This window comes from Pituophis catenifer, unplaced genomic scaffold (assembly GCF_029215685.1).
Source record: "Pituophis catenifer annectens isolate HBS135680 unplaced genomic scaffold, rPitCat1.0.hap2 SCAF_1, whole genome shotgun sequence".
Taxonomy (NCBI): domain Eukaryota; kingdom Metazoa; phylum Chordata; class Lepidosauria; order Squamata; family Colubridae; genus Pituophis; species Pituophis catenifer.
In genome coordinates this window covers 114581507-114653595 of record NW_027256881.1, presented here as the reverse complement: position 1 = coordinate 114653595, position 72089 = coordinate 114581507, and positions in this window count along the sequence as shown.

Below are 72089 nucleotides of genomic sequence, written 5' to 3'. Positions count from 1 at the left end.
GAGGAAGAATCTACCTCTTGATTCCACTGGCAGAAGATAATTGGTACTGATAGGGAAAATAATTGGACTTGCTGATTGGACTTACCATGTGTGTAACATCCTTCATCTATATTGCGTTGTTGTTAGTTGGGAAGTCATGTCTGACCCATTGCAACCCCATGGACAACGTTCCTCCAGGCCTTCCTGTCCTCTACCATCCTCTGGAGTCCATTTAAGCTCATGCCTACTGTTTTAGTGACTCCATACAGCCACCTCATTTTCTGTCATCCCTTTCTTCTTTTGCCCTCAATCTTTCCCAGCATTAGACTCTTCTTCCTTCTCATTAGGTGACTGAAGTATTTGAGTTTCATCTTCAGGATATAGGTTTCTCAAGAGACAAATAAGATGGTCTGGTACTCCCATCTCTTTAAGAACTTGCCACAATTTCTTGTGATCCACACAATCAAAGGCTTTAGCATAGTCAATGAAGCAGAAGTAGATGTTTTTCTGGAACTCCCTAGTTTTCTCCATGATCCAGCATATGTTGGCAATTTGATCTCTACTTCCTCTGCCTCTTCAAAATCCTGCCTGCACTTCTGATAGTTTTTGATCCACATATTGCTGGAGCCTAGCTTGTAGGATTTTAAGCATAACTTTATTATCATGTGAAATGAATGCAATAGTGCAATAGTTTGAACATTCTTTAGCATTGCCTTTCCTTGGAATTGGAATGTAAACTGACCTTTTTCAATCCTGTGGCCACTGTTGAGTTTTTCAGATTTGCTGGCAAATTAAGTGTAGCACTCTTACTGCATTGTCTTTTAAGATTTTGAATAGCTCAGCTGGAATACTGTCACCTCCACTAGCTTTGTTGTTGCTCAGATTTCCTAAGACCCATTTGACTTCACATTCTAGGATGTCTAGCTAGAGGTCAGTGACCACCCCATTGTGGTTATCAGGGACGTTAAGCTCATTCTTGTATAATTCTTCTGTATAATTTTGCCACCTCTTCTTAATCTCTTCTGCCTCTGTTAGGTCTCTGCCATTTTGGTCCTTTATCATGCCCATCTTTGCATGAAATGTTCCCTTCATATTTCCTATTTTCTTGAAGAGATCTTTGGTCCTCCCTATTCTATTGTTTTCTTCTATTTCTTTGCACTGTTCATTTAATAAGGTATTCTTATCTCTTCTAGCTATTCTCTGGAATTCTGCATTCAATTGGGTGTATCTTTCTCTTTCTCCCTTGCCTTTCGCTTCCCTTCTTTCCTCAGCTATTTGCAAAGCTTCCTCAGACAGCCATTTTGCTTTCTTGCATTTCTTTTTCTTTGGGATGGTTTTAGTTGCTACCTCTTGTACAATGTTGCGAACCTCCATCCATAGTTCTTCAGGCACTCTATCTATACCTTCATCTATACAAATTCTAATATCCTAAATAATATTAGAAATCAATCAGCATACTTAGTGTGATTCAGCCTTGAACTCCACCACCAAGTTTAGTAAAACTGCAGGTTCCAGGTTTGTCTTCCAATCATTGCAAATGTGAGAAATGAAATTTGCCTGGCTTGATTTTGCATTCTCTCTGCTTTTAATAATCATAATGGCTTTGAGCCCTGAATTTTATTTTACTTATCACAGCAATTTATTAGCTACCTTACTGGGCCAAGCCCCCTCCTAAAACAGTGCATACTAAATTACAGTAATAACTAAATTGGAGTCAGAATACACAAACCTAAGATGAACAAATTGGGGAAGAGTGGGGTGGCTGTTGTTTTCCTTGGCAGGATATTTTCCATCAGGTGAGTCATCTTATCAAGGCATGAAGACAATGTGGTTTGTCTCACTGAGTCATTTGGGTTGTTCTGAGGCCTTGCCTGGCAATTTTAGAAGTTGGATGAGGTTACTGGACCTTCCCAGCAAGAGGCATCAGTGTGTTGCAAAATGAAGCAGTTTTGTTGCTCCAAAACCCATCTCCATAAAGCAGCAGCTGTTTTTTCTCAGCTATTTTTTTAAGGAAGCAAAGTACTGTGCATTCCAGTTTTAACTTCTTGAAAGTCAGAGGCATACAATTAATATTAACTGGGATCAGCACTGAAACTATCACCCAGAAGGCCTTGTCTAGCTACAAAAAGACAATGTCAGTATACTGTGGAGTTCTAAAGGCATCATAGGAGGGGTGAGGAGAACTACAGAATTGGAAAGTTAGAGGTAGGCAGAACGTTCCAGTGAGAAAGTTCCACTGTCAAACTCCATGGAGTTCAAAGCAGAAGCGAGGCAAGAACGAAGTCTGATAACACTGAATGTGCAATCATTGAGAAGGCAGCAATGGTCATTCAAGTCTAGCTCTTGTGCTAGAATTTCAGATAAGACAAGTAGCTTTGATGTCGCAGAAGTAGGAAACAACAGACAAACAGAAAAAAAGGCAAAGTGAAACCAATAGCCCATGATTTTCTAAAAACGTGAATCTGAATGTAATAGTGAAAATATATCTCCTACTAATAATTAGAAAGCAGCTTAATGAAGTAGTACAAGATTACTAAAGGTCTTAATGCCTTTTCCAACGTGGAATTCTATTTGATTTCCCATTGAGAACATTGTTTCTGTTTTAGGAAAATTCTAGTTAATATTTCAACTATAATGGCTCAGCAATTAAAAACACTGAGCTGGTCAGTTGGAAAGATAACAGCCAAGTTTGAGACCAAAGCACTCTGTGATGAGGTGAACTCCTGTTACTTGCACTAGCTCGTGCCCATCTAGCAGCCTGAAAGCATGCAAATGCAATTAAATTAATCAGGGATGGGCTTCAAAAATTTTAGCAAGGGGTTCTCTACCCAGTTGCTGGGTGGGCATGGTCATGCCGGGCATGGCGTAGTCAGCCTTCTGCACCACAGCAGGAGGGGGGATTGTTTGCCCTCCCCAGGCTCTGGAGTCTTTCCTCAAGCCTCCGGGAGGCCGAAAACAGGTTCCCCAGGCTCTGGGGACCATCTGGAGGCCAGAAACGGGCCCATTTCTGGCCTTCCTGAACTTCCAGTAGGCCCGGTTTTCACCCTCCCCAAGCCTTTGTGCGCGCCCTGCACTTACCTGCATCCAAAACAGTCCATGTGGGGACTCCTGAGAGGGGTAGGGTGGGTGGGGCCAGCCAGGAGTGGGATTTTGGGGTTCTCTGAACTGCACAGAATCTTAGATAGAGGTTCTCCTGAACCCCTGCGAACCCCCAGCAGCCCACCCCTGAAATTAATGGGTACCACTTCAGTGGGAAGGTAATAACATTCCATGCATCTCGGCATATAGTCATGCTGACCACATGACCACAGAAACTGTCTACAGACAATGCTGGCTCCCTCAGGTAAGAAATAGAGATGAGCACCAACCCCTAGAATTAGACATGAGTGGACAAGAGAAACATTTACCTTTACTTTTTCATTACTAAAAAGCTTTATATCAGAAGTTTACCTCCAAGATGGAAGACTCCAAATGCTTTTCCCCCTTTCCCTCTTCCCTTCCAAGTGCTGCTTTGGAAATATTGAAATAAACTTACATTACCATAAAAGTAGAGTTGAAAACCAGCCAAGCAAAAATCTGAAATTACAGACTACACTTGTCTGTGTTGAAAATCTTTAAACTTCTTTATATCCTGAGATTGCTGGTTCAATCCCCATCTCTTTGAACTAGTGCTGCACTTTCCAAACATGTCTGATGAGTTTAACGAGTACAAAGATTTTTTTAATGTAGGCTGACAAAATAATACTGAGAGCGTATGCACCAAGACAAATTCCTTGTGTGCCCAATCACACTTGGTCAATAAAGAATTCAATTCAATTCAACTCTACTCTACTCTACTCTACTCTACTCTACTCTACTCTACTCTATTCAGACTGACATTTTTCCTCAGGTAATAAAAAAAAAACTATAAATAATTATTTAATTCCTATTAACGAAATCTGTTTTAATGGGCAAGGATGGAGTATTTTTTATAGTGAAATACATGCAGACCAGAACACAGTATATATATATATATATATATATATATATATATATACCTATGGACACACTTGATTGGGTGTCCTGAGAGCAATTATAGTATATAAAAGATCAATCTGTTCTCTGTCTTGATTAAATATACATTTATTCTTCCTCTTCCCTCCCCTTTCTTTTTTTCACTCTCCTCTTCCTCCTTCTTCTCTTGGCAACTAATCGGAATTAGAATCCTATCCACAACATATGTTCCCAAGCTTATTATTATTCATAAGATGTAGCAACAATGAAAACTAAAACCATAGCATGTATTGCCATTTAAATATAGCCCTATTTTGTAATCTAAAATGCAGCCTATGTGCAACACCAAAAAATGTAGCTAGTTTTACAATCCCGGAGCATTTTCTCAGCTTGTAGCTATGTGCAACAGAAGAATGGGAGAATTAAGCAAATTGTGCCTTGTGTTTACGATCCTCTTTGAATGTTAACCACGGATGCGATGAATCCAGCTTTTCTAAGACAAGTTATAACAATCTTAGGCAAATTCCAAATACCTCTGGTCATAAAACTAGACTTGGAATGTATATCAGGTCTAGCTTGCCTTATGGCTCAGCATAAGGGAAATAAATCCAAGAGCAAAAAAATATGAGAAAACAGAAGAGGGAATTTTATGTTGAAAATTAGGAGCTCTCATAGCCCTTAATTGTCAATGAGTAATTATTCAATGATTGGCTTAAATTAACAAAACACCACAAGTAACCTAAACCTTTATAGTAGTTTTACTACTGTGGGTAGGTAAGTAGTAAAAAAAAAAAATTACAATTAAATTATATATTTCTTACAAATATTTTAACACGTATTAAAATAATCACTTCAAAACTTTACTTAAAATTCAAAACATCAAATATATTATAATAATATGTAAAATATTAAATTACATTTTACTTTGTTGTCGTGTGTATTTTTTATTTGACTGCGCAGCTTTGATCAATTCTTTGTGTTTAAGGAATAATTCTTTAATTTCAGTACAATGTTGAGAAGTATTAAAAAATATACAATCATAAAGCTTTTGAATAAAAAAAAATGTCCACTATTTTGTGAAAAAAAATAGTGAACATAATGTGAAAAAAGCGGACTGTCCGCTCAAATAATGGACACCTGGCAACCTTAACTGTGGGGGGGACGGACAATGTAATAATCAACTTGACCTATTAAACAGAAGAGCAAAGAGCATAGAAATAGGGTTATGCTCTAATTTAAGACTACTTAGTCTATTAATCCAGTTTTAGTTACTGAATGAATTGGTTCAATAGGTTGAACTGTACATGTACTAGAAGAAAAGAAGAAGAAAAAGAAGGAAGAGGTGACCAACATGGTGATCATTTTGTGTTGCATTTTAAGAGTGTTAGTTATTTTTCTTTCATACTTCCTACTTTCAGCAATGCTATCAGCCTAGAGCAGACGGTCATCCTCATTTATGGTTCTGGAAGCAAAACATCTGCTTTTGGCAGGTTTAACACTTTCATTCTATATAATGGTGAGGATGCCCATTGAACTGTTTGTAAGATACTTCTAAAATGTTCCTGAGGAGGGGGAAAAAAAAACCCAGATAGGGGTAGCAACGAAGAGGAATTTCTCCCTTTGCAATTCTTTGGATTTTTAGAAATGCCAAATCAGACCAGGATTTGCCCAGGGCAGTACAAACAATGTTTATTCCCTTGGTATGATTCATGAAAATTTATAGGAAGATTTTTAAAAGAAACACCGTCTCAACAATGTGTTTTTCTGTACTTGATGAACTGTATTACTTAAAAGAGTCAGAGTCCACCGTGTCTCCCCGCCCACCCCGGGCCAAGATGCCATCAGAAGACACAAAGACCTGTAATTTTAGTTCAAAGCTTGTCACTTCCCAGTAAATCATACTGTACTGTGGTTTCATTTTAAATTACTTTTCTTCTGCAGTGCTCGTTCTTTTTTAACCTACATGAGTCCCTTCAGCTGCATCTGTGAAAATGAAACTGAAGATATTTTCCACAGGGTTGAACTCCACCTACCAGATGCTTGAGATAACCAGCAGCCCTGCGTGGGACTCTCCCAATGCAAAGAGAATCCATATGTGTGGAGAAAGAATGAGACTTATTTTGGATTAAGAGAAGCAGACACTCAAAGACAAAACAAACTAGCTTGGTAAAAGAGAACAGAGAACATAAAATATTTCCTCTGATCCTTTAGTGATACATTTTTTAAAAAAAGTTAGAGAGGTGGTGGTGGAGCAGTTTAATAGCTATATTGATTTAAATGCCCAGATAAACCTGAACTCCCCCCCCCTTTCTGCTCATAAATCAGGATAGCTTGTGTTAAGTGAAACATTTGTTAAAATACTGAGCTTTTCCTAGATCTAGTTTTTCAACAACCTGCCTTTGTCTTCTTTCTATGATTACACGGGCTATTTTTGGTCCTGTTATTTCAGTGGAAAGGCTGTGTTGGAAGCTTAGCAGAAGTTCATTTATTTTGGGGCTCTCCACTGGAAATAACAATTTCCTCTTTTTTGATATTGTTTCTCTATATCTCCATCCAAGCCACTGAAATGCATCACGAAGGGCAACAGGTATTCATCCATAGAGACATATTTTTAGTGGTGTTGTCCAGAAGAATAGTCCTCCTAACAAATACCATTTGATTTGGGGAAGGAAAAAAAAAAGAACTTGCTTTTTCAAAGTTCTTCCCCAAAAGAGAAATTTGGTGAAATGTATTATTTTTCTACTTACATATGCTTGTATGTGTATATTATCCATTATTTCATGTATAATCACCTCCCCGGGCATCTATACTCTCCTTGGCTTCTCACACTTCAATTTAATTGCAAGAAAGCCCCCCCCTCTTTTTCTCAGAATGGGTAAAGGGGCAGCCAGGGAAGCTTCAAAGTACGAAAAAGTTTGTAATAGAAAAGAAGAACACAAAAATAACATTTGCTATTATTTTCATTCAGAAATTCAAAATATCACCAAAATTTGTTCAATTTTAAAAAATTGACCTTGAGAAAAAAATAGAAAAATAAAAGTTGTATTCATGAGTATGTGGGTGGGTGTGTATGTACATTTTGAAACATTGCAAGACAAATTCAGCCTGGTATTACTAAACTAGGGGCCGCAGAAATGGTTTTTGTGCCTCCTCTTTGTGCTTTATTGTGCTCCCAAGCCTGTGAAATAGATGGTTGGGATTCGGCAGTGAAAAGGAAAGTGGAATATATGATTTATGGTGATAGTGAGACTCACAGAACTGCTGCACTTCACAATACTCATAGGTCATAAACCTCCATAACAATGGTGGGTTGCCCCCGGTTCGGACTGGTTCTATAGAACTGGTAGTAAAACCGGCGGGAGGCTCCGCCCACTGACCCTGACATCATCAGAATGCTTCTGCGCATTCGCAGAAGCGCGCATGTACGCAAAGCAAGCATGTGCGCGCAGCCCCGCTGTGAACCGGTAGTAAAGGTAAGTAGAACCCACCCCTGCTCCATAGGACTACATTATATAGCAGCTGAAGCCTGCAGTGCTTTGTTATTGCTCCAGATTGATTTTATGGCTTCATCTGAAGCACATGGGGCTTTCTCCCATTCTTTCATTGGGAACAAGAAACAGTTGACAGATCAGCAATTTCACTGCAAAATGATAATATCCAACTCTTTCATGAATGGATTGGATTTCATATTTACTGCATCATTCAAATAAGGAAGGGAAAGATAAGATTTGCTTGAACTGTTTTGGAATTTTATCCACATGCAAAGAAAATGGTATGAGGTAGTCCTTGAATCATGACTATAATGGAGCCTGCCCATTACCAGTCATAAGTCATAATGTTTGTAAAATAAGTTGGTCACATGACTGAGCCAATTTTATGAGCTTTTTTCCCTGTTGTTTGTTAAGCGAATATGGTGGTCATGAAATGAATGCTGTAGTTGTTAAGCAAGTGGTGTGGTCAGGAAGAGAATCTATTGTTTGCTATGGCACAGTTTTGCCCCAAACTGGAAACATGTTCCAGTTAAAATTGTCTTAAAATGAAGTCACGTGACTATGGAACATCACAAAGGGCAGTAAATGTAGCTGTATTGTCGAACACCTGGAAAGTGTTGATGTGACGGGGGGACAGGGACAGGGGGGACACAAATGTTGGAACTTTGGCTCTAGGTCATAAAGTCCCCTTTTTTGGGGTCTGTTGGAACTTCACATGGTCATTAAGTGGCTGGTCGTAAGTCAAGGACTACCTGTACATAGAATGCTACCAATGTGCTTGCACATCAATTTTATAAAGTTACACATTTTTCTTCCTTTACATAGTCTAGAAGTTATTCTTCTAGATGTCGATTGTAGTTGTTGTTTTTTTACGATGGAGAGTGGATGAATTTACAGGAGTGTTTATGAATAAACCACTGGGTGATATACAGAGTTTTTTACAGAAAAAAAGCAGAAAATCCAACTCTCCTTGTACTTGTTCTTCTTGTTGTTGTTAGTTGTGAAGTCATGTCCGACCCAACACAATCCCATGGACAATTTTCCTCCAGGCCTTCCTGTTCTCTACCATCCTCTGGAGTCCATTTAAGTTCACACCAACAGCTTCAATGACTTCATCCAGCCACTTCATTCTCTGTCGTCCCCTTTCTTCTTTTGTCCTCAATCGTTCCGAGCATTAGCTCTTCTCCAGTGAGTCCTTGTACTTATCAACTGCTATTAAAATCGACTACGTTTTTCTTAGCTAGGCCCTTCCCTACTTTTCTGAACAGGAGAAATGGTCTCGTACTTCCATAACCTTTAAGGCATTGCTCTTTTCTTCTGCTGAGCCACTTAGCAGACAAAACAAAGATTTTCTTTTCTTGCTACCTCATTCCCTCAGTTATGTAGGTTACATAACTGCGTTATGTAGGATGGATATTTGTCTTAATGGCATATTTAAAGGCAAAGAGGACCAGTTTGGAAAATGGAAGGAGTGTTTGCTAAAGAAAGGGAGAAGAATATGTGCAGGTATCTGGACTTGAACCTAGGACTACCAGAAATCAGGCTGCAAAGTTCTAAAGGAATATTGGATGGTGGAAAATTCTACTGATTTTCTCTTGGCTGCTATAAAGTGATTTGCAAGAGATTTGCAAGCGTTGATGGAAAGAATCACCTTTGAAACGAATAATGCAGGCCATTATAATGTTCCTCCTACGTTTATATGCAAGAAGACATGTTGGTTAACATTTTACTTTGGTTTTTCCTTATATTTCTTTAATTTATGAAAACTTAAAATGCAAACCAATGGTTCTTGACACTGGAGTGATGAATAGATTTTGTTGAGATGGACAATCCTACAAATTGATTGGTGGAATAAATAAATAAACATACTACACAAAAAATGCCTCTTTTTAAAAAAACTTACCTATCAGATTGGCAGTCAAGCGACAATCTTCATTGATTCTTACACTATATTTGTAACTGGAGGCCAGGAATTGCCCCAATGCAAACACATTATCTTTCTAACCTGGGTGACTCAGTGACAGATTCAGCACAACAGTACTTGCCTCTAAACTTACGTTAGAAAACTTTCATTTCTTCTTCAACCCCACCTCTTCTTCCTCTACTTCATCTTGGCCAGTTGCAGCATAGATGAAACTGGCCACGTGGTGTGTATAAAAAAGATGAAACAAACTCTTCACAAGACAGCAATCGCAGTAATACTTAGACTTATATACTGCTTTTACAGTGCTTTACAGCCCTCTCTAAGTGGTTTACAGAGTCAGCATATTGCCTCCCCCAACAATCTGGGTCCTCATTTTACCCATCTCGAAAGGATGGAAGGCTGAGTCAATCTTGAGCCTGGTGAGATTTGAACTGCCAAATTGCAGGCAGCCGGCAGTCAGTGGAAGTAGCCTGCAATACTGCACTCTAACCACTGCGCCACCACGGCTCACTGTGCCACCATGGTAATGCACCCAGGAGATGCAGGAATCTTAGCACTCTTGAAAGAGCACCACTTGAAATGGCCTTATTTGATCTCAATCTGGAACCAAATGAGCATACTTAATTCTGAGGTTGAGACAAATTTCTCAGGACATGAGTTTTTTCTGTTTGTTTCAAATACTTGAGTAGGCTTTTTGTTGTTTTCATGTTTGCACAGTCCCAATGACGTATAAAGACCGGCCTAGTGATTTAAATCTTTCAGAATTTTATTTGATGGAAGAAAAAAACACTTTTTAGGAAGATTCATTCCTTGCTTTTCAAATGTTCGTGTCGTGATCCTATCCCCATCTTTGACAATTAGCCACTCTCGACAATATGAACAAACCCAAGGCAAAAGCAAAATATGGGTCAAAAATAACGCAAATAAATTATGGATGTGATTTTGAATTGCACAGACCTTTCGCCTGGGATTTGGGGTCTTGCATCTTTGTCTGCCTTTTTTTTTTAAAAAAAGAAACATTCAACATTCAAAGTGAGAGCAGATGTTGATTAGCACATTGGCTACTACCACACTGTGGAAACCTACTAGCAAGCTGCAAATGAGGACTCGCTGACTAATTTGGAATGCATTTTGAGACTGAATCTGAGTTTCAGTGGCATTTATTTATTATTGCTCTTTAATGGATTCAATTATGTCATGGTGAGGTTTTCTCCCCTTCCAAAATAAATGGTTCCTAAACTGTGGGGCTCCTTCTGAAAAAAAGGGGTGAAAGAATCCTGAAATAGATTAAACTGCCTTCATACTTCCCACCAGCTGAGACTTGGAGGGTTTAAATAATGTAAGTATAGAATCTTCACAGGTCCCCAGTGATCACCAGGTTGAAAAAAAAGAATAACTGTTATAGAATTATAGTGTAGGAGCCATTTAAATTACAAAATCCAACTCTCTACTTGGAACAGAAATCTAAATTAAAGGAAACCAGACAGTTGTGTGTCTGCTTTTCATGAATCCTGTGAAAAGGAGCCCACAAATAATTTTCAATAATTAGTTTTGCTTTTTAAACTGCCTTTACTATTAGGAAATTGTTCTAACATTTAGTTAGAATCTGCCTTTGTTCTATTATTTCATATCCTGCACACTGGATTTGATGAAAAGTAAATTTTGACCTGGGCCTCCTTGTGATACTTCTCTAAGTCTCTTTCAATATCTTTGAATCGTTTTAAAAGTGTGCTGCCCAGGACTTACATTGGGGTCTGACCAAAGCAGAATAAAGTTACTAAGAGTTCATCCAATACTGTGAAACCTGAAAATTTGAAGAAAAAAACCCAACCAACTTCCATCTCTTCATCCAAGTTAAATAAAGATGTTGACCAGTGCAGGGTTTAGGATGGAATCTTGTGGCATGTCTCTCATTCCAGTTTGATAAGAAACCATGGGTCTCTAAATCTTCTGAATAAAAATGCTGAGCTAGCTGTTTCTCCACTTAACTGTAATACCATATTTACCTTCCTTGCTGATTTGCCCTTCTTCCATTCTTGTCAATGGGCTATGCATGGAAAAACAAAATTGTGTCCAAATTATATTAATTTCATCTAAGGATGGGCAGGGTAAACTTTACATAGATTATATACAGTAGCTTGAATTGATTACCCACCTTCCTTCCTTGGTAAAGCCTATGTAGCTCTCTAGGAGAACATGGCATTTCATTAAATTGGGTTCTGAAGTAGATTTAATTCACACTACAAGAATAATATATTAAATGAAATTTGACATCTGTTCCATAGATTTCTTCATGTATATTGGCCCACAAAAATGTGCTGGCTTACCAGGCTCCTTGTACATTAGGCAATAAAACAGGGTTTGGATCAGTTTCTATATATAAATTACACTTTATGTGAAAACTGAGAAGGAGCTTTTAAAAAAGCACTTCTGATTATTTTTGTCAGGCTTTCTATTTCTGTCTTTTACTTCTCAATGCCTCCCAATGTTTATGTAACATTGTTCTTATTATTAACATATTAGATCGCACACACCGTCTGGCACAACTTCACCCAAGCTGTACTTGTTCATCAGCATAGATCTGAGGAATGGTGTAAACCTGATCTGTTTTAGTGTTTCATTTGGAGGGCAGGTTTTTTGAGCTGATGTTTTCCTATCTTGCCTTTTTAAAAATTTTTATTTAAAAACATCTATTAAAACAAAGAAGCCAGTCTGTTTATGTTCCCAATTTCATTAGCTCATCAACCCCATCAGGAAGTGTCACATTGTTCATTGACCCTGAAATATTTATTATATGAAAATAATTTAATAAATGCTACTTTAATGAATAGCACTACAAATAAGAATAAATAATAATAACATTAATTGACCAGTTTGGAGAGCCCTGGTTTAGAAGGGCACGTGGGATATCATCATTCTTGAAATGCATGGGGCAGTTAGAGATTTGAAGTTTTTTTTAACCATCAGATAGCTATCATAGACTGATTGCAATTGGGATTGACACCTCCATCGTGCTTCTGAAGTGGCAACATGGTTGTAAATTGAAAAATATATATGATGGTGCTTGACTTATTACAGCAGATCTGTCTGCAATTGTTAGTGTATCATGGTGGATAAGGTAAAGGTAAAGGTTCCCCTCGCACATATGTGCTAGTCGTTCCTGACTCTAGGGGGCGATGCTCATCTTCGTTTCAAAGCCGAGGAGCCACACTGTCCGAAGATGTCTCCATGGTCATGTGGCCGGCATGACTAAATGCCAAAGGCTCACAGAACGCTGTTTCCTTCCCACCAAAGGTGGTCCCTATTTTTTCTACTTGCATTTTTTATGTGCTTTCGAAGTGCTAGGTTGGCAGAAGCTGGGACAAGTAACGGGAGCTCACCTTCTTATGCAGCACTAGGGATTTGAACCGCTGAACTGCCAATCTTTTGATCGACAAGCTCAGCGTCTTAGCCACTGAGCCATTGCGTCCCATCATGGTGGATAGTTAAACATAATATCTCATGACCGTGACTTGCAACTTTTTGCCTTCCCCATTGACTTTGCTTGTTGGAAGCCAGCCATGAAGGTTGCAAATGACAGTCACATAACCATAGGATGTTGCGACTTGTAAATGTGTGTTGGTTACCAAATGCCCAAATCATGATCACATGACCATAGGGATGCTATGATAGCCGTAACTTGGAATAGTTAAAATTCTCTTTTTTTTCAGTGTCATCATAATTTCAAATAGTCACCAGTGGTCAGTGAGCGAAGACTATGGTACCTGTAGGCTGTAAACTCAATGCACTGTGTTACAAATTTCAGTGTTTACTTGACTTTCGTACTACTTCCTGGACTGACCAAACGACCCTGGCAATTTCATACATTTTCAAAAGTAAGAAGGCATGTTCTTTTACGTCTTTTACTTAAAGAAAATTTCCTAGCAAGATTTAGTTTCTTTCTTTTTTGGTGTGTGATGTGTTAATCATTTTTTTTTTAAAAAAATAATCATTTGTATCAAAACTTTTAAACAAGCAAATAAACACTACCACAAATTAATAGGATTTTCTGAGGGAGTTCTTCCTGTCATGAGTTTGACAGAACTGACAGATTCATTCAGCAGGGTACTTTCATAAAGAAAAAAGAAGGTATTGTGTGCTACTTCTTATGGTGATCTTTGCCTTTAAAGATCAATATTGCTAAAATCAATAGGAAGGACTATTCTCGCAGGTCCTGGCTGTGGGTTTCTTGCAGACATTTGACTGGCTACTCTAGGAAACAGGGTCATGGAATTCTTGTTTATTCTGCAGAAGATGTTTAATAGACTAGATGCTATCTACAGGAATTTACTGTTTATTCCCATTCTATCTTTTTATTACATTACTTTATAGAAATTGATAATGTGTTTTGTGATATTATTTTCCCTATTCATTACCCCCATTGGAGTTTTTGTTGTTGTTGCTGCTGCTTTTGTATACAGGTTGATTTTTCCTGATGTAATAATAGTATTTACTTTTTGAAAGTTTTCTCACAGAGTTGTTGACAAAAGTTGGGTACACTGAATCAAACTACTTGGCCTAAGATGGGGGTGTCAAACTCACGTTGTCACGTGACTTATCAGGACTTTTTCTCCCTTCACTAAACTGGGCATGGGCATGGCCAGTGCATGACGCATTGAACCCGCAGACCGGGAGTTTGACAGCCCTGACCTAAGAACTGGTTGAATCGGAAGTCAATGTGCTTTTCTTTGTCATACTTTGTCAGGTTGTCATATTTAAATTTTCTGAAATGTGCAATTGAATTAGCATCTGCACTGATGTTAATTATGCTGAAAAGAACAGTCTCAATTGCCCAGCACTGTGAAAGTGTCCTGATTTAAATCACAAAATTAAGGTCCAATTAAAATTGGAATTCCAGTGTTGTTTCAAGTTCAGTTTCCAGTTTCCTTGCACAGAGGAATTAAATTTCCTCCAGATGTTTTGTCACAATATTTCTTAACATTTTTGTCCAAAGATTAGGAATTTACCTGTCCCAAGGGAATTACGCTCTATTTCCTCTGACTGTAGAATTGATATCATGTGAGCATGGGAGCACATCTGCATTGATATTTCAGATTCCTTAGGATCCTTTCAAATGCTATGCTCATATACGAATGGGAATTCACAAATTCAGGGCAAACACTAAACCCTCTATATAAAAGTAAAACAATAGTTGTAAGCTCAGAACAGACTTTTCTCTGCAGAAGAAATCCAACTTACTTAACTGTTCATTGTTCTCTAGTCTTAGATAATTCCTACTTTTATATGTTTGAACTTTGGAATCTCTGCCATTGTAAAAAAAAAATGCATTCCTTCTGGAAGAACATGGCTATCAAAATTGCTAATACATAACAATCTTTAAATCAGACCCATATGTACACTGTTAAGGAGACTTTATTGTTCATCTGGCACCTGGCACTTTAGGTTATTTCCCTAAATATTTGTGGTTTTGTTCATTGCAGATTCAGTATGAAGAGGACAATATTTCTATCAGGTCTCCTTTGAAATGTGATTGCCAATAATAACTCTTTTCAAAAATACTATTCTGTTCCAGGACACATTTTCACAATCAAGTGATAATTAAAAAATGTCCTTTTTAAAATATGACCTAGAGTCAATAAGCTGCACTGCACCAGTACTTCTAACTTAAATATTTTGGGGGTTTAGTCCCTAATTTCTGCTTGGCTGACAGTAAGTCTTTCTAGTTTGGTTGAGAGTAAGACTGGTCTCCTTGGAGAAAAAGCAGCAGGATTAGGAGCAGGAATGGGTTTCAAAACCCGTTGCTACTGGTTTGCTTGTGGATGCGCACGCACAATGTTTCTGCGCATGTGCAAAGAAGCATCTGGGCAGGTGGGCAGAGCCTCCCGCCGCCACCGCTACCAGTTCGCCCGATCTGGGGTGAACCGGTAGCAACCCACCACCGATTGGGAGCAACTTACAAGAACGACTTGCAACCTTCCCTGCTGGCTTCCCCATTGATTATGATTGTGGGAAGAAAGCAGGGAAGGTTGCAAATAGTGATCACATGACCAAGGGATTCTGGATATAAGTTTGAACCAGTTGCCAAATGCCTTGATTGTGATTACATGACTGTCCTTGAGCAGAATACTTCCAAGTAGTAACAAAACGAAAGCTCTGCCTCTGCTTTTTGGCAAGGGTAAATATAGTAACCTTTAAAAATGACACGTCCTCAAAAGTAGTTAAAGGGAATCATCTTTTCATGGAGCACACATTGCCAATCTGATAGCGATTCTATGAACAGATTTTATTTCTAGAGGGGGTACAATTTTACTTTACCTTCTATCCAACTTTGACGATTCAAATATTATTTTACTGTATAGGTATATATCTTTATAAAGACGTAATTGCCCCTTTTAGGTGTTCTGCAAAAGAAACTTTACTAAGCTAAGCAAGATGGATTCAGCCAATATATTTATAAGATACCTCAACAGGGTTCCCAGTTATCTGAACAGGCAAAGAAAGAGACAGGCATTGGAAATGGGGACAAATAGGGAAGGAAGACACAATAATATTTTTGTTTAATTTTCTTGGCATCTGCAACAAAAATTACAGTGAAAAACTTCAAAAAAAAAAAAAAAGAGAGAGAGAGAAAGTATTTAGGTCTACCTTTTTCCAGCACCAGAAAGAGTCATTTTTTTAAATTGTAAGAATGGGCTAGAGATAGCTAGGAGGCAAAAGTGATGAGTGAGATTTTGCCTAAAGTCTTGTCAGTTTCAGGCAGCAGCACAAGCTAACACAGGAGAGGGTTGAATCAACTAATTAAGGTCACAGAGGAGCTTGTTAACTCGCCACTAGCACTTATTAGGAAAGTGCTGCACTGCAGAGAAAAAGAACTCAGCAAAAGATTGCTTGTAGATTCTCAAAAAGGCAGATCAGATTTAATTCTAAGGCTATGTTTGTGGAATGGAGAACAATCATGACAAAAAGGAGAATAAAAGTCCTACTTTTGCCAAGTTTTGGTAACTCTATCTTGGGCACACACACCCTTTGTGTATTTCCTTGAGTTCTGTCATGGGTGATGATGGGGAGAGGAGAAGGTAAGATACCTTCATGTTAAAGGTATGCCCCTGCCCTGCCTCAATGTTATGTTTTCCATTTCATATGAGACAGCCTTCTAATTTTCACCCTTGTGGTCAGAGTAATTTTATATTATTTTGTTTTTAATGGTAGCATTTTTTGAACTTAATTTATTGTTGGTAGGATTTGATGTTGTTTTCAGATTTTTTCCCCTCATTCCTGGTGTTCTTGGCTCCTAAATATGCCAATTTTGGGGGGGAAAAACAATGGGTAAATTGAAATATAATGCCTTCTCTTGGAATTTAATTGAGGTCGGGGAGCTTCAAAAAACTGGAAAGGATTATATAATTTATAATAACCAGCCATTATAAAAATCTGTTGATCACTTGTAATTAAGGAAATATAAGAATCCTGTACCATGATTTTCACATGATTTTTATTTTTGGGAAAAAAAATATATGATATACTTCCTTTTCTGCCAAAGCGAATGACAATGGATTTTAAAATTAATTCAGAAAGAAATTATATGCATAGATAGGATTTAAAAAACAAACAAACTACAGGCCTTTCTCTTTTTTCCTAAGTCTCATCCTTTTAATTTCTAAATGTAGCAATTTGCTCTGTTCATGTACATTGTTGTGTTTTTCTGATGCAGCATGCATTAATTACAAGTCAGGGTTAATTAAAATATGTCATTGCCTAATTAAACATTACTCTATTGTGCAGCGAATCTTGGAGCAATATGTGCAGGCATAAGGAGGTATGCCTGTTTCCATTATTTACTGTCAGTTTCAATTAATATGTCTTTTGGGGCCGCAAACAATGGCCCGATCTGCATGCCGTTATGCTTCTGTCAGCAACATGCATGCCATTATGCTCAAGTTCCTCCTTGTGTTAGGCAATAAACAATCCAAGCATGCAAAACACAAAACAGATGTTCCCTGGGGATTGATCAGCTGACTATAGCAGAACTGGGAGTATCTCTCTAATGGCATCATGTATCAAGGAGAAATATCCTACGGCTTTCTCTGGATCACTGGTTGAGATTCATGAAGCATCAGGCAGATCCTGCAGGAAGCACTCACCATTTTACTCTCTTGTTTGTTTGTTCATTCAATTTATATATCTGGCCATCTCATATTCTTGATTTTGGGTGGCTTACAATGAAAACATAAACAATGCCAAACACATAAAAACACCCATACAAACATTAACAGCAATTAAACAATTAGAAGCCGTACAATAGAATCCCCAGGAAAATGTAGCCATTCAAAAACAATACAACCATTTTCTGATTCTATACTCTTTGATTCCCCAGGCCAGATGACAAAGGCAATCTTCAGACCCTTCCAGAATGCCAGGCAGATCTCAAGGAAATGATGTTCTCTAGGGTGGGGGCAGCAACAGAAAAGGTCCCACCAAATAACACTCTCTAATGGATAGAACCCACAATGCTGCTTCTGCCGGATCTGATGGGACAGGTAGATGTTACTGGGGAGAGGTGGTCCCTCAAATAATCTGGGCCCATGCCATGTAGGGCTTTCTCAGGGGTGGGTTCCAATTACCTTTACTACCAGTTCACAGCGGGAGCGCACGCGCGCTTCTGTGCATGTGCAGATCACCCATGATGATGTTGTGGTGGGTGGGCTACCGGTTCTATAGAATCGGACCGAACAGGGAGAAACCCACCACTGGGCTTTATAGATTATCAACAGCATCTTTAAGCAGGAGTTGTGAATCCAGAAGACCCCCGGATAGTGCACTGGGTCTGTCTGTGGAAATGCAACCCATCCAGAACCAAATATGGTAAATTCCTAGTTCCAGGGGGCCCATAAACCCAAAGCTACTAAATTTTGCCAGATTGAGTCAAAGCCTGTTGTTCACCATCCAGACTACTAAAGCCTCCAGACATTATTTATCAAATTTTAAAATTGCCCATTTCCATTACAGAGGAGGTCTGGGCAGTGTACAAATAAAATATTAAAAATATAACATTATATAAAATTTTAAAAGATGCAAGGGTGATTATACTGTATGTCAATGTGAAAATTAATTAAAAGGTGAGAGGAGGGCTTTCTGAGTGCTAACTAGCCCCAGAGCCAAGCGCTCCATGGCTTGGGACCTGGTTACTTACGGGACCGCCTACTACCATCAATAGCCTCCCACCGACCAATACGCTCCCACAGAGAGGGGCTCCTCCAGGTGCCGTCGGCCAAACAATGTCGGCTGTCGGCCCCTAGGGGGAGAGCCTTCTCTGTGGGGGCACCGACGATCTGGAATGAGCTCCCCCCAGAGATACGGAGGATTCCGGATCTGCGCACCTTCCGCTGCGAGTTGAAGACGCTTTTATTTCATCAAGCTGGCCTCGCCTAAATCTTCTCCCTTTTAAGTGTAAATTCTAAATTTTAATGGATTTTAAAATATGGGTATTTTAAATTATGGGTATTAATTCAGCCAAATTTATTTAATTCATTTTATTCGATTTTAAATTTTGTATATCTATGTGTTTTATTTCATGGCTGTGCACCGCCCTGAGTCCTTCGGGAGTAGGGCGGTATAGAAATTCAATAATAAATAAATAAATAAAAATAAATATTAGTAGCATTGTTTACTTCACTGGGGTGGAGGTATATACTGTAGATGATATATGCTGATGATGCCTTACCCCATGGTGAAAAATGATCTCACACATTGGTTTTGGGATATAGCAGGACCTCTCACCCCCCAATCATCAGTGACTGAAACTGGCCACTGAGGAAGTAAGAGAACCAGCATAATACAGTGCTACCTACTTTCAGCCCTGCAGCTGGTCCAGAAGGATACCATGGTCAGTGGTATTGAAGGCTGCTGAGAGGTCATGAAGAGCAAGGATGGAAATCTTCAACCTGCTCTTGGCAAAGGTAATAAAAAAGCACAACTAACATTATTTCAGTCCCAAACTCAGGTCTGAAACCTGAATGAAAGGGATCTTAGTTTCTGTAGTCCATGAGCATGTAAGAAGAAAACGACCAAAGGTCTCTACAGTCCAGCATATTGTTTACCCCAGTGGTGCTTAGAAACTTAGAAGAAATCCACAAGTGAGAGATAAATACTATAACATCTTTCCAGTTGTGTTCTTCACTAACTGCTGTTAAGAGGAATGATACGTCTATTCCTGAAGGTTGTACATGGCCAGTGAGACTGATGATCATTGATAGTTTTATTCTCTGTTGATCTGTTTAATACTCTTTTAAATCCATCCAAATTGTTAGTCATAATTAGTTTTTTGGGGAAACCTGATTTGATGCCTTAAGTCAGTGGTTTTCAACCTTCCTAATGCCGCGACCCTTTAATACAGTTCCTCATGTTGTGGTGACCCCCAACCAGGGGTGGGTTCTAAATTTTTTTACTACCGGTTCTGTGGGCATAGCTTATTTTGTGGGTGTGGCTTGGAGGTCATGTGACTGGGTGGGCGTGGCTAGCTGGTCATGTGACCGGGTGGCCATGGCTATGTGTATAGGGACTACTCAGAGGGCTGAAAAAAGTCATTTCTGACAGGTCCTCTCACTTTTGACTGGTCCTCACACTTATGACCATCCTCACATTTATGCCCATGCAGCAATCTTAACAACCATGTCACTCATTTCACAACTGCTTCTTTTCACCATGGTGATAAGATAGGGCAAAAAACGTAAAATGTGAGGACAGTCGTAAGTTCGAGGACTGGTCAAAAGTGTGAGGATCGGTCAGAAATAACTTTTTCAGCCCTCTGAGTAGTCCATATGCATAAAAGGATACAGCAATAGAGAGAGATGAAGGAAGGGAAGGGAAATTAGAGTAGGAGGGAGGGTAAGAGAGGGAGGAAGAGAGGAGGAGAAGGAGAAAGGAAGAGGAAGTAGGGAGGAGAAGAAGAGGGGGAGGAAGAGAAAGTAAGAAGGAAAGGAAAGAGAGAGGTGGTAGGTTTGAGGAGAAAGATTGCTGTACAATAAAAAAGATGAAAGGGAAGAAAGCCAACCCCAAACAAATATAAAGATATTAAGATAAAGAATGAATTGTTAAACTTTAAAGAATAAAAGAGAATAAATATGAATAAATAACAATAATTAGAAACACACATACAAACATACAATGTATTTTCTTTGAACAGAGTATTTAAACAGTGTTTAGTCATTTCAATTAAATTTACAATTTCTATATTTCCTTTTTGCCATATTTATTCCTCATCTATTTTTGTAAAAAACCAATATTACCCTTCATCCTCATCTCTAATCTTAATCAAATTCAATTTTTCCCTTCTATTCTATATTATACCCCTTCCCATTGTCATCTATTTTTATATCCATCCTCACATTGGTTAATTATGTAATATTACAGTTGTTTAATATAAATTCAACATTTTAATATAAATCAATTAGTTATATAACTACCTTTTTTGTATATTAATCAATATGAACATGAATATTCCAATTATTTCCATGCAATTCAATTTCTTACAAATCAGTTAATTATATTTACCAATAATAATAAACCAAATAATTTCCCCCATATATTCCTCCAAACCACAACTTAACCATTTCTGCTTTCAACACAATATACAATTAATCGTATCTCAATTATTACAATTCCCTAGTTAAATAGAGCTTTTTTTCTTTTGTGTTTTAAAATCTTGAACTCTCCACTTTTTCCCTAAATTTCCCATTGTTTGCACCTACCTTTTTTGGTGAGGAAAAAGAAAAGAAATCTGCCTGCCTAATTTTCCAACGTTGCAGCAACAGCAAAGCCAACAGCCTGCTTTACTTTCAGTTTCATTTTTCAGCATAGCTAGGGGAAAAAAAATTGCTCCAGCATTCTTTGCAAACAAGCAGCAGAGCCCGGAGCAAAATAGCTGAGAGCAAATCAGCTGAGAGTTGGGAGCCGATCTAATCAAGGGCTAATTAGCCTATGCTGAAGCTCCACGGGCCAATAAAATTACAAAAAAACACCGAACCATTTGTTAAATTGCTGGCTCGCCCGCCTCTCGCCCACCATTATTTATTGGCAATAAATAGTGGTGCGTAGGGGCGGGGCAAGGGGCGGGGCGGAACCAGCAGAATCCCACCACTGGCTATAGGGTGGCCCTTTGAAGCCCCGCAGCAAGAATTTAAACAGTTTTTTTTCCTCTAGCCATCAGCTGGGACTCAGGAGGCAGCAATAGATTGGGAGTGGGCGGGATAAGCGAACGGCCGGCGATCCAACAGAGCAGAGAGTGAGGGTGAGTGAAGGGGCGGGGGGGGCGAGAGAGGGCTTTGGCGACCCCTGTGAAATGGCCGTTCAACCCCCAAAGGGGTCGTGATCCCCAGGTTGAGAACCACTGCCTTAAGTAGACACCATGAACAACATTTCTTTTTATCTATCCTACATTCAACTTACTGGAAAACCCTAAGTTTTAATATTTTTGGAGAGCCCAGATTTACACTATCAATATCATTTCATATATCTCTTCCTTATTGTTTTAATAATAGCAATAGCATTTAGCAATAGCACTTAGATTAATATACCGCTTCACAGTGCTTTATAGCCCTCTCTAAGTGGTTTACAGAGTCAGCATATTGGCCCCAACATTATGGGTCCTCATTTTATTGGCCTCGGAAGGATGGAAGGCTGAGTCAACCTTGAGCCTCAGATTCGAACTGCCCAATTGCAGGCAGTTGGCAGTCAGCAGAAGTAGCCTGCAGTACTGCATATTAACCACTGCTCTTACTAAAAAAACCTAAAAAACTAAAAAAAACAACAATCCAGCAATATAAAAATATTTTCCAAGGAGAGAATTACTTTAGCCCCCGATCATTTTTGCTGTGTTTTACCTTCATCTTTTTTTAATTTGTTAGTATTCTCTTTCAGTTGAAAAAACAATAACCAATAGTATTTCAAACGTGATGACATAATACAGGGAGAGCATCATTTGGAACGTCCTTAAAATGTCATATATTATCCCCATTCTCCCAATGACAGATGTAAAAAGTTAGTGCAGTTGAAAATTATATTTTTTTATTGAAAATGCTATAGACGTAGTATTATTTCAGATTTGATGTCACATAGGTGACTGTGTTTCCTTGTTTAATTTCGTAACTGTATGTTAAATGAAAACCTTTCAACATATCTAGCAAATAATCATATTGTATTGAGAAACATGGATTTCCTCTTTCTTAAATGCAATCAGATTTATGAAAGATTTAACTTTTAAGAAAGATACTTTCTTCAAAATGCTTCACACTTTCATCTCTAGATGAATAAGAAACCTCCTGGCAATCCAAGAAGTCCTCCATAAAATGTGAAATAATTTTGCACCATCACCTGCAAATATTAATCTAATGCAAATCTCTGGAGTTTTTACAAGAATTTCCAAATGGTGTTTCAAGTGATAGCAATGAATGGAATTATCTGTGGTTAGGACAAGCAGCACAGGAAAAATAAGTAGATGAAACATAATTGCGTATATCTTTCCAAGTAATCTATATATTAAAAACACACATGCAGTGTCTTTATTTAAATTTAGTAAATTTGGAATATTAGTCATCTAGTTTTCATTTCTTAATCATTTTTACTTTTATGAATTTCTCCATCCACCTAGAATCATCACATGTTTCTATTGTTTGGTCTTATTTCTTTAATTTATTTGTTACGTTTGCATAACACAGTAGTCAGGGCCCTCTAGTATTAAATTTGTGGTTGGCCTGTTTTTGTCCATAGTTGCAGGTCTTTACCTTCATAGCCCTAAATAAAAATAGGAAAAAGGATTTAATTTTCACAGCATGACTATTACTGTGTTTCACCGAAAATAAGACCTTGTCTTATATATTTTTTGCCACCAAAAAAGGCACCAGGTCTTAGTTTTGGGGGGGATGTTGTCCACTGACTCACCTCACTTGCGTGCATCATCCACAGCCTCCTTTTCACTGTCAGAGGCCTTCAGGAACTTCTTCTATGGCCAGCAAGGCTTTCCTGAAGGCCTCTACAGCCAATAACAGAGCTCCAGATTGATCTGGAGGCCTTCAGGAAAGCCTTGCCAGCCCATTTCTTCTGCAGCCAGCAAGGTGTCGAGGTGTGTGAGGCCTGGCTGCAACTGTCTGAAGGTAAGTAGTAGGGCAGGTTCACTCCCCATCTCTACCCTAGCTTAATTTTTATCTGTGCACCCTGGAGTGGGCGGGGTCTTTATTAGGGCTTATTTTGGGGGCTAGGGCTTTTATTGGGCGCACGTGTAAAATCAAACTAGGACTTACTTTCAGGGTACGCCATATTTTCAGGGAAACATGATAAATAAGACTTTAGACTTAGTGCTAGATATAAGTTATATCCTGGATCTTTTTCATATGATCAGGAGGGTGTGTTTCTTTCATGCTACAGGAAATAATAATTCTCTTTGTGATATCCACATAATAGAGACAAACTGCTTCATGAAATAACAGATTTAATTCTTCCAGAAATTGTTCAATATCATTATTAAATCCTTAACTATAAAATCCCCCCAAATTGTAAGTATTTAGGTATATTTTACTTTTCCTAATACTTAGACTCGCTAATTCTCCAATAACAGAATTCTGGAATTCTTCATTCCAGAATTTAGGTGGGCATTTTGATTTCTCTCAGTCCTTGTTTTCTCTTACATCACTTTGAGAATGAAGAAGATTAGGGAAGGCATTGAAGTACATGCTTTGGGGAGGCAATAGACAGAGACTGGTTTGAAATGAAGTTCAGAATTTCAAAGCGATCAAGAATTGAGACATCATCTTGTGGTGATTAAGAGGAAGTAGAGATGAGTAGGTGTTGAGGAAGATGAAAAGAAAAATGAGTGAATATAAAGAGATGCTGTCAGTCCTATTCACCACCAGAAGTCAATACTTGACTGCTTTCTTCCTTATTGGGATTCTTTGGGCACATGTAGCCAGGGATGGGCTTCAAAAATTTCAACAACAGGTTCTCTTCCCGGTTGATGGGTGGGCGTGGCCATGGTGGGCGTGGCTAGTTGGCCTCCTGCACCATGGGGGGGTGTTTTTGCCTTCCCCAGGCTCCGGAGGCTTTCCTCGAGCCTTTGGGAGGGCAAAAACTGTCTCCGCCAGGCTCCGGGGGTCCTCCAGAGGCCGGAAATAAGCCCATTTCTGGCCTTTCAGCATTTCTGGAAAGTCTATTTTTGCCCCTCTCCTAGCCTCCGCGTGGGCCCTGCATTTACCTTGCATCCAAAATGGACTGTGAGGAGACTCCTGGGAGGGGTGGGGTGGGAGGGGTGGGGCGGGTGGTCAGGGCAGGGCCAGCCAGGGTGGGCTGACCCCTGCACGTAGCCAGAGCTATTCCAACCATCTATCAAGAATTGAATTCAGAGCTCACTACTATACATTCTAGTATTCAATAATGTTGCAGGAAGGGATATATAAAACCTATCAGAATTACAAATACAGTCCACCTTCCTTTAAGCTCTAAAGAAGGGATGTAGATGCTGCATGATGTTATTTTATTTTATTTTATTTTACTTATTATGAAATTTATATGCTGCCCACTCGCAAATTATATTCCCATGTAAGGAAATATTGCATATACAATACTGACAGAATGAACGGAAGAAGAGAGTATAGTAATGAGGATGAGGGAGAAGATAAAAAGTTTATTTTTTGGCTTTTTAAGAAAATAGAAATTCTCATGAAACAGATGGACAAAAATTTCTGCCCCTCCTCATAGAAGTCTTTCATCTGGCTACAAATTCATGCAAATATCAAAACTTCTTTCTAGAAATGTCCCTGCATTTGTGCACCCCACAAACGTTAGATCCAGCTGAGGTTGAATCTAGCCTGTTAGCCCCTCACAAACCAGGGAATCCTGCAGAAGCGACGTGGTCCTATTGGAGTGTTTGGAACAAAAGATAGGAATTTACTTCAAATTCAAGTCCACCCATTAATATGAGCATTGTCTAGTACATTAACTTCTTCCTCCTTTGAAAGCTGTTACTGATTTTTAAATGATTTCTTGATTGATGGCTTCTCTAAACACACCCTGGTAATTTTTGGCATTAAGGACAACATTGATCTAACCTTGGCAGAGGCTAAGTCATTCAATGTTTTCCTGCTGCCTATCAGTTTCTCTCACCATAGAGAATACAACAAGCCAAGGAACTTCTTGTCTCTAAACCAAAAGGTTTTTTTTCATGATTGTTTCTGGCCCATTTTCTCAACATGTGCATTTGTACATGCCAATGCACACACGTATTCTCGTTTCTAAAGAACAAACACCACCCTCACATTTGGTTTCCTACAGATAAAATTTGTAGTGACCTTGGATTAATCTATTCTATTCTGTTTAGGTAAAGTAAAGCTTTGCACGTATATTTCTTGAGCGTTCCAAAAACTCAGGAGAGAAATCTTTTAATATCTCAGTTTTATTTATCACTCAGTACATGTATCAGTGGTGAAATCCAGATGGATCTACCTGGCTTGCGCAAACCAGTAGCGCTGGTGGTGGGAGGCTCCACCCGCTGGGACATCATTACGTCCCGTTTTTGACCCTCTGTGCATGTGCAGAAGAGGTGCACGCTCATGCGTGTGCTCTCATTCCCGAACCGGTAACGAAGGTAAGTGGATTTCACCACTGACACGTATGTTTCTGTTCTACAGTAAACCTTTCTGTTTCTAAGATGATCCTCTTCATTAAAAAAAAAACAAAGGCAAAACAAGAAAACAACAACAATGCAGTCTGACGATAGATGATATAATGTCTTCTTTATATACCTTGAAAATGTCAAAGGTTTCAAATTGTTTTGAAGTTTAAAAACTTTCAAAACTGGATAAAACAGAGAAAATATAAAAGACAGTTTGTCACATTTTAAATAAAGTAAAATAGCTGCAAAGAACAACTTTTTAAATGTATCATTCAGAATCTTTCTGACAGCAGTTTTTTAGCTGATATGTGGGGTTTCCCTGGCCTTTATTAAAACAACAAGGGTTTCAAACATTGAGATGAATTAAAAGTTCTCAAAGAAGTGACCCAAGACTTGTAATTAGGCTAAATTTAAATAATTCAATTTAATTTAATTAATTCAATTTATATGCCGCCCCTCTCCGAAGACCCAGAGTGGCTCACAATATAGGTATGGAAGATGTTAATGGTGGAAAAAAGTAAAAGACACAATTTAGCACAAAGAAATACCAATTAACCAGCCAAGTATGAAGTTTGTAATATATGAAAGTAAAACTGATTCAGTACATTAGATCTTATTCCTCAAACATAGTGAGAAGAGAGGGGATCAGGATTAGGATTAACCGTAGGTCCAGATCTCATGAGTTCCTGATCAAGTGGATAATGGGCTATATACTTTTTGGGGATAAATACAGCCTTAATTACACGAACAAATAATTCAAGTTGCATAGGATGGGCAGTGAAACACCCTTAAAAATTTGAAAAATGAATACACATCTGGATCTCTGCATGGTCCAGATTTGATCATATAAATCTTTCTGTTAGTGTTCCTTTTAGAAGGATTCTTGAGAGGCTTACCCAGAGGCACCCTTATGTTCTCTACTATCTCGATCCATGGGATAGGAATTGTACTTTTCCTTTGCTTCACTCTGCAGTAATAACCATTGTTTCTTCCTAGCAAGATACTACTTGACTTGGTTTTCCACTCCTTGATGAAAATTTCTAATAACAGATAAATAGGCTGTCCAAACCAAATGTCTACATCTATATCTACATTTCTGTCTTGAAATATGGAAGTGACAAGTAAAATCTGCATGCTTCAGAATAGAGTTTTCAGCATCAGCTGGGTTTCAAGTCATTTTGATATTGGTGGGGGGTGTTGAAGACTGAGTTTTAGTCCTGCCTTAGGGATAAAAGCTGTCTGAGTGACTTTGGGATAGTCACTCTTTCTGAACCCAACCCACCTCACAGGAGAAAGGCGTATTAGGTATGTTTGCCACTTTATATTACTTATAAAAATAACAAATAAGCAATAAATAAATAAGAAAGAAAAGAAAACAAAAAAAAAGGGAAGGGAAGGGAAAGGAAGGAAAGAAGGAAGGAAGGAAGGAAGGAAGGAAGGAAAGAAGGAAGGAAGGAAGGAAGGAAGGAAGGAAGGTCAGTCAAGTTTTTGGACCTTTTAATCAGTGGTAAGTTTCTACTGGTTCGCTCCAGTTCGCGCAAGCCGGTAGCAGCGATGGTGAGCTGAGAGCGAACCGGTTCGCTCCAACTGTCAGCTGGTCCCTCCCGCCACCCCTGCTTATACCTACCTATATTCGTTTGTTTTGGCCCAGCTGATAGACGTGGCAGAGCGGATTGCCACGGCTCAGCTGTTCTGAAATGTATTGAGCTTGCACGGAGCGCAAGTTTGGCTTGTGTGTGAGCGAAGCACGTGCGTGAAGCAAACTGATTGTTATACTGGTTGAAACCCAATATAACTTGTTATTTCTAAGAAGTGATGTCTTCCAGTTTTCTGTAGTCAGCAGACCAATGAAGTTTCTGTCTAGGTTTTTTTTTAAAGGAAACTCAACTCTGGCAAGAGACTTACCATTGATACCCTACTTTGCTATATACGTTTAAGTGAAGAGGGAAGATTACTAGAGGGAGTTAGTTTGGTCACAAAAGTGAGTTGGATGAGAAAATTAAATCATGTTTGCGGTCTCAAAGATATCATGAAGATCTCGTATTGTTTTTATAGTTCCTGTTTTCTGCTTTATTGGTTCCGAAATTGAATTGTGCTTTTATCTTGTTTTGTTTTACAGTGCCAGAAACCGTCATTTCTGAATGTTACTTTGATTACTCAATAGATAAATCCTAAATAAGTAAGAACATGACCAGGTTTCCAGAAGCAGATGTGGACATGGAATTACAGAGCACGGAGTTACAAGTTTTTGTATTTTATATCTTGTAGGAAGAAATAGAATGATAAAATTATTTCCTACAAAATATAAAACGTGAAGTTTATAAAATGTGGACTCTATAAAATGTGGAGTATATCAAACCATCATTTTGAGGCTTGAAGTATGCACCGGTACATACCATGCCATATAACATTAAGCATTAATGACCTGTTTACAATTTTTGCCTTTTAATTATGATGAATTACAAAACTATTTTTCATAACTTTTCAAACTTCTTGCATCAATGTGCAGGAATATCAATAATATGTTTTTTTTAAGAACTTCCTATATTTTTATTTAGCCTGCCTCAATTTTCTTTTAAAGGCACCCTTTTCAAAAGAAGACCAAAAGTATTTACAAATGGTGTTTTGCCATTATTTGTTCCTTAGGACTCTGAAAGTATTCCAGGATTGTCAAACATACATCCAATATATAACAAGAAAATAAAATTAGTGTTTAATTTTTAATTATTGGTAAAATTTGGGTATTGGCTGTTTTGAAAGACTTAAGAAGAACCTTTGGTTGTAGTTATAGCTTACAGATTTTGTCAATTATTGAATAATACTGTTTTAATGAGAAGTAATCAACATGCCTTAGTACACTGTTATAGAAATGCATTAGGGAAGCAAAGGAAGTTCTGTTTACTATAAAACTAATATCTAATGTGTTTCGTTCTCTTATGATCAAGACAAAATTGAGAACTTAAATATGCTTTGGAATCCTTATGTTCTGTTTTTGTAAATACATAAAATGCATAAAATTCATCAACAATATCCTTAGTTCCTTAGCATTTTAAACTATTTAACAATCTTAATTTACTTTACTGCTAGTACTTCTACAAAAAATGAAACAGTATAGTGTAGTGTTTAGGGTGCTGGATAGGAACTTGGAACACCCAAGTTGAAATCCACATTCCATCTTGGAAAACTTCAGATTAGTCATTATTTCATAGGCTAATATATTATAGGGTTCCGCCAGGATAAAATTAGAGAACTACACACTGACCTGAACTTCTGCGAGAAAGGCTTTATATCAGTTTAACAAAATCATAGCTGGATAAGTTTTGTAGACAGCTAAAAAGGGAGGGGGGGGAACAAGCGAGAGAGAGATATTTATCTCTCATAGTACAGGATTACTATGGGATGAATTAAAGCTGAACTAAAGGACTAGGCTGAAAAGAGTTACAATGGCTAAGCTGGTTATAAGTTGTCTAAAAATATCTCAGAAATTACCCAGATTTCAATGGTTAAACTTGTAGAAGATGATATCTAACACAGACATCATAAAATCATAAAATTTGAAAGCATAGAAGACAACAAAACTGAGATGACCAAAATGGGAATACAAAAGACAAATAAAGAAAATAATGGAACAGCTGCTACAAGAAATTCTGATGAAGCCTCTGTACAAAGTAAGCTGGTGAAAGTTTTGAAGACTCCTTCTAAAAGCTGAAGATTAATGAAGGATCAAATCCTGCAATGCCATCGGAGCAATTTAAAAGTCAAGATTGTGAAGAGAAAAAAGAAGGAATATAAATTTAGACTATTTGATCAGGGATAAACTATTTGATTGATATTTGTGATAACACCTAAAGGACTTTTTACTGAACCAGGACTTAAAAGATGATGATTTGTAGATTGTACATAGATAAAAGCTAGATTATGGCAAGAAGAGGATTTTAAAAGAAGGTGAAAAGTTACTATATTAGTTTATGTTCATTGTGATGAAGGTTGAAAGCCACTTCTATATTATTCTCTTTGTTTCTTGTTTCTTTTCTACTGTTTTCTTTTTTCCTGCAGCTTCTGAACTTTTATTTTACTTCCCCTCCCAGATTGGTTTTAGAGGTGGGCTGCTGCCAGTTCAGATTGGTTCAGGCGAACTGGTAATTCTGACCATTGGCTGGGCCTGCCCACCCCCCTGGCACTATCCCGTCCTATATATCTCACTCTTTGGCTTGCTTGCCCCACCCACGCAGGCCAGATGATTTCCACGCCTTGCCTGCTCTACTCACCGTGGCTGCCCAAGAAGGTGTGCTGGAAGCTGTGTGCATGAAATTGCTGTCCGTTTGAAGCAGCGCGCGCTCTCACATTTTCGGTTCTGCACTAGGCGAACCAGTTGTTAAATTATTAGAAGACCCCCCTCTGATTGGTTTGTATTACTTTTTAACATGCTTACTAAAAAGTTCAATAAAATTATTATTTTTATTATTATTAAAAAAAACCCCGAAATACTAGTGGACATGCCTAAAACAAAAGCTTTCAAATTTATAATGCTATTCATCCCATACCCAGAGTTAATTGGTCAAGTTGGGTGGCTATGGAAATTGAATAAACAAACAAATGAATACTGAATATTTCTGAATTTGTCCCAATCTGAAATGTTGATATGTCATTCAGAATTTATCCAAATTTAATTTATTTTTATTTTTCTCTTGTTTAATACCTCCACCGAAAAGTTGAAATGCTCTTTTCTTATCCTATTTAAATGCAATAGGGAAAGAATTTAACTGTTTTGGGAGGACGAATGGACACAAGTGCAAATGTGATCACTTGGGCGATTAACTGTATTTCTGTGTAATAGGCATCCATTGAAGGAAAAGTGACAAACTAGGCAGTTTCACATAAAAGTGCTAATTCTGGCCTTTATGTGGTTACATGTAATATTGCAATTCAAATATGAAAGATTGGGACTGAATGATGACATCACAGTGCATGTTTCATCCTTTTTTGAAATAAAATTTTGTCACCCCCCCCCCAAAAAAAACAAACCCTTATAAACAGCAAGGAATATAATTCTGTGAAATCTTTTTAATATTTTGACTGTCAATTTTAACCTTCCATTTTAATTAAGTTTGAATTTGGGAGTAAATTTCTGTTTTGTAGCACTAATTTTGTAGGCTCTGACCTGCTTTAGCAGTTCATGATTTTTAATGCAAATATTATGATCAGATTTACACAGCTGGTGAGCTGAGAAGTAAATGTATTATTTACTTCTTGCGTTCGGATGAATTGAAGTGGAACCTGGATTTAACAAATGAAATCCATTAAGCTGTAAGTCACCATATACTGTCCATATGACAGATCAGACCACTTTGCCAGAAAGATTGAAAACACAGTCTTTATTATTGGAATTACTAATATTTGGATGAATTGAACTGGGAGTTGGATTTGACAAATGAAACCCATTAAACTGTAAATCATTATATACTGCTCAAACCACAGATCAAAATAGTTTGCCAGAAAGATTGAGAACACGATCTTTTGAAACTGAAGATGTTGTACAGGACCTAAAATAAGTGCTTAATTCTTATTCTCTTATTGAATATATATGACTTTAAGGTAACATTGATTTTATCTTGATTGACTAAGTAGTACAATTCAAAGGATTCATTTTTAAGATGAAATTGTGTCAATTGTTTAATTAGGTTATTATTACTTGATAACTGTTGTAATGTTGTGGTTTTGATGCCCTAATGATTGTTCTATACCAGAAGCAGGAGTGGGCAGCTGGGGGTGCGCAGGGGTTCAGGAGAATCTCTAGCTAAGATTCTGTGCTTTTCAGAGAAACCCCAAATCCCATTCCTGGCCCTGCCCACCCCTCCCAGGAGTTCCCACGCGGCCTGTTTTGGATGCAGGTAAGTGCAGGGTACACACGGAGACTCAGGGGAGGGTGAAAAATGGGGCTACCCCAGGAAGGGTCTCCGGAGCCCGGGGAGGGCAAAAATGCCCCCTCTCCGCCATGGTGCAGGAGGCCGACTAGGCCATGCCCACCATGGCCACACCCACCCAGCAACCAGGCATAGAACCCCTTGCTAAAATTTTTGAAGCCCACCCCTGACCAGAAGTATTCCATTTTTGTTCATTGCAACATAGGCAATTCTGATGGCCTTCAAAAGTGAAGGGTCTGTAATTCCCTGCCAATCTGATCCACAGAAATTCATTTGGAAATTCATTTCTGTGGAATTTCCAAATTTTGAAGGTTTGAGATTGCAAAAGGAGATAGCATATTACACCCATGTACAAACAAGTGATTGACCAATTGACAAAAAGAGCAACTGATACAGAAACCGAAGCAGAATTTATAAACCTAAGATATGTGTTACTATGCATGACAGATGGTGACAATAAGACTTAAAACAACAACAAACCTTGTCATAAATTATGTTCCTAATTATGGCCCTGTGGTTGTACAGTCTGAATCTCTGGGAAACAAGGAGCCTATTCTAATATGGTTGCTGTTAAAGGTTGGGGTACACCCAAAATATTAAAGAATAAAATAGAATAAAAATAAAATAAAATACTATTTGATATGGGAGATATTTTATCAATGGTTTGATAAAAAAGTATAGAGATGAGATAGCATATATGAAATGTTTAAATATTTATCTTTAGTTTAAGTAAAGAATAATTGCTATATGAGGAGATTTGGAGAATTGTAAGCACGGAATGATTTTAACCGATTGAGATGCTGTCTATAATTGTTTGTAAGGATGATATTTTTATGTTATTGTTGTTGTGTTTTTTTTTTTTTTAATCTAAAATAAAACTTTTTCAAAAAAAATTGTAATGCATTTCAAAAGCTTTGGATGATTTTAGAAGCCATTTTTATTTTATTTTACGTTTCCCCAATGTTCTTAACTCTCATAGAGTTCCTTCCTTATGGTCATGCTGCTAAAAACTAAAACCAGATGCATTTGGAAAAGAGAAAGAATTAAGCCTTTGTCAACCTAGTTCAGGGAGGCAGCTTCTCTCTCAATGATGGAATTAAGTTGACTTTTAGATGAACTTTTAATCCTAAATGACACATACACAATCACTAATTAAATTGCACAAGGCAGTATCTTCTGGAAAATATGCTGTCTGCTATAGCATATAATAAAATCTGCGTTTTGATAATTTCCAAAATAAATTTTAGCAGTGTTTATATGTAGCATTTTTGTTTTAATGCTTTGTTTTTAATAGCAAGATACGATACAAAGAAAAAGATTAAATGTTGATTCTGTAGGGAAAAACAAAACTTGCTATATTATGATTAAAATAAACTAATCAAGACACAAAACAGAAGAAAACGCTAAGTAAGCCGAGAGAAAGACAGATCATAAAATATCAGAGACATCAGTATAAACATCAAATCAATCCTTAAGCATATCGTTACTGATTCGTCTTTTCATGTTTCGAATATAGAAACTTTCAAAAATAGATAACAGATTCATTCTCTCCTGCTTTAAGAGTGTTTTCAAATATCTAAGAAAAGGTGCAGTTTGCACAAAACAACTATGGAAGTCAGTTGTTCTCACCAATGGAGACAATGATTCTTAGCAGAAGCTTTAGTCAAAGTTCTATTTGGATGGCCATACTTGGAGAATAAATTATAGGGAGAAAAATCTCATCTTTTCAGATCTGAAACACATAAAAAGTGAACACTTTTAGCATCCAGAATTTTCTTTTCAGAGAGGGAGAGGACATCTTCCATCAAATCTGGGTTAGATGTTTCAGATGAAGACAGTTTACAGTAGGGAAAGGTGATTAAAAAGTAATATGAGTTCACCCCAGGTGAAAAAAACATAGAAAAAAATATCTTGGAACTCTGTCATTTTTCACGGTTATGTTATTACTTGCTGGAATCTGTATGATTCTGTACAAAACTATGCACACCTTCTTTCTTCAAGGAAAGCTATCCATAGTAGCCATACATTACATCTGGATGAAGGAATCATTTTTATGCTTTCCAACTGACAGAATATTGGAAAGAAAACATGTAAAGGGACTTGTGTCTCAGTCCTCTGTCTATCAACAGGATAACTTTAAAAACTGAATAGAACACAACCCAGGTTGGTGTGGTAGGAGAAACAAGCAAAAAGAGAGAGAGAGAGAGAAAGGAAGGAAGGAAGTGAAAGAAAAAAAGGAAAGAAAGAAAGAGAAAGAAAGAAAAAGAAAGAAAGGAAAGAAAGAAAGAAAGAAAGAAAGAAAGAAAGAAAGAAAGAAAGAAAGAAAGAAAGAAAGAAAGAAAGAAAGAAAGAAAGAAAGAAAAGGAAAAGATTTGGCCAGAGATTTTGGAGGAAAACATTGAAACACTTTCCCAATGCATCCATTCTTAGCCCTCTCGTCTCCTGACTGGCCATGTGACCCAGATCCTGTCCTGTGCTTCTCAGTGTACACATAGATATAAACACATACAGATGTGACATGAAGGAAGAGTAGAAGCAGATGTAACATTTTATTTCATTACACCGAAGAAAATATCCACACCTCCAGATGCCATTTCGGTATGTATTTTCCCTACCTGTTTAAAGTAGCTGCCTCATAAACATACCATTATTCAGGCTTTAAATAACCACTGAAACAAAAGAAAACACAATTTCTTTATGAACATACTCAGAATGCTATTAAACAGTTTTCTATATTCTAAATATAATAACTCATTCATGCATCTCAGAGAATGAAGAATATACTTGAACTTTGTGAGTAGTGCTCACACGGGTGTAAAGAAGGTGGCTGCTGAAAGCATTTATCCTATAGAAATGTACAGAAGGCTTGAAAGTGAATTCATTAGGTCAGCCTCCCCCTATGTAATGTCCTCCAGATGTGTTGACCTTTACAGGGGAGTGCAAAGCATTTACATCTTAAGTTAAATAACACTTTATTTTTGCACTGAGTAATCAACAATAACAAATCTTTACTTAGGACACTTTTGTTGCCTTTTCTCCACTTGAATTCTCCCTCAAAGAGCATCGCAGATGACAGCTTTACTAAATCAGTCTAATAGGGACTCACAATTAAACGGCGGTGCGGATGGTAATATGTCTCCTGCCGCTTCTGTTCCTCTACGGCTCATCTCACCACGGGCCATGTCATTTTCCCCCTTTCTCATGAGGCACTGAATGAATACAATGTTAAAAGGGAAAAGAATAAAAAAGAAAGAAAGAAAAGAAAATGCGATTAGTCTTTAAATCAAAATAATGTCAGTTTTATTTTTGTGGGAAAAGTCATATCAGATAAGGGTGATGGAAACTGTCTCAAAGCGTATAGGTTCTGGAAGCACCCGGTCCAAGCAGCCTGAGCTGTGGAGGCCAGTGGCCAAGTAGAAAAAGAACTAAACTTTGCTAAAAAAATTCTTGAATGCGGTATATTTTCCTTGGAACAAAAAATGTGAATGTAAAGTTATTATCCATATATTACTAAGTCAGGCACTTCCTTAAGTAGCTTGGAAAAATGGTAATATGTTGAAAACAGACAAGATTTAACGATGGATGTGGTACATAGTACATTTTCAGAAGCACGTAGAGTAGAAAGCTGAATAAATCTGCATAGGAAAATCAATCTACATACAGAGGAAGACTTTCTATGAAATCTTTTTTTTCCATGCAGGGGAAGATTTTTATATATATATATATAAAAATCTATCTACACACAGCGGGAGACTTTCATGCCTGCATCTGAAAGTGCTTTTTCACATATTCAGCAAACCTTCTAGTTAGGAAAATTGTTAAAGGACCATCCTAGCACAGTGGAATGAAGCTGTTGGATCGTGAGGTAAAATGAGGGCAACTCGACTGTAGCATGTTAATGAGGACAACTTTATTCGTTTCTGACATGTTGCTGTGTTTCACTTTGAAAACACACAGACATTCCCTCTCATGCATACAATCTGAATACAATAGCGTGCACCAGACATGCTTACAGTGTGTTTGGCTTCCTCAGATGTAAACCCTCCAATTTATTCAAAGACAGGAAAAGGCCTTTTTTCCACCTTCCCTGTCAACAAAGGCAGCCTTAGCATCTACTTCTTCCTTAGAAAGCGCAATAAGAACAGGCTGGATTCAGCAGTGGATTTTTACACTATGAAAGGCGTTGAGCGAGTTCAATGGATGATCTCCCATGCAATCATTAAATAATGCACCATTCTTTTTGTAGAGGAGAGTGGCTTGGAGTCTCGAGTGTATCTGGAATGTAGAGTATGACTAAGAGGCTCCTTGGACCAAGATTTTTGCCAATAATGAAGATCAGCTCCTTCCAGCCCTGTGCTAACTTTGGAATGCCTAACAACTTTGAGGTCCAAATGTTGCAATGCTCTCAGTATGGGGCTGCCTATACGGAACACAGCAGCTGTTTCCCCACCCCCCCAAACTCATTTGCTTGCCCACTCCTCTATCTAAGGATGCAACAGCACTATGCATTTCTCTGGAAGTGGATTTGTAAGCTCCTCCAAACAGGCTCCAGTGCAAGGCAGATGAGAACATTCAACATAGCCCATGACGTAGATGGTCTTCCAATCCAAAATAAAGGGAACAAAGCAGTATGTGTCCAAAAAAGAACATCTGTTTCTGGAAGCCCATACAAAACTATGAGTTTATTAGTAATCTTAGCAAGGTGGCCAGGATTTATCTTCTCCATTCCATATTTTCTTCAGTAAGGGACTCCCTATGACAAACCAGCCTGAAATGAAGGCTGTGTAAGTGGCTTTCTTTAGGTCCACTCTTCAGAAGAGGCTACTGGATGTCAGGAAGCAGGTCTGAAAAGGTGTTTTTGTTCTAATGGGGTTTTGGGGTTTTTTTTGAAGTGAAACGCTGCTTTGAGGTTTTGCACAGCTCCAGTATGGAGCCTGATGGCTTCAAAGGAAACAAGAGAGAATAAGATTATTCAGGGAAATTTATATTCAACAGCACATCAGGGGAAGCTTCATTTAAAAAGATGCTTTAGGGAAATTATATTAAAAACAATGCATGCTAAGAAACGTGCATACAAAAGATATAGATGTCAGGGAAATGTGTGAATGAAAACTAAGGGCTATTTTTTAATTGATCTTTAAACCCATCTGTAAAGAAACAAGACTGTTTATTTGAGTGACACTAAATAGATTGGCCTGAAATTGCTACTTATAGCAAGCAGGATTACAGTTTTGCTCTATCCGGGTGTGTAGAAGCAAAGCAGTCAAGATTCTTTAATCTCCTATTCTGCCTTTAGCATATGCAACATTCCTGGGTCAAGAGATCCAAATGGAACCTTTGAAAGAAATCAGTAATAAAAATCTTCCCATTACAGGTGGTCCTCAATTTACAATCACAATTGACCCCAAAATTCCCTTGCTAAACAGGACAGAATTTTGCCCCATTTTACCTTTCTTGCCACAGTTGCTAAGTGAATCACCATTCGTAACCATTCCATGATTCTGGCTTCCCCATTGACTTTGCTCATCAGAAATTCACAAAAGGTGATTGCATGTCTCTGAGACATTGCCACCGTCATAAATACATGCCAGTTGCTAAGCATCTGAATTTTGATCACGTGACCATACAGGGATGCTGTAATGTTCATAAGTGTGAAAAATGGTCATAAGTCGCTTTTTAAAGTGCCAATGCAACTTCAAGGGGTCACTAAATGAATGGTTGTAAGTCAAGAACTGCCTATAATGTTTGATTTTCTTTATTGCCAGTATGCCTTCTGAAAAGAAAAAATAATAATAGTGCTCACCAAAATGAGAAGGGCCCCTGAATCCTGCAGTTTTGACTTACTTAGTTTGGAAGTATGTCAACAATAATACTTTCCTTCGTAAGAGTCACCCTGTGGTGCTATTAAGTCAGAGCTTAGAAATGCTGAAGTGCCGTTAAAGTTAATTCTTTTTCATTTACCTTTTTCATTCATCACATTTGTTCCTTCTGCCGAACTCAGATGTAAACTGGTGGCTATTTGGCAGTAAATTCGAGTGGTGAATGATTGGTGCTGTGACATGTGTACAGCAGCTTACTGTCCCATCTTTTTAAAGGCACACAGAGGCAGTCTTTGCGAAACAATGTTAAATTTTCTAGGTTGCCGGTGAAATAATTTCCCATTAGTATGTAAATAGGAATTGGGTAAAGAAATTAGGGACCCAATTATCTCTTTCTGTTTGCATAATTAGTCAAAAATGGTGAGATTTATGCTTGCTGAGTTCATGAAGGCACCTTAACCTCTCTTCTTTAAGTACCTTTCTGTCCAACTGCAGAGCTCTGATTACAAAGGTACAGATTACAGAGATAAAAATTGAATCTGTCATTTGCACCTCTATAGCTGTCAGGTTTGTCCCGGACACAGATTTCAATGGATACTTAGGACTGTAGGAAAAACAGTTACAACCAGCCTATCTTCCATTGAAAATCTGTATACTGAACGAGATAGAGAAACCCTGTGAAAACATTCTGGACATAAACTGTTTCAACTTCTTCCCTCAAAATGACATAGGGTGTTGCACATCAAAACAACCAGACACAGACAGTGTCCCCCACTCCCAAATATTATCAGTCTGTTAAACAACTAATTTCCACAACATTGTTTTATGCCCTAGGATGTCAAACCACACAGTAGGGCTATATTACTATTCTTCTTCTCATCTTTCCTATTACCTATTCCTTTAGCATCTTATGACTATAATTTTGTTGTTTGAATCTTATGATTTATGTTGATTGCTTTATTTAGTATCCCAAGACTATTACTGAGGGTTGTATTTTATGATTTATGATTTATAATTTGTTGCTTGCATGTACACTGAGAGTTTATGCACTGGAGACAAATTCCTTGTGTGCCATCATCATACTTGGCCAGTAAAGAATTCTATTCTATTCTATTCTATTCTATTCTATTCTATTCTATTCTATTCTATTCTATTCTATTCTATTCTATTCTACTCTACTCCTTTGTGAATGGCAGCAGGGAAAAGAAGATACGGGGAAAAAACACTCTGTGTTATACAACTGTGCATAATGACAAGAGAAGAGGAGAATAACAGAGAATCAGAAGGGCCAGAATTTACCTTTATGAATGAGTAATAAACAAATTGATTATTTCATTAAATACTAATGAAATATGAAAACACGACCTCCTCAGTCTGTACATTTCATTGCCTCTTTCTTTCACCTTAACATTTAAGTCTTTCATCCCATGAAAGAAGGGATTTTTGGTAAATTGTATTAGCATCAAGAAACAAACCTGTTAGCTTCCTGCACCTCCACATTCAAAATTCTACCCTAGAGCAAGCTTCAGAAATAATCCTTTGTCTAGGAATGACCCGCAGGGCATGTCAGGCACAAGAAATCCAGAACCAGGTTTGAATCCAAAATGTGTGGGGGGCGGGGGGAGCACGGGTGGGGGGTGTTTGCATGCACATGCATGGGGGGCGGGGGAGCACAGGGGGTTGTGTGCACATTCATGGGGGGCGGGGCCTGAGGGGGGGAGTCATTGCATTATGGGTGTCAGCACACACGTGCGCGCTTTCAGCACCCGAGGTAAAAAAGGTTCACCATCACTGACCTATGGCTTTCTAGTCTTGTGGAAATTTTAATTTCTTAACTGGCTCTGAAGAAATAATATTGACTGTCTATAGGTACAAATTTATCATATAGTCATGCTCCCACCATTACCTACAGAAACTTTGATGCTCTCACAATTGAGCTGTTGATTCCAAATTTATGCTGGTTTTGTGACCCGAGATTGTTTATATTTTTATAATTTTCATAGACATAAATAAATAGTGTTCATTTTAAAGTATCATTATACATATGATTTGAGGTGGTTATATGAAGACGTCTCCAAATTGTCTCAAGTAATGCATATAAAATCCCTTCTCAGAGATGAAAAAAACAATGAAACATTAATCAGAATGACAAGAATATTTATTTGAATTTCAGATTCTTCTCTTTCACATTATGTTTGCTGGATTAAAAAAAGGCATCTGTGTTCATGGAACGTTGGAACTCAGTCCCAAAGGAATCAATAAATCTTCAAAAATGCATAAATCCACTGATCATTAATGTCCCATCCAATCCTATGATTCTGTGAAATATTCCACTAAATCTCTTATACCAATCTGCTCTTAATTTGGCTGAATAATTGCACTAAAATCAAAAGGCTGCCAATATGTTTATTATTTATAGAGGACAATAATATGGGATAACAATACGTTTTCCTAAATGCGTGAAAAAGAATGTAGTCTGGATGGAGGTAATAACACAGTGTTAATATAACATTTAATTTTATAGCATTTTATAATTTAATATAGCATTAAATCAAGCTACATTTTTTCTGCATATTTAATAGTTACTTTTTAAGATTTACAATGTAAAATCAGTACAATTTTATTATTGGTCAAATTATTGAGACTTGATTTTTAAAAGCTACTTCCAATTAAAAAAAAAATAGAAAAAGGTACTCAGTTGGACTTCCCAAACAAAGGGAGTTTACAGACCACAAACAAATCCAATGAGAAAAGATGTTAGTGAACAGCAGAAGCAGCTGACGAGACCACACATAATTTCTGAAGATTTGAAAACAAAATAGACAAAGTATGTGGAGCATGATTTCTGGATTCTGGCTATCCCACAGCAATGGTCATAGGAAGCGTTTGTAGTTTTCTCTTATCAATGAAATAATGTGTTATATCTGTGCTCATACGTTCTTTTTCTCTAGGGACTGTATGTTGTCTGCATGCATGGCTCTTTATATATTTGTAAGAGAAGGACTAGTCAGGGTGGGTGTACTGTATGTGGGACCATATAGGATAGGTGCATATATAGTGTTTGTGTGTGTTTATGCATTTCTGCTTTCTCCATTATTGCATTCTTGATGTATTTCCATGTATGTATTGTGGGGTGGCTTAGAATGGAGCAGTCAGTGGTGTTCTGAGACATTGCCTATCCTATAGAGTAGTGTTTCTCAATCTCAGTGATTTTAAGGTGTATGGACATCAACTCCCAGAATTCCTCAGCCAACATGCTGAAAATGAGAAACACCACTATAAGAAATACTTTGGGGGAAAGTTTTCTGGAAAAGAGAAATATATTTTTCTGCATCTCCTAGACTTGGTGAATGTTCAGATTCATGTTTCTGAGTCTTTAGAAAGAGTTTGATTTTACAAAGTCAGAGACTATTCGACTTTGAATGTTCAAAGTCTTTTATACTGTTGGCTTCTAACTTCTTCTATCCTTGCTTTGTGCCAAACTAATTTATGTTTCTTCCTGGGTACATTCAGGATGATGTTACGCATGTACTTGCATTTAATGTGAATCTTGTGTAGAGTTTTTCTCACCCACATCACAGCCTAATGACCAGCATCTGAGCTAATGTATTTTGTCGTAAAAAGAAATCAGAGGTATTGTAGCAAATAAGAAGTTCATTACAAGTGTTGATTAACTGTATGTCAGCAACAACTATAACCCCGACATTACCAATCCTTACCAATCTGGTTTCAGGCGTGGCCACAGCACGGAAACGGCATTGGTCGCTCTAGTAAATGATCTCTGGCAGGCCAGGGATGGGGGTTGCTCCTCCATCCTGGTCCTTCTTGACCTCTCAGCGGCGTTCAATACCATCGACCATGGTATCCTGCTGCAGCGGCTCAGGGGGATAGGGTTAGGAGGCACCGTTTTACAGTGGTTCTCCTCCTATCTCTCGGGCCGTCTGCAGTCTGTTTGGGCAGCGGGTCAGGGATCCTCCCGGAGGTCTCTCACTTGTGGGGTGCCTCAGGGCTTGGTTCTCTCTCCTCTGCTCTTTAATATCTATATGAAACCGCTGGGTGAGATCATCCGTGGTTTTGGGGTGAGGTATCATCAATATGCTGATGATACCCAGCTTTACATCTCCACCCCTGACCACCCTAGGGATGCCCTTTCTGTGATGTCCCACTGCCTGGAAGTGGTGCGGGTTTGGATGGGGAGGAACGGGCTTAGACTCAAGCCTTCCAAGACTGAGTGGCTGTGGATGCCGGCATCCCGGGATCTGGAGGTTCCATCCTTAATGATCGGAGGTGAAACCCTTGCTCCCTCCGATAGGGTCCGCAACTTGGGTGTCCTCCTGGATTCTCGGCTGTCTTTAGATGACCATCTGACGGCCGTAACCAGGGGGGCCTTTGCACAGGTCTGTCTTGTGCGCCAGTTGTGCCCGTTCCTAGACCGGGATGCCCTCGCCACGGTCACCCACGCCCTTGTTACCTCTAGGTTGGACTACTGTAACACCCTCTACATGGGGCTGCCCTTGGGATGTGTCCGGAGGCTTCAGCTAGTCCAAAATGCAGCCGCGCAGGTAGTTACGGGGGCGTCTAGATACTCCCGTGTAACACCTCTCCTGCGTGAGCTGCACTGGCTACCGGTGGCACTCCGGATACGTTTCAAGGTGCTGGTGCTCACCTATAAAGCCCTTCATGACTTAGGCCCAGGATACTTGCAGGACCATCCCCAGCCGTTCTCCCATCGTCCTGTGCGCTCTCACAGAGTCGGCCTCCTCAGGGTGCCATCGGCCAAACAATGTCGGCTGACGAACCCCAGGGGGAGGGCGTTCTCTGTGGGAGCCCCGACCCTCTGGAATGGATTGCCCACTGAGCTCAGGATAGCCCCTGACCTTCTTTCCTTCCATCGTGAGCTGAAGATGTGGCTCTTCCGCCAATTAAACTGATCCGTTTGGGGGTACACTGGTATAATTTTAAATCGTTTTTTAATTGGGTTACTGATTTTAATTTGGTATTGTATTGTGATTGTATTGAAGTTGTCATTTTGTAAGCCGCCTTGAGTCCCTAGGGAGAAAGGCGGCATATAAATCGCAATAAATAAATAAATAAATAAATAAATAAATAAATAAATAAATAAATAAATTTAATAACCATAAAAATGCAAAGAAACATATACATATATTTTGTGTCTGTGTGAGTGTGTATTGTAAATCCAGACACATAAGAGAATATATATCTGAATCTGGTCCAAATTACCCATGCCACACTTGGTAAATATCGATTACGAACCATTTACTGTACAACTTTGAATAAGTAAATGGATGGTAGCCCATGTGCCATAAACATTTGCCCATTACCCTCTGTATCATGGAGCCTAAAGCATCAGCTTCTGCTTTTCATTAAAAGAAATGAGTATTAAAATGCATGACTGAAATACAAGAACATAAAAGAATTAATATGGTGAGAAGGAAGCACAAATTAATTAATTGCAGCTAACTGCTACCAAAAGTTTCTTATGTTCTGATTAATGCCAAATGTTTCTTCAAACAATAAGATGTGCAACTTTTAACAACCGATGTTAGTTTCTGGCCATAATTAAGTGTTCATGCCAAATACACTTTCACTGCAACTATGAATTTATTTATTTTTATTTTTTTTTGGTCTGGAGGAATTTTCAAAGGAAGCAGAAGTCAGTCAATCTACTTGTTCATCTGGATTTCAGGCTGAGAGCCCCTGCTATCTTTGCAGAAATGAGAACAATCAATCTTTCTGTGTTAACCTTGCTACCTCTTTCAGATGAGATGAGATGAGTGGGTTTTGGCAGGATGCAGGGAGAGAGAATTTGTATAGTTGGCAGACAGCATCAAGAATCAGCTGTTGATGTCATATATTTGTTACAAACACAAGACTATGAGCTGCTCAGATATAAGAATCCATGGAAAAGTGTTCACTTTAAAAACAAGTTAAGTTTTCAAATTGCTTTAAGAATGGAAAAGAAAGAATTGGTAGACAGCAGTAAAATTCAGCATTTAGTGGTAGAAATAATCATAGATAATGACAGGATAAATGCAAGTACAGGCAGTCCTTGACTTACAACAATTTGTTTAGTGATCGTTCAAAGTTACAACGGCACTGCAAAAAGTGACTTATGACCATTTTTCACACTTACGACCGTTGCAGCATCCCCATGGCAACATGATTTTCATTCAGATGCTTGACAACTGGTTCATATTTATGACTGTTGCAGTGTCCAGGGGGTCATGTGACCATCTTTTGCGACCTTCTGGGAAGCAAAGTTGATGGGGAAGCCAGACTCACTTAATAATCTACTAGCATTGTTATACTTAACAACTGTGGCAAGAAAAGTTGTAAAAGGGGGCAAAACTCACTTAGCAAATTTTTCAGCAACAGAAATGTTGGGCTCAGTTGTGGTCATAAATCAAGGATTACCAGTTTTCTAGATTAAGAGGCTGTGATGAAACTGTCTCCAAACAGTCTACCAACCATATGAGGTTACTTGGACATAAAACACAGTCATTGTCACTCAATATTACCAGTTCATTGAAAGCACCCTATTCTGCCTTTAGATATATGTTGTTGTCTAAAGTGAGATTAGAAACATGACAATTTAAAAATAATGGCAATTGAAAGACTTGTGACCTAAAGATAAATGTTTTTCTTTAATTTTCAGGAGAAATGAACATAATTTAAGTCTGTTCAATATATCCTCAGGCTGTCCTTGATGACTGTTTGAATATTTCAACTACTGAACAATATTTAGCTCCAAACTTGCTAAACACATAACAATCGTGTTACTAATTTAACAACTGCAGTGATTCACTTAACAAATGTGGCAAGAAAAGTTGTAAAATGGGGCAAAACTCACTTAACAAATTTCTCAGGAACATAAATTCTGGGCTCAATTGTGGTCATAAATTGAGGACTATTTGTACCATTTTCTTGATTTAAATTTTTTTGGGTGAGAGACATGAATTACACATAATAGTGGGAGAAACTGAAGCACTCTACATCAGAGGAAAAAAAAATATAAGATCCATTTTTTTCTTTACTCTAACCATGTTTCCCCAACATCTGAGAAGATGAAAATATTTCAACAGTATGACAACTACAGTATAAAATATTTTTTGGGTTCGCATTTGCTCAACAAGTGTCCAAGATAATAGATTTTCTTTTTGACCAATAAAGCATGAGTTTGCATGGTAATAAACCCATGGCCTCAAAATTGTGAATTATGGCAGGGGAAATCTTGTTGGTGTTACAAAATCTTACAGTACCATTAAAGCTACATTGTTTAATTTTGCACTCAGGCCTCAACTACATCCAAACTTTGGATTTTTCTTAGCATAAGCTTCCAAATACTAGATTTTACCTGATTCATTGTAATAAGGAAAGATGTTTTTAAACCAGATAGAAACTTCTACTAATTGGAAATTCTGATTGATGATTCTTATCATAATGATTGCCTCTGTGAATGATTATTTATTTGATTTTAATATTAGGTTAAATGATATAAATATTTTTAGTTATAATAGTAATCTCTTGTTAGATCTTTCTGAAAATTCTTGTTCAATTTGATATAGCTTTTTATTTCTTTTTTGTTCCATTAATTCATTTTCCTATCTTTTTTTCTTGATAGAACTTATCACATATTTATATCTGCTAAAATACAATTAATTGCAAAAACAATTACACAATTATGAAGAGGGAGAAGAAGAGAGAGAAGTACTAGAAAAAAGAAAAAGGAAAGAATTAATAAATTCTTCAGTAACAGCCTATTTTTTTTTAAAAAAAGATAGTTTTCTATTCTTTTCATACATTTAGGTATTTTGTCAATTTTTTTTTTGAAAAATAAAATAATGAAAAAGTATTTTGTTCTTTCACATACAGACAACAATTCTTCAGAAATAAGTAAGAATTGATAGTAAATATGGAATCAGAAAATTGAGCAACTGTAGAGGATATATTGTATATCTGGATACTTATGAGATGAAGAAGCAAGAAATAGAAGTCACTTTCTTGTCAGGGATTTTTCTTTTAGGATAGGATGAATGAAAGCCTTGTGGGATTCTGGGTAGAGAATTGTTTTTAAAAAGTTATTAATAGGATATTAAATGAGTGGCAGAAGATAGAATGTGAACAAATATGTACAAATGATGAACATGTAATTGCTAAAACACATAAACTTTATAGAAACTTGAAGCGGAAGTACAAGTGAAAAAATATGTATGATAAAAAGGGCTAAGAACTTCAGACACAATCTACTGATAGAATAGTGAGAAAATATGTGGTTAAAAGGACTGAAATGTACATTATATTATAACTTCGAAGAGAATTTTTATAAGGAAACATACTGCTGGTATATGACTCCATAAAAAATTGTCTACAGTACATACTTCAAATTTATGTTGGAAATATGGACAACATCGAGGGTTATTTTATCATGCCTCCTGGACTTGTAAAAAAAGCCAGATATTTCTATGTTCAAATACATATAACGATACAAAAATGTTTAAAGAGCAACCTTCGACTGAAACCAGAACTTTTCTTGCTGAGATTAATGGACAGTCAATTAGAAAAGAGCCATGGAATATTACTATGATGATTGCTGTGAGATAATTATATGCACAAAAATGAAAACAAAACAAAACAAAACTCTGAAATACCCACGGCAGAGGCAAGGTTGTTGAAGATAGCAGACCTAATAGAAATGGTAAAATTAACTTATTTGATTAGAGAAAATTCAATAACTACTTTTATCAATGAATGGAAATCTCTTATGGACTTTTTGCTGAAAAAAGAGAAAAATCAACTTGTGATTTATGGGTATGAGAATTAAATAAGGTAGTTTATGGAAAGAAGGAAATTATGATGTAATCTTAAAGAGGCTAAAATAAAATGCATTTATAACCACTGTCAAAAAGTTCAGAAGCTGTTTCTTTATATATTTCCTTTTTCTTTTCTTCTTTTTCTATTTTTTTTTCTTATTCAGTATTCTTTCTTATTTTCTTATTTTCTTTCTGATATTGTTTTTATCTTGTTAAAATTTCTTTGATTATATATATTAGATTTATGCTATATGCTATAGGCCAGGGGGTCCCCAACCTGTGGTCCACCGCCCACTACCGGGTTGTGGAGTAATCGCCAATGAGCTACCCGAGGGGCTAGCTGGTGTGTGTGCCTCTGTGTGCGCACATGGCCTCACTTGCGTGAGTCTTGTTGCTGGTGCTTGCGTCCCCACTCATGTGAGCATCGCCACGAACATTCTGGGTGCTCACATATGCGTACCTATGCTTGTCCCTCCCACAAAATCATTCCCTCTTTCCTCCCTCCCCCTGTTCCAAGCCGCCAACCCAGAAAGGTTGGGGAATTTTGCTATAGGCCATGCTATTCTATTATTAAATCAATGAGGCCCCAATGAATCAATGGTACTTTTTGACTTTTTCAATATCTGGTATACATCAGCAATAATGTCACTTGTTCCTTAGTCTTTTCTAAAGCCAGACTGAATATCTGGCATCTCTTTTTCCCTGCACAGGTCTAATCTGTTTTGGGATAGTCCCAACTATTATTATGCTAGCACGAGAATTTAAGGATATTGCACAATAGTTTGCACATTTTGTTAAGCCTTTGGTCTTTGGGATTGGTATGTAGATTGAATCTAATCAGCTGCCTACTAGGTGATTCCCAGATTTGCTATGAAAGTTTGTTTAAAATCATCTTATATTTTTAACCTGTTGTTTCTTTCTATTGGTATTCCATCAGTAAAATTATAGTATTGGAGTATTTCAAGTAGGTTCTTCATTTGAACCCAAATACGTTTCTATCATAAAACTTTGATAGGTGTAAAAACCGTTATTGACTTTAAAATAAGAGAAATGTTTAGGGGGAAAAAAACCAGCAATACTATCCTTACAAAATGAAACATATTTTATTAACATACAATTTTCTATCACACTCTTGATTTTCTCAATATCCTCCTGAATTTTTTAACGATGGAAAAGACTCATAAAAATTGAAGTGTAAGTAGTTTATTTATTTATCAAATTTAGAGACTGCCCATCTCATGCTGAGATCAGCTCTATAGAGATTGATTCACCAAAGCAGGGTTTTATTTTGGCCTAAATCCATATTTACAAAATGACTACATTACTGTGGCCTGTTCTTTTTTTCTTGAGCAAGCATATTTAAAACTAATATCTTCTTTGACCTACTTTGAGTATGTAATGAGTGATTTCATTAGATCTGCTGAATTTTTGCCTACTTCAGATATATTCCTATATCCACATCCACCTCTTATTATTTCACCTGAATGCTCCCTGAATCATATTTGCATTGTTAATAATTTCATTGAAAATATTTCCCAGACACTAAGAAAGAAAGAGAAAACAAAAGATAAATGCCTTTAAATTACAAATTTGGAGATGGTTGTTAAGAGAATCATGATGAATTAAGAAATCAACCCTGGACAAAATAAAAACAGACTCTTCTTATGAGGTGATATCAGAAAGCAGAAACTCATATCCTCTGGGCATCTGATACAAAAAGATGATGCATCAGAAAAAAGACGATTAATCTTAGTGAGACTGGGAAAAGAAGAAGGGGAAGAAAATGAATGAAGTGAATGTTGAGATCAAAGAGATTAGTGCAAGGTCCATAAATGGTGCTATAAATTATTGCCAATGACAAGTCAAGAAGGTCATCATTCATCTATGTAATCAGCAAGGATTCCATCCAGACTCAATACCTTGTAACTTATCCAATCTCAACACTGACAACAAAACCCTGATGTCATTTAACTGAAAAGATTTACATACTAATTTTTTTTAATGAATTTCTAAATATTGTACTAAACCAACAAATAGCATGATAAAAACAAACCTTAAAAATGTAAGAGGCCAAGGTATGGAATATATTCCACTGGAACAAGGCTATGTTATTTATCAGCTTAAGTTTTCTTTAAATTTGTGATCATTGCTATGGGCAGGGCTTTCAAATCTCATAGCCTAGTTGTCATTACAGCAACACAAGGATATAAGAGAATAACAGAGTTGGAAGAGACCTTGGAGGTCTTCTGGTTCAGGGTTGTCAAACTCCCAGCTCATGGGCTGGATGCATCACACACTGGCCATGCCCACACCCGGTTTAGCGAAGGGGAAAAAAGTCATGTGATGCCACCATGACAACATGAGTTTGACACCCCTGTTCTAGTTCAACCCCCTGCTCAGGCAGGGAACCCTATACCATTTCGGTCAAATGGTTGTCCAAGCTCTTCTCAAAAATGTCCAGTGTTGGAGCATTCACAACTTCTGGAGGCAAGTTGTTCCACTGATTGTTCTGTCAGGAAATTTCTCCAATATTAGGATATTTTCAGGAGTATACAGTATGTGAGCGAATTTGTGACATGCAGAAATGATGAGAAAAGGGAATACTTTGTGAAGTGGAATGTCATCATATCCTCTTCCCTGAATAAATAAGAAAAATTGTGGAGATTTCTTTATTTGCATGTGTGAACCTGCCTACAGATGCATCTACACAAGCCGAAAGAAGGTCTGTGGCTCTCCTAAAGTACCGATAAGTGGCGATTTAAAATGCACTCATAAAAATATAGTTCATGGTAAACGTGTATGCAAAATCATTCCCATAACAGGATTTGCTGATGATTGACATTATCACATAATGAAGCTGGCACGATCCAGAAGACTGCATCAGCATTTGCCGAAAATAGAGCAGGCACTATTAAAACTGGAGGTGATGAAACTCCAGAGAGAGTTTCTAGAAGTCATCCATACCTTTTAACTGTTTAAAGACCAGTTTTAGGTCTACAGCACAGCAGATTTGGCATTCTTGGTGTAGCCCTTCAGTTTTGCATCGGAAGTGAGGGAAGAATATAGCATATGAAAGAAAATGTAGGAATGCATATTCTCCTTAATGACATTGGAAGCCAATGATGAAGACCATAGACAATGATTCCTACTTTTAATTAGTGAGGAAACTGCTTGGTGAGTCTCCATATGTACCATAAACTACTGACCTTAGAGATGTCTTTTTAAGGTGGATTCAGTGAGTTGGTTTTAAATAAGTTGGCACAGCAGAATTTCTTCTATGCCATTCCTTTGTTGCTATGTTTATTTGCTCTGCCCTGCATTCTTGTCACTTTAAATTAAAGTTTAACAGGCAGAATTTATAATATTAATTCCCAAATGACAGAATATAGAATTGGCTGTAGCGGTTAAATTCTTCGGTCCATTTCATTCTCTCTTTCTCTTCTTCCTGTCCCTATGCTTTGATGGGCACATATGCTATTGTTTAAAACAAAAACTAAAGGAAAAATAATAAAGCAAAATAGGATTTTTTTCACAGCACTGTGATAGAATAGGATATGCTCATAAAGAAGAGGGGGGAGGGAGGGAGGGAGAGGGAGAGAGAGGCAGAGAGCGAGCGAGCTACAAATGAACTCAAACTTGCAGTGAACTGACCGTACACAATGTTTTTTGCATTAAAAAAAGAACAATAGAGAATTCCTAATACTTCAGTTTGGAAAGAGTACCAAATAAGAGCCTTGGTAGTGCAGTGGTCTAAAGCACCCTGTTATTAAGAACAGCTGCCTGCAATTACTGCAGGTTTGAATCTCGCCAAGGCTCAAGGTTGACTCAGCCTTCCATCCTTTCTAAGGTAGGTAAATTGAGGACCCAGTTGTGGGGGCAATAAGCTGACTTTGTATAAATATACAAAAGAATGAAGGCTATTGCTTAGCGCATTGTAAGCTGCCCTGAGTCTCCGGAGAAGGGTGGCATATAAATCAAATTTTAAAAAAAATAAAAAAAAAATAGGGAAGAGAGATTTTAAAATGTTCCCAAGAATTTAGTTAAAACGAAGCAAAACTTCAGTTTTTTCTAACAGCTAAAATGTTCCCTTAAAGAAAGTATGTAGTAGAACAAAGGATTTGAGTGAATGTTTCAATACAGTTCTGATGAGGCTGGCACCTTTGCACTGCTGTTCTAAGCGTGACTGAATCCACCCCAATTGATTTTTATGGTAATTATTGTTACCATATGACGCTTCCCCTTCAGGTTTAATGGCATTAGTGTAATGACATAATTGACCAAAACATCTTTACTAGTTATTTGGCTTATTTTGTTGTGAGAATTCAGCCAATACATTCAAGTGTATCACCTGAATCCTGTACCCAAACGATTGAGTAAACTTAGTAAAACATGGTTTATTTAAACCGTGAATGGGCATGTTGCATCAACACAACTTCTGTCTAGCACAGTGTTCTTTGGAATCCTTTAGAAAACAAAGAACAGTCTAAGGTGAGCTTCAGGTGTGCTTAGGTTCAGAAAAGCCTTGGTGTTTGATGTATGATAAGAGCTGGAAGGACATTCACTCTGACAGTAACAAAAGCATTTATTTGGATAAAAGTTATGTGTTGTTCAATACCACTTCCAAAGGTGCTTTTATAATTGTACAGTAAGAGCCTGTTTTATTTTTTGTTTTAATTATTTTAACTATAAAATAATTTTATTTATTTTATTTATTAAATTGATATGCTGTTCATCTCATGTGAATTCTATGTGTGTAGATTTCTAAAATGGTTATGGTGTTAAATAAGTCAATAAAACACACACATAAGCACACAAACCTACATATACACACAAAGCTATACTAGTTTCTGGTGGTGGCTATTTCATTTAAATTCATCTTCAATGTGGCATAAGATGGTATTTACAGAATCAAAGGATTCTCACACATTCTAGGTCAATGTTGGCGAACCTTTTCGGCACCGAATGCTGAAACGGGAGAGCGTGCATGCATGCGGGGGAGCACCAGAAATGGGAAGATCAGTTCCCCTGTAGGCAAGGTCTTCCGGTTTCTGGTGCACATGCGTGCGTGAAGACCAGCTGGCCAGTGTGTCCTGGCGTGTGTATGCGTGCCAGGGAGCTGCTCTTCCAGTTTCCAATGGTCCCGCATGCGCGAAGACCAACTGGCCGGTGCACACATGTGCACCGGAACCTGGAAGAACAATGGGCAACAGCTGGTGTGCCTGACAAGATGGCTCTGTGCGCCACTTCCAGCACGTGTGTCATAGGTTTGCCATCACGGTTCTAGGTGATGAAATAAGTCTCAATCAAGGTGTATTCAAATGAAATATTTCCCACATAAAACTCAAGAAATTCACCCCGTGTTAACTTTATTTTAGAATTAGTGGATGAAATGGATTCTTAAGTCAATGAATTCATGAGCCTTAAGGTATGTTTCAGTGACAGGCTTATTTGAACCAATTCTGTCTGTCAGTTGTATTTTTGTCTTTTGTAGCTTTGTATTTTGATCTAATTTTTTAGAGCCCTGCTTTTTCTTCTTTGATTTAAAGCATCCAGTAGCTTCAATATCGATGATATCAAAGGTAAAACAAGATTTTTCTCTCTGATGAATTGTAATGGCATGCTGAAAAAGTGCCTGGATTACATTCTGGGTTCTTTTTATAAATTTCATATGTTTAATAGTATCCTGTTAAAGAGTATATTAATTGTCCTTAGAACTCATGGTCTGAGGTGATGAACTGTTACTGGATTGAAGTCAGGGGTGAAATGCTCCCGATTCGGACCGGATCGCCTGATCCGGTAGTGATGGTGGTGGGTGGTTTGGAGAACCGGTAGCAAAAATCCCTGCCCCCCCACATGCCCAGCTGAACCGCGCAATCGTCAGAGGCTTCCCCCCCCACTTTTAAAAGCATTTTTTCTACAACTTCTTCGGCCAAAAAAATGCTTTTAAAAGTAAAAAAAAAAGAGCCTCTGATGATCGTGTGACTCAGCTGGGATCGTCAGAGGCTTTTAAAAGCATTTTTTTCTGCAACCTCTTCAGCCAAAGAAGTTGTAGGAAAAAAATGCCTTTAAAAGCCTCTGACGATCCCAGCTGAGTTGCCTGATCATCAGAGGCTTCTAAAAGCATTTTTTTCTGCAACCTCTTTGGCTGAAGAGGCTGTAGAAAAAAAATGCTTTTAAAAGCCTCTGATGATCCCAGCTGAGTTGCCTGATTGTCAGAGGCTTTTAAAAGCATTTTTTACAACCTCTTCGGCCAAAGAGGTTGTAGAAAAAATGCTTTTAAAAGAAAAAAAAAAGTTGGCCATGCCTTCCCAGTCACATTACACCCCCCCCACCAAGCCACGCCCACAGAACCAGTAGTAACAAATTTTACATTTTACCACTGGTTGAAGTGTTCTTTCTTCATATCCCAGTATTTAAATCTCTTTCTCTCAATAATCAGCTATGCATTGTCCATACAATAACTTTCTAGAAACTGATGTGGAATTGCTAGAGATGTTTAGTGTAGAATAATGATTATGAACTCAGTAAGAATTATTCAGAATGAATCTGCTTAGGGCTTGTTATAAACTTAAATTGAAAGGCAACATATATGAGGGTTCGTCAGTTCTCATAAGCAGCTGGTGAAGGATGCTAGAACTTTATTTTGTAGAAGATGAATTCTGTTTTGTTTTTTGTGCATCCAATCCATTGTTTTTTAGATAGGGTTACTATCTATAGTAACTATCTATACCATGGGGCCGGCCTAGAAATATCAAAGGACTGCCCCACGGTGCCTCTGCCGGCCAAAAACAGGCCACGGAGAGGCCCCACGAGGCCCCTGTGTGGGCCATTTTTGGCAGCCGGAGTGGTGCTGGAGACCATGGAGGCCAAAAACAAGGCGTGGGCGGGCTGCTTGTAGCCCCCTCGTGCCCTGTTTTGGCCGGTAGGATGCTGCAGGAGGCATCTGTTCCATCTCCCCCCCACCCCCAGCTCTGCCGGCCCATAGAGGAGAACTACAATGCTGATCCAGTTCTCGAAGAAATCTCTACTATAAAACATGCATCAAATGTGAACATTAATGTAACAGGATTTGAATTTTTTTAAAAATAATAATGCAGAACTAGCCTCAAAGGAACCACATAAAAAAAGGAAGTACATTTGCAATCTGAAAAGGATTCTCAGAAATTACTAGAAATTACCAAATATTGACTATTGAGGAAACAAAACTAAAGTGCTTCCCAAATGCGGGCATTACTGCTGAATATTTATTTTAGATTATTCATTATTTGCCCTACGTAGTGGTATAACATGCAGTAATAATCCTAAATGAACAACAGTTCCAAAGAATATAAATAAGGCACTAATAGCCTATGACCTGACTGAGCATATGTTCTAATGGAATTCAGCAAGGGGTTCTAGCATCTAAGTGCCAAGAAAGCTCTGCTTTTCATAGTCACTGGCTCTCTTTTTTGTTAATCCTATCAGAGTTGTTGCAATATGTAAATCTGTTTGTTCCAGATACTCAAAAATTTAAAGTAAACCATGCCAAATGGAGCATATTGATGAGCATATGTAAGCCAAATGTGTTGGAACTTTTTGAAGATTTTTTTTTCCTAGGCATTTAAAATTGTAAATAGCTGCTTAGCGAGGCTTTTGGTGTTGAGAAACAGCCAAATTCTCTTTGTGTTTTTGATGAATCCTTTATCATTTCATGATTCCCCCCCCCCCCTTATATCATTAAAACTTGGAGCATCACTCAGCTAAAGTTAATATTTTGATTCCAGTGGAAGAATATATATAAGCATGTCCTAAACTTGCCTCCTGACTCTGGCATTTGTAATGCATATTCCATGTGTCAGGTTTTAATTCTTTATGGATACATTTGTTTGAAATTATGTTCTTACTTTTTCACGAGGGCAATAAAATGTTGTGAAAGCAGTTTCATCTCCCCTGCGCTTTTAAAATCTGAATATGCTGATTTTTCCCTTCTTATGGACATGTTATAGAAACCAGATGAATAGTTTTGCAAGTTCTTCTCTAAAACATCTACTTTTTTCAATCAAATATTAGCTTCCCTTCCCCCCAGTTACCATTTTTGCACAATTTAATAAGTTTCTATTTTTACATTAATAAAACGTAATAATTTATTAAACTTGTATAACATCTGATTCCCAACAACTCTGGGCAGTTCACAACAAAGAAATGACAGTAAAGCCAATAAAACCTATGTAAATGTCTGTGCGACTTTTTCATTAAAAAACTATTCTGGCTCTGCCCAATATTTATTAGAGAACTACTTACCTCCAGTGGTTTCTGCCCATCACATAAGACCAGGTAGAGTGGGGTACTGTGGGTCCCTTCTATCAAACAAGGTCAGAAATTCTGTAAGTATTTGAAAATATGGTTTTGCTCTCAGGCTAGGAATTAGGAATTGAGCTCTTGGCATGTCCGTTTGTAATGTATTATGCATTTTTCTCTGGCATCCAATATTTTTTTTTATTTTTAATTGTTTTTCTCTCTCCTCTAGAAGTTGTGGGTGAGGGTTATCAAGTAGACATTGGACAACCATTGGTCCAGAATGGTCTCCTGCTCAAACAGATGTAGGATTAGAAGACTTCCAAGATCCCTGCCAATCCTGTTATTCTATATTGTCTATTTTTAATTATGTGAATTGGCAGCCTTTCAAATCTAATAAAATAAGTACCACAGTTGACACCTTTACAGATTTAACAAAGGTTTAGCCAGAGCCTAGTAGATGTGTTCTCATTGCAAGTCACAATTGCATTATTAAGAGAGATGGCATATATCCCATGAAGTCAATATACAAATTATGTAATCATGTAATTTGTGCCATGTGTCTTTTGTTCCCTTGTGTTCACTACCCATGGGATCCAGTTCAACAAGTATAGGCAGTTCTACTGGACCCAAAACCTTTACTTCCCAAGCATAGGTGTACAAAAGGGGATAGGGTGGGACCAGGAAGTGTGATGAAACATGCATCATGACATCACAATAAAAACCTATGACCTACATCCATATGTCCAAAAGTACAACATGCAAGAACAAAAGTCAAGGGTTTGGATTATGATGTCACCGTACACATTTTGCTTTTTTTGCATTATCTTGGTGTGCTTCAGACATCTATGCCATCAGGGAGTACGGTACTACTGAAAATCCTTCCAAATCTGTTACTTCTCCTGTAGGCATGTGTGATGCTCAAGGTGTTCTTTTAAGCTGCAGAAAATAAGATTGCATTTTCAATTTGTAAAGCATTTTATTGGTTTTTTAACTCATTGATAAAGTTAAGAATTCTAAATTTCATTGGGCCCATTTGATAGAGCAATTGTTATTACTATTTCCCCAAAAGGAAGATAACATTAAATTGAAGGTGAATCCCCAATTGCAGGAAGATTAAACAGAAAACAAATGAAATAAAATAAGCACAAACAAAATTGTGTGTAATGACCTTCTTTTCTTCTTTTTATACTTAGGACTGTTAATTAACCAGATTTAGCTCACTTTATTAATCCTACTGCTAAAGATTTTGTAGCAAATAAAAGCTTTTTTCATTGTTACAATATAAAAATGCTGCTAGGGTGATTGGTAGGTATGACTTAATAGTATTTTGTAGCTCTGGAAGTTCAGTATGTTTTCTTTTAAAAGAGGTAGTTGTAAATATACAAAGCATTTAAATGCACACCCATAGTTTCCTTTGTATTTGGGAGAAGTAAACTAAGGAAGGTGAAAGGGAATAGAAGTAACAGAATAACAGAGTTGGAAGGGACCTTGGAGATCTTCTAGTCCAGCCCCATGCTTAGGCAGGAAACCCTACACCACTTCAGACAAATGGTTATCTAACATCTTCTTAAAAACTCCAGTGTTGGAGCATTCACAACTTCTGGAGGCAAGTTGTTCCATTGATTAATTGTTCTGTCAGAAAATTTTTCCTTCATTCTAAGTTGCTTCTCTGCTTGATTAGTTGCCACTCATTGCTTCTTGTCCTACCCTCAGGTGCTTTAGAAAATAGCCTGACTCCCTCTTCTTTGTGTCAGACCCTGAGATATCAAAACTTTGCTATCATGTCACCCCTAGTCCTTCTTTTCATTAAACTAGACATCAGTGGTGGGTTCCTCCCGGTTCCGCTGAGCCAGTAGCGGTGGCGATATGACATTACCGAACCGGTTCTTCAGTGGAATTTAGAGGAGTCAGTGTTCCTGTTTATAAAGGCTTCAGGTGTAGGTGTGTCAACTGAAAGGCTTGTGATGGGCCAGGTCTGAGTCATCAGTGAAAGTCTTATGATGGGTCTTGTGATGGGGAAGTTACATCAGTGAGAGTCATATTCAGTATATAGTAGTAACCAAGTTGGGGCAGAAAAGAAACATTGGAGATATCTCAAGGAAATAAAATAATAAAGCATTACAAGGAGTCTCTTATGATCATCTCAAGAGTACTATTTTTTTGTTTGAAGTGATACTTACAATATCTTTTCAGTGTTTACTGGGTTAGTACACTAATTTAGAACATCAAAAATCAATCATAAATTTAGTTAGGCACTTGTGGTTATAAAATCTAGAGGCATTCAACTAGGCAGGAAGCATATGATGGTCAAACTGGGTCTGATTAACAAAAATGTGTTATTGCCAACAAATCCCATGAAAAGGTGCATTGAGGAAGAAATGTTGTTATTGCAAAGTCTTTAAACCTGTTTATAATTCCCTGACCTATAAAATGCAATAACAATTGGCAAGTGAAAGGAAGTTTTCCTGTCTTGTTTGACCTATAGTTCCTGGCTGATGGAACCAACTGAGTATTGAATGAATGAATCAAATGAGTTTTCCAGAACCATCTTTTGGAAAGCAATGAATTATACATTTTTGTTAAACGGCACTGCTAAATAGAATTCCTATTTCAAACTCTTTTAAGTTAGGAAGAAGAAAAGTAGAGATCACTAATGAAATCCTTACAGTTAATGGGCTATAAACATAACTTAGCCTGGAATCGTGTAAGATGACATTTGCAGTTTCAAACCACTTCCTGTAACTCCCACTGACAGGATGGGGAAGCCCACCAAGGCATGTGGAATAAAAGGTGCCAAAATAAATAAAGTACATATATAAGAGCACACAATGAGAGCTGTATCAGGAAGTTATATCTAGTAAAATGTTATATTTCTTCTTTATGAACAATCAGAAATGTAAGAGAGGAAAAATAATTCTTTATTGTGCAATATTTTAGATTTGTCTCTAAAATATGCTTTCAACTCTCTAAGTGTGAGAATGTAGCATCTATCTGCAACTCTTATAAGGACCTCTGTGTCTTTTCCTGGAGTTATGTGACTACCTTCTGTGGTTGCTGTGTAATTCTAGGAAAAGACATAATTGCTTTGATGAGGAAAATTGTTTTCATGCTTCCAATTGCTCCAAAGTACTTTTTAAAAAAATAATCAGTTCAAAGCATTGAACACCTCTGTAGGAAATTTAGGAAACTGCCTTACATTGAAATAGTTTATATAGTTCTGTATTGTCTAGTTTCTACAGTAACTGTTAAGTGTTCTCTAAGATTTTAAATGTTATTTTCTCTAGCTTTATTTGGTGATATCAGGGCCTGCAGACTCCCTTGATTTTTCAGTCAAAAATCCTATGTTGTTCTTCTAGGCCTGGAGATATAGAGAAAATATTTTGGCTTGCATTTGAAAGTAAATGTATTTAATTTTATTTTTGAGGCAGGATATAAACAGATACATAGCTATTAGAAATTTGTTCCAAATTTTGCAATTAGGCTTGCCAATTTTTTTTTTTAAAAAAGCTTGTTACGGAAAAGTTTCTTGCACAAAAATGAATTCCATTTGAACAAAGAGTTTGGTGAAACTTTCCCATAAATAACACTGTAAATAAAAACGCGCACATTGAAGAAATATATGCATTGAAGAATAAAAACACAGTTCTCAAATTTATTCAAAAGAAAACTTCAAAAATATATGGCTCTTATCCAGAGCCCTTGTGTTTGCTCAAAGATGCACATGAAGATCCCGAGTATACAGAAGCTATTCAGAACATTCAGAGAGATTTGATTCTTTGTACTGATGTGAAACTGAGGACTTTGGTAACTTGCCATGAAGAAATATTAGACCAAAAAATACAGAGAACCGTAACAGCAGAGAAACACACTCTGAATTAAAGGTAGAGTTTCTGGGGGAAAAGGTTCAGGCCTCTAGAATACAAACTCAATTCAGTTCAAAGTTTATTTCAGTCCAAGACCAGTATCAAAGAAAACAATTAACAAACTGTTTAGCAGTGAAAGAAGAAGGTGGAATAGAAAGCAAGGGTTCCCAATCCCTGAGCCATGGCCCACCTCTGGGGCTTGAGCTGTTCAGAACCAGGCCATGGAAGTACCAGGCAAGCACACACAAGCATGCATCCCCACTTACATGAACAGTGGATGCATACGCACTCCATTTGCTCTTGCGTAACCATCCTCTTTCTGTCTCCCACCGGTCTGCAAAACCAGAAAGATTGGGGAACCCTGGTAGAAAGGATAAGCTAAAACAGGAGTGTCAAACTCACATCATCATGGTGGCGTCACGTGACATATCGGGACTTTCCCCCCCCCTCACTAAACAGGGTGTGGGCGTGACCAGAACATGACGCATCTGGCCTGCGGGCCGAGAGTTTGACAGCCCTGAGCTAAAAGGACAGTACAGAATATTATTACCACTATTATTACCAGTATAAACTATGCCTCTACAGATAACAAAAAGAGTATTATGTATCTAAAACTAAGGCATAAAGTTAAAATTCTAAGACACAAGTAGGTGAAATGAAATGAAATGAAATGAATCTATCTATCTATCTATCTATCTATCTATCTATCTATCTATCGTCTGTCTGTCTGTCTGTCTGTCTGTCTGTCATCTATCATCTTACCTACCTACTTAGGTAGATCTACTATCTACTGCAGGATTGATAAAAGGTTGGCCTCAAACTCTGCCCAATCACTCCAATTTGCACATATGCAGAAGTGAGCCAAGTGCGTTTAGCCTTTTCCCATCAGTTCATCTGCTTTCCAATACTTCTTCTGGAGGGGGTTGTAGCAAATGAGAATATACATCAGACAGCAGACAGAGCTGGATTCACGCCAGTATCTTTTATTAGACTCCAAAAAACAAATTTGGTAAGATTGCCTTTTTACAAAAAATATTTTTGTCAGGGATAACTCTTCAGGGAATTTAATATATATATACTGTATATGTATATATTCCTGAACAACAGACACAAATATTGTTACACTTTTAGACCACACACTAAGATAAGTTGAAGCATCTGCTTGTGATCTAAAACAGCATAGAGGTGCTGCCCTTTAGTCAAAAGATTAAAAAGTTCTGCTCACTGAATCACCCAGTTTAGTTTCTAGAGTGGGGTGGGGCGTAGTATATATAGTTTTAAAGGCTTTTAAGTCCATGGCATCTGTCATGTATACAGTCAGCCCTGAGTTAGTTTTATTGCAAACAAGGATCTAATTCAATTATGATTAACTTGCTCCATTGATTTCTGTAGGACTTTAGCTGAACTAAATACTTTGATTTCATTTAGCTAGCTTGGGCCTAGCACTGTCTATGCACAGATGCAATGATAAGCCCTGAGAATTCTGGCTTATTATGCCAAATAACTCTGTTTACTTGACTCATTCTTGTTTAGAAAGAATGGCTGAACCTCTTAGAAACTAGCCAAAGTGCTAAGACTTAACAAACTAGTATCTGAAGAGAGGATCTGCAGTGACATTCCCATTCTTGATTTATTAGGAGAGTGACAAGCTACATATAATGGGAGGCATCTACATCCTCATTATTTTTTAGTTAATTAAACTCAGCTTTCCCCATCTTACTGGGCTTCATCCTAGTGAGGTTTGGCTTCAGGAAGAACCAGAGACTTTTGGGCCAAATTCAGGCTATAGAAAGTTTCCTTTTTTTCCCCTCAAGGCAAAGCCAGTCTTCTACAATATATTGCCAGAATGCATGCTCACATAGCCGCCTTAGCACAATTGTTATCTAGAATAAATTGAAAGTCAGTTGGGCAAAATTTGTCTTGAAAGAGTATTTGAAAGCACATACAATCTATAGGGAATAGGCTAACATCAACAACTCTCTAATATTTACCAAATTCCATGATTTGTAAGAATATATTTAGATTCTTTTGCCAGAATACTCACCCTTACTGCTATTGGCGTAAGGACTAATATTATAAAATGTTTTTTTTATTTTTAAAATATGGATAATAATGTTGAATAACTGTATAGAAGCATCATTGAAGGTTGATCTCAACCATAGTCATGAAAACAATTCAAAAATAACAACTCGAGGAAAATTTGCACATTATCTGTGGTGTTGAGAAGTAAAATATATATCCATTTTGGCTCCCACCACTGAACAAGTTGCCAGCTCTCAGTTAAAACCATTCCCATAGTGCACATTGGAGAAATAAGTCTTAATTATCAAGATGGTTGTGGTCTCATTTTCTAACTGCAGAACGCTTTGTTAAATAAACAGCAGTGTCCACTTACAACTGAAAACCATAGATTCCAACTTCAGACGTCTGGATTTATCAATACTGAACACTGAGCATAATATTCTAAAAGCTTCATGGCAGTAGGTGGTGATTAGATTCAGACAAGATTTCTCTGGATATCATGCAAGCTAAAAAACAAAACAAAACCCACACTTGAATAAAACGCAAATGAAAATGCTAAGACATAAGATCAAACTGTTCCTTTAAAACCAGAGAAAACGTCTTAAATGGCAGCACTTCTATACCTGGAACAAGGAGAAACATCACAGAACTAAAATGATATGAAGCCATAATATAATGAAATTTAAACATTCTTGATGGGGGAAAATGTCACTGCCAGGTGTTGAATTGCTATGAAACTAGAAACCAAGCAGCTTCTCTGGATCAATCATTTCGTGATGTGGAGTTTCCTGTCCCACCTTTCTCATAAGCTCTCTGACTCATCTGGAGGTGGCATTTAGAGAAGATTTCAGCTGACAAGCTCAAGACCTGAGCTGGCTGGTTTATATGGAAGGAAGTGAACCATGAAAGGCCTCAGCTTAAATAAGCCTATAGGCAGATGACGTGCTATATTGGTTAGAATAAGGAAAGGGAGTTAGCTCTGAGACAAAGTCATGAATGTTTAAATGAAACTGGAAAAATGGAGGGCTTTGTGGGGCTTTACATAGTAAAATATTATCTAGTGAGTATGATATTTTCATGAAATAAGAGCCCAAGAGAATTAAAATTGAATCTTTTTAAAACAGTCGATCGAATTGATATCAAGTATTGAAGTTTTATTTATATATGCTTCTTTTAAAAGAAAGAAAACCTAGAGACTTGTTTCCTTTCCTTTCAGGATTTTTGTCTCCACAATCTTCATTTATTTTATAGCATAAAAATGGACTCCAACCAGCTGGTTTTCATCATTCTTGTCAAGGAATGTTGTCACAATTTTGAAGATGGGGAATGGGCAGTGGTGGGATTCAAATAGTTTAACAACTGGTTCTCTGCCTTAATGATCAGCTGGGTAGGCGTGGCCTGGTGGTCATGTGACTGTATGAGCGTGGCCAACTCAACATCACTCACGTCGATGGGCACTTCACCTTAGCTGCTACAATGTAATAAGGGTTAACCAGAGAGGCAGTTTCTGTAAGCAGGGCAATAAAGATTAGGCTAGAAACAACACCAGAATGTTTCCTTCCTGCCTTCCTTACAGGATTAGCCCTGTAAAGTAGAAAGAAACAAAATAAGATTTCTTCCAACAACCGGTTCTCCAAACTGCTTAGAAAGTTAACAACTGGTTCTTCCAAATAGGTGTGAACTGACTGAATCCCACCGCTGGGAATGGGCTGTCTGGCAGTTCCTGGACTGTTCTTGATCAGGGAAGTTCATGAGTTGATTCCTGATGCATCAGTCATAATTTTACCTTTTCTTGGTCTTTAGCACATCATTGTTTAGCCTACTCTTGCATGCACCTTCCATACACTTTCCATCCAAATGGTGTGTATGTCCTTCATTAGGCTGAATATTCATCATATGGTTCATTAAACTCATTATTCATCATGGTCATGAGAAAAAGATTGGTGATTCTCAAATAGAGTCAAAGAGTTGCTTTCTGTTCAAATACAGAAGTTCTGTGGTTCAGCTGGCCTTTGGATATTCAGATACCAGAGTATCTGTATATCCAAAGAATCCATCCAACAATGTCATTTCAGACCTGATTTTCAACTCTCTCATACTATATGTAATAACTACTGTATATTAGTCTGTTAGTTAATACTTTGGAGGGTATAAAGTAAATGCTCTTATGCTGAGCTTTTATTAGGTCTGTAGTATCTTGCAAATGTATGTATCAGTTTCATCTTGCAATTATATTTTTCAATTTCAAAATCACTGCTGCATTGAGTAGATATCATCCAAACTAATGTGTTCGGAATGACTTACAGAGACTTTATTACCCACTTTTTATAGTGTTACACAAAGACTAACAGCAGAAAGATTTTAGTCTTTGAGAAGAACCCTTCTCGCCCCTTCTGTTCAACATTTATGTAAAGCCGCTGGGTGAGATCATCCGTGGCTTTGTGGTGGAGTTCCATCAGTACGCTGATGACACCCAGCTGTACATTTCCACCCCAGGCCACCCCAACGATGCCCCTGAAGTGATGTCCCAGTGCCTGGAGGCCGTGCGGGCCTGGATGGGGAGAAACAGGCTCCGACTCAACCCTTCCAAGACTGAGTGGCTGTGGCTTCCGGCGTCCCGATATAGCCAGCTGGCACCATCGCTGGTTATTGGGGGCGAGTCATTGGCCCCCATGGAGAGGGCTCGCAACTTGGGCATCCTCCTAGACACACGGCTGTCTTTAGACAGAGCATATGACGGCCATGGCCAAGGGGGCTTTTTATCAGGTTCGCCTGATACGCCAGTTGCATCCCTTTCTGGATCGGGACTCCCTACGCATGGTCACTCAAGCACTCGTCACCTCCCGCCTGGACTACTGCAATGCTCTCTGCATGGGGCTCCCCTTGGGGTGCACCCAGAGGCTCCAACTGGTCCAGAATGTGGCCGCATGGGGGATTATGGGAGCGACGGGGCGCTTCCATGTGACACCTCTCCTGCGCGAGCTGCACTGGTGGTCCCGGTGGTCTTCTGGGTGCGCTTCAAGGTGTTGGTGACCACCTTTAAAGCGCTCCATGGCTTAGGGCCTGGATATTTACGAGACCGCCTTCTGCCACCAATTGCCTCCCACCGGCCAGTACGCTCGCACAGAGAGGGCCTCCTCAGGGTGCCGTCGGCCAGACAATGTCGACTGGCGACCCCCAGGGGGAGAGCCTTCTCTGTGATGGCATCCGCCCTCTGGAATGACCTACCCCCAGAGATACGCATGATACTGGACCTCCGGACTTTTCGTTGGGCCCTTAAAACTCACTTATTTCATCTAGACGGGCTGGCTTGATCCCATCCTTTGGTTTTAATTTGAAATTAATTTTAACTGGGTTGTTTTAAATTGTGGGCCAACATTATTTAATATCTATTAAACTGTTTTAATTTTTGTATGCTGTGTTTTTACTTTGGCTGTCCACCGCCCTGAGTCCTGCTGGAGAAGGGCGATATAAAAATCAAATCAAATAAATAAATAAAAAAATAAACATAGTAGAATCTGGCAAAATTCTGTCTGTAGGCAGCAATAAAGAAACTACTCAGAAGTAAATCCATGTATGGTTCTTGATTCTTTGGGTCTGACCGTCAGTATTTACGGCATAGGTTGACATTTAGTCAGGATGGTTTGGAAATTAATTTTATGTCTTGGAAATGTAATACCTCTAGAAGAGGTGGTGCAACTTATGAAAGCAAAATTCATTCTTGCTTAAATGCTACTAGGAAGATAAATTTCTCTCTGGCATGGGTAGAATTACTACTGAACATTGGTTTACTACTGATGGTTTAGAAGATAGGAAGATATTTTTTAGCGTGTGTAATCTAAAACTAAGAATCTAAAGCAGGGATCCCCAACCCCTGATCTGTGGCCTGGTATTGGGCCACAGCCTGTTGGGAACTGGGCAGCACAAGTGGCAGGCGAGTTGCACAAATCTACATTTGCATAAGTGGCATGTACATGTGTGATACCATCCCCTTTCCCCCACCACCACTGGAGCCTGTCTGCAGAGCCAGAGAGGTTGGGCTCCACTGATCTAAAAAAAAAAAACATACTTGCAGAGTCAATACTATTCAATCCATACTGGTTATAAATGGGTAGGGCTGGAGAAAGGCCAGGTGATCTACTCCACTATTATCATCAAAGCTTTAAGAAAAGTTCAAAGATGGTACTGGAAAGTTGGATACCTGGCAAGAAGTTCAAACATTCCTATAAGTTAGGAAATAGTGATGCAAAAGAAGAAGCTTCCTTGAGAAGCCGGAAAGCTGAGGAAACCTATGATGAAAATAATTGGCAAGTGCAAAGCATGAACCACAGAAAGCTGGATATCATCAAGAAATTAATGACAAGGACCAAAACAGGCATTCTCAGAATCAATTAGATTAATTCAACTGGAATCAGGTACTGCCTATCAGATGCATTTACTATACTATGCTGGAAATGACAACATTAGAAGACATGGAGCAACATTGACAATAAAGGAGAAAGCATCAATTGAAAATATCTTGGCATAAAATGATAGAATAATGACTATTAGAACTTGAGGTAAACTTCCGAAGGTCACAATTTTGCAGATATGTCTATCCACCAACAACAGATGTATCTGAATAAGAAATGGAGGTTCTATGCTGACATTCAAGAAATAATGCAACACATGCTGAAAAGAGATATAATTTATATCATGGGTGATTTCAATGCCAGAAGTAGAAATTGTTAGCAGACTTGGCTTCGGCGAAGGGAATGAAGCAGATGATTGCATGGAGCAGTTCTATGAAGAAAATTGGCTGAGACTCACCAAGACATTGTTTATTCAACCAAATGTTGATTGTACACATTGACATCTCCAAATGGACTGTACCACAACCATATTGATAGCATCTTGTGCAGCCAATGATAGAAAAACAGATTTATTTCTACTAAAACTTTATTTGGTACAAACTGTGATTTGGACCAGGGGTCTCCAACCTTGGCAATTTTAAGACTTGTGAACTTCAACTCCCAGAGGAATTCTGGAAGTTGAAGTCTACAAGTCTTAAAATTGCCAAGGTTGGAGACCCCTGACTTGGACCGTCAACTACTTGTAGCCAAAGTCTGTCTTAAATTCAATTTCTGCAACACCAAGAAGAGCATAAATCTTGGGAAATGTAGGAACAAAAAATATCACCTCAGTACAAGCCCCAGATTCAATTTACTTAACTTCATGGGGAAACAACCAAATAAAACTATGGGAAGACATGAAAAAGCCCTTATCATTGAAATAGCCCATTGAAGCATACAAAAACCCAATGAAGATAAGTACATGGCTGTCACAGGAAACCATCCAAGTTGCTGAACAGAGAACAAAAGCTAAGGCCATGAATGAAAGAGATGAAGCAAAGTGGCTAAAGGAGGCATTTCAGTGTGAAACTAAAAAAGAAACAAAGAAAGGTGCTGGAATGAAGACATTACAAAGACACAGAGAAAAGAAGAAGCTGGAAAGCTTTTTACCCTATTGTTTTTTAAGACCACCTCTTCGATTCTATTTGCTGCAGGCAAAGGGATATAAGGGACACAGAGAGAAAAGTATTGAATGATCAAAAGCAAATTAAAAGAACAGGTGGGATTCAATTTATCTCCTCTAACAATCACATCCCAGTAGATTGTGATCCTCCATTCCACCAAATACTAATCTGTAGAATAGAAAGACTTTAATCTGTTCCTGCTGAAATGAAGAAAAGCCTGTTCTCCTTAGTCTCAGCAAGGGTAACCTTGGAAAACTAGAGTTATCTGCAATAACCAATGGGATTATTTCCTCCTGTTCTCAGCTGGGGTGGGGTGTGTGTGTGTGTAAGAAAGTTTAATATCAGGTCAAATGGGAGGGATAGCAGGATGAGGTGAGAGGTAACAGAAAGCAAGTGAACAAGCATAAATTAAATATATACTACTGCATGCATGCACAACTGTGTCTGTGTGGTCCCATAAAGACTAAATATTTCCCATCTCTGCCCTAATACAAAGTATGTGTGTTAGGGGGACTTCCTAGGGCAGTGATGGCTAACCTTTTTGCCATTGTGTACCAGGAGGGGGAGTGGGGGGGTTGCGCACCCATGTGCCCACACCCATAATTCTATGCGCCCCGCTCCCGCGCATGTGCATGCAACACTCCTGCTCCCCCCGCTCCTGGCACAAGATGGCCCTGTAGGCCTGTTTTTTTTTCTCACCTGGCTCCAGGGCCTCTCTAGGAGTCTGGGGAGGGCAAAAACGTTTTTGGCCTCCGGAGGACCTCCAGGGTGGTGGGGAAGGCCATTTTTGCCCTCCCCAGACTCCTAGAGTGGCCCTGGAGCCAGGTGAGAAAGAAAAATGAGTTTCCCCCCTGTCAGGCCCTCTGGAGGCAGGAAACAGTCTGTTTCCCTACTTCTGGTGGGCCCAGAAGACCCAAAAATTAGCTGGCCGGCGCACGCATGCACGTCGAAGCTGAGCTCACATGCCCACTGATATGGCTATGCGTGCCACCTGTGGCACGCATGCCATAGGTTTGCCATCATGATCCTAGGGCATTTAAGCAAAGCCCTTTATATATGAGAATGAAAACAGGCAAACTATATTGCTGCTTTCTTTCTTTTCTTGCTTCAAAATTCACCCTGGGTGCTTAACCTCCGTTTCCCCAAGCAACATAAACTATTAGTTTTCTTTCTGTGCATGAGCAACTAAATTGTGTCTTTCTGGTTACTGTGCAAGGAGTGAATCACTCCTAGATATAAATTAGGAAACAGCTCCTCCTGTGAGGAGTGGAGTGTTTTTGAGAATAGCTGCATATGTTTTCAAAAACATTTATCTCCTGGCCTCCCTTTAAAATGGAAGAAATCACCATAAGGCTGGGTTAATGTTGTTCTGAAATGCCAGTGATGTTTTCAATAGACAGTATGGATATTTGGCTCATGGCAATCACAGATTGTACAAATTACTATGCAGGCTAAGGAAGTCTGTCTCCACAACATATGTCAAAAGCCGGACAATCTCTTCACATAAACCAGCTTCCCTTTAACCTAGTACTCTTCAGATATGTTGGGAATTCTGTAAGTTTTAATTTCATTGCATCTGGAGGACATCAGGTTGGAAGAAGTTGAGTTATGAATTAAATTTTAATGTTCTTCCTCCTTCTCCTTTCCTCACTGGAGATATTATTCCAAGTTGCCATTGATAAGAGACATGTATTTCCGCTTTCTTTTTGAATATATAGATACTGTGTGTCTACTTCGGTAAAGGGATACATAATAAATGTAACTGAGCTGTATGATGTCAAGATGTTTAAAGAAATGTTAATCGATTTCTAGGTATTAAATTAATAAATGTATTAGGTTTGGTGGAAATATGTGTATAATATATGCATATTTGAGCCATGGTGGCGCAGTGGTTAGGGTGCAGTACTGCAGGCTACTTCTGCTGACTGCCGGCTGTCTGCAATTTGGCAGTTCGAATCTCACCAGGCTCAAGGTTGACTCAGCCTTCCATCTTTCCAAGGTGGGTAAAATGAGGATACCAACTGTTGGGAGCAATATGCTGACTCTGTAAACCACTTAGAGAGGACTGTAAAGCAGTGGTGAAATCCAATTTTTTTACTACCAGTTCTATGGATGTGGCTTGGTGGGTGTGGTGTGGCTTGGTGGGCGTGGCTTGGTGGGCGTGGCAGGGGAAGAATATTGCAAAATCTCCATTCCCACCCCACTCTGGGGCCAGCCAGAGGTGGTATTTGCTAGTTCTTTGAACTGCTCAAAATTTCCGCTACCAGTTCTCCAGAACCTGTCAGAACCTGCTGGATTTCACCCCTACTGTAAAGCACTATATAAGTCTAAGTGCTATTGCTGTATTCTAAGCCTTTTAACAGAATAACAGAGTTGGGAAGGAACTTGGAAGACTTCTAGTTCAATCCCATGCTCAAGCAGGAAACCCTATACCATTTCAGACAAATGATTGTCCAATATCTTCTTAAAAACCTCCAGTGTTGAAGCACCCAAAACTTCTGGAGGCAAGCTCTTCCACCAATTAATTGTTCTCACTGTCAGGAAATTTCTCCTTAGTTCTAGGTTGGTTCTCTTCTTGATTAGTTTCCATCCACTGCTTCTCGCCCTGGCTTCAGGCACTTTGGAGAATAGTTTGACTCCCTCTTCTTTGTGGCAGCCCATTAAATATTGGAACTGCTATCATGTCACCCCCTTTTAAACCAGATAAAGCAATAAGAACTTAAAGCAATTTACTAAAAGACCCATATATAAAAAAGTAAGACATTAAATATCCCCATTGGAAAGCATCTTAAAAGCCCATAATATGGGATACAGGAGCCAAAACATCAATAGTGAAACAGAAGCAGAGAAGCAAAAGCTACAAATAGCTTGCCTTTCTCAAAGTATGGGCCACAAGCTGCTTTGGGGCTATGAGTCAGTGGATGGAGGAATGTCCTCCTTCCCAGTCCATGCCAAGCAGGATTACCAGTTTGATGCAAATGTCCACTGGATAGCAGAACAACGCCACGCTTCTAGAGTTCTGTATGAAGCCTAAATCTCCTTTTAATATATATTTTTTTTAAAAACCCACACTTCATTTTATCTTTCAGGGGGTGAGCACTCATGCATGGAATGGTCCAAGCCAGGGATCAGCAACCTGCGGCTCTGGAGCCGCATGTGGCTCTTTCACCCCTCTGCTGCGGCTCCCTGTCGTTCAAAATATGAGTCACAACCCCCAATGTGCGACACCCGCCAGCACACAATTTATTGAGCTTTTCGACTCCCGGTAGGCCAACCATGGATAAATCCAAGAAAAGAAAAGTTTCAGAAGAAAACAGAATGTTTAATTCAACGACATATGCCAGTTTTATGGTTGCTCAGGAAATAGTCAGGCACAGGGTTTTGCGGCTCCCGGAGTTTTCTTTTGTTTGGGAAACGGGTCCAAATGGCTCTTTGAGTGTTTAAGGTTGCAGATCCCTGGTCCGAGCAGAAAGTATGGCTCTGTTCTTTTGTTCAAAAAGAAGCATAGAACTAATTGAAATAAATAGCAGGTTTTATTGAGTTTTCAACTCTTCACCACCATTCTTTTAATACTAGGCAAAGACAGCTGCATTTGCAGCTACTATTACATTAAAGACAGTTTGGTCTGCCTTTCAAACACCTCTGCAAAAAGGAAAATCCAGGAAATCTGGCGGTTCCTGGGATACTGCCCCAAAGGCCATAAGATCGCAGCAGAATTCTTGATTACTTCCTACAAATCAACACCCTTGTTCTCTCAACTGAAAAAAAAAATGCTGGATTTGTTCCTGTTCCCCAGTGTTTCCTAAACCGATTTAGAATGTGCAAAAGCTGAAATCTGAATTTTTCATATTTAACCGTGAACATCTTTGCCATCCCTTTTTAATATAGATGAATGGGTTTCCACTAACATATGCTTTATAAAAGGAGAGAATTGCTTCAGGAAAAGGTTACTAAAGGAATCAATATGTTAGCATTTCATGCCAGAACAATAGCAGCAATTTCTTGTGAAGGGATATGATGAGAAGCGCTGGGACTTGGACTTTTTAAAAACGGTGTAAATTCATAATAAGGGTTTTAAAAGAAGCATAACTAAGAAAAGCAAGTTCCCCCCCCCAGTTCAGAAATATTGTGTTTACCCTATTAGCTGATAGTGGGGAAAACTGAAATGTTTACGTTGCCTGCCTTATTTTGTGATTTCCAACTAGGTGTTCAATTAAAATGCAGTTATTTAATAAAAATGAATAATTATTTTTATTTATTTATTTATTAGATGTATATGCTCGTTAAAAACTGGTTCACATTAAAATGATAAAACAATAAATAACAATGATAATAAAAAAAATATAAAAAGTTAAAAGAAGGGAAGACGAAGTACGTGGGGGAGAGGTGAGGTTTTCTCTTAACCCAATAGCCATCTCCAGCATAGCAATAGCAATAGCATTTGGACTTATATACCACTCCACAGTGCTTTTTCAGCCGTCTGAGAGGTTTACAATGTCAGCATATTGCCCCCAACAATCTGAGTCTTCATTTTACCAACCTGGGAAGGATGGAAGGCTGAGTCAACCTTGAGCCAGTCAGGATTGAACTCCTGTCAGTGGGCAGAGTTTGCCTAAAATACTGCATTCTAACCACTGTGCTGTCATGGCTCCTAGAATGGTGCGCTGCTTTTGGGTCCCCAGGACAATTGGCAATCCAGGTCTTCAGACCCTACAAAAGTAGGGTGGGTGCAGATATCATCTTAGGTGCATTTTTACACACACACACACACACACACACACACACACACACACCTACTTTTCATTTTAATAAATAATAGCTTTAAGTGGGTTACAGCTCAATTACACACTACTGTGGTTTTCTTGTTTGATACTCTTTCATTTCAGGTTATCCTTTCTGCTTTCCTTCCTTATCCTTCTAGTTTTGTTCAGGCCAATGCCTGCCATGCTTTTAGTACTTCTCATTCCAAGATTGCATTTAAGATTGCACTGAAGGGGGTTTAAAACCAGTCCTCAAACAGACATTCCTGACCTGATTTCCTCCTGATGTGTTAGCCCTGCAGTGCCCAAAATGCTTGCTAGGAATTATGGGATTTGTAGCAGGGGTGAAATTCAACAGGTTCTGACAGGTTCTGGAGAACCGGTAGCAGAAATTTTGAGTAGTTCAGAGAACCAGCAAATACCACCTCTGGCTGGCCCCAGAGTGGGATGGGAATGGAGATTTTGCAGTATCTTTCCCCTGGAGTGGGGTGGGAATGGAGATTTTGCAGTATCTTTCCCTTGTCACACCCACCAAGCCACGCCCACCAAGCCAAGCCACGCTCACAGAACCGGTAGAAAAATTTGAATTCCATCACTCATTTGTAGTCTCAGCTCTCCAGGAGAGACCAGGTTGGTCAAAATGGTTCTAGAAATATATTTTGGTAGTTCTGTACTGAATATCGTATGGCTTTTTCACAGATCCACATCTATGGCATGGGCAGTGGGGCGGGGTTGTGATACAAAACATGTATCGTTCCCTCAAACTCCTCCACTTGAGTGAAATATCGCAAGGCAAATACAAAAGTTTCATTTCGTTTCAATATTGTTTAGATTTTAATTGAATTTGAAAACCAAACCCAAAAAGTAGGTCCTATTGGGAAAACAGGCTGTTTTTGCTTTGGGTCTGCTTGAGACTCACAAAAATCTTCAGTGGCATTAGCTGAGCTCTAGCTGTGGGGGTTGGGGTGGGGACAACCTTTTGTTCACTTGGGGAGGAACGGGGGGACCTCCCAGATGCCTGACTAGAAGGCCCA